Here is a 72089-nt window from a genome sequence, read left to right as displayed (position 1 = left end):
TTTAGAAATATAGTTTTATCGGAAGGCAAGATATTACTTTCGATAAAAGATTTAAAAGAAAAATCTTATTGTAAATTTCATCAAACAATTAGCCGTTCAACTAATAATTGTGTCCGTTTTAGGGACTTGATCCAATAAGCAATTATGGAAGAGAAATTGAAATTCCATAATAACAAAAAGGATATGAAAGTTGATAATGATCCTTTCGATATTGGAAAAAATTTTGCTGAACCTATTTTCTTAGGGATCAACATGGGCGGCTTAACTTATGAATTTTGATACTGTTTTGCGAGATTTTGAAACTAATGTTCGATCAATATATCCTGATGTTGGTAAGGGGATGTTGAAATTCTTAATGTAGCAAAAATTAAAGGATCGAGATATGTCTTTATGCTCTGGATGAATAGTGTAAAATGGGCTGAGGTGGGTGCTGTGAGTAGCTCAGGAGGTTTATTGGCAATCTGGTGTGATGATTTTTCCGATTGCTCCCAGATGCTTCAGGGTAGTAGATGGTTGGTAATTAAAGGGTTTATTTAAGAATTAAGAGTATAAATTTGATTGTGTGGTAGGAGTAGTTTATAGTCTACATTTAAGAGAAGATAAATTGAGTTTTTGGAGTGAATTGAAGGAGATGAAAATGGTCGTTGGTGTACTGTGGAATTGTGGATGATATGGAATGAGATATTGCAAGAGTAGGGTGTTTAGTGGGTGTGGCCAGAAAATTATAGAGTTTTATTTCTTTAAATCCTGGTTTGTTGTTCTATTGCTTAATTAAGAAACAAAAAGAAACTTGGGTTATGTTGTTTTTTTTTGCTATGATCTGGTCACTATAGAGAAGTAGAAATAACAAGATCTTTAACAATGGCGATGCAAATATGGAGGGCATTAGAAGTATGATTATGAATAATCATATGATGCTATGGAATAAGGGAAGGAGATCATCAAATCTTGTGACTGAAGATTAGAGGTTTTTTCGTCTAAAGGTGGAAGATTGGAACCGAGGATGAGTAGTTAATATTGAGTAAAGTATCGTTTTTGTCCCCAATGTTTGGGGTAAGTCCCAAAGTTGTTCCTAATATTTTAATCGTCCTATTTAAGTCCTTAACGTTTCAAAATCGTCTCAATTTTGTCCCGCCGTCAATTCTGTTAACGGATCCCTAACGGCAGGGCAATATTAAGTCAGTTTTGAAACGTTAGGGACTTAAATAGGACAAAAATATTGGGAACAAAAATGATACATAGAAATAAATTTTAATTTTATCCTTCAATAATATCAATTTTTTACTATACATAGTATTCAATTATTTTTTAATCACATCTAAGTAATGTGATTAAGTGTAATTTATTTAGATGTAATTGAAAAATAATTGAATACTATGTACAGTAAAAAATTAATATTATTGAAAGATAAAATTAAATTAAAATTTATTTTTATGTATCGTTTTTGTCCCTAACGTTTTTGTCCTATTTAAGTTCCTAATGTTTCAAAATCGTCTCAATTTTGTCCTGCCGTCAATTCTGTTAACGGATTCCTAACGGCAGGACAATATTGAGTCAATTTTAAAGCGTTAGGGACTTACATAGGACGATTGAAACGTTAGAGATAATTTTAAAACTTACCCCAAACGTTAGGGACAAAAACGATACTTTATTCGTTGATATTAATAATGTATGTTTGTTTATGTCCTTATTATCCTGTCATGTTTATGTTTGTTGCGGTTACTAGTTGTTTCCATCATGTTAGCTATGTAATCCTCACAAAAACAGAAGAGAAATGAAGTTGCCTTATATATATATATAACTGCGAAAACACAACTAAATATACAAAATAATATATTTCTGTATTCCTATTAAATTAGGTAAATAAAATAAGAGATTTTTTTTACTTAAATAAAAAAGCGCAGAAACCGTCTTTGATATCATATATTTGAAACTTTTCTTGATTTGTAAGGTTTTAGAATCTTCCAAATTTTTTGGCCAAAAATATTTTTATTATCATTTACCAAGCAGAGAAAGGTTTTGTTTTTAACTTTCTCAACTTCTATCTTAATGTGTTTCAAATTCTTAATACCATCAATTATTTTTTTTAAATTAAATTTGATAATCTTTGGATTGTCAAATAGACTAGTCGATCCATCTAAATTTGTAGGTAATACAAATTGATTCGTTTATTTTTTTTACGGAATTCAATTTTTAAGTTTAGACTGTTATAATCAATTCGATGAGTTAAATGGATTGGTCAATTTATTTTTAATTTTTAAAATAAAGTAAATTAAAAAAAATTCAATTTTAGGCTAATAATTTTTTTTTATAAAAAAAAGGTAAATACCAAATCGGTATCCAAAAAATTTTGACGCTTACAAAATTGTACCTAATTTTTGTTATTGACAAAATAGTCTCTGAAAGATTTTAAAATTTGACAAACGTGTCCTCAAACTCGCCGGAACACATCTCTGACGAGCATGATGCTAACGTGACCACTGTATTCTGGTGACCTGTCAACTCTCCAACCCAAACCTTAATCCCTCCCCCCTCCTCCGCGGCACTCCCCTCTCTCCCTCTCTAACACACTCCCCTTTCCCAACGCAACCCCCTCTCCCTCCCCAACGCACTCCCCCTCCCCCCCAACTCAACTTCCACTCCTACCTTAAAGGTAAATTCACAATATCAACATCATTATTATCATCATTATGTGGTGGCTGAAACATCACTGATGGAGGCTTCACACCCTTGACGCCCCCACTATCACCACCATTATTTATGTTATGCTAAACAAGTTGTTGAAAGCTTAGATTTTTCAGTCTAACATCAACATTGAATCCAACCCCAGATTAGGACTGCACACGGATCGAATCGGATCGGATATAGCCTAAAATTCTATCCGATCCGCACTATACTCATCGGATCGGATCGGATACGATATTCGCATTTTTTTAGATCAGATCCAATCCGGTCCGCATACTTATAGATCGGATCGGATAGGATATCGGGTATATCCGCATAATTCAAAAAAAACTATTTTAATATTTTGTTTGGCTATATTTACAAAAAAATATCCAAAAAATTTATTTTTTATCTGTTTAAACCTATTTACTCCTAAAATATTATCAATAATAGTTCTCTTGAATAACAAAAACAAAATAATAACACAAGATTTAAGTTTAATTATTCTAAGTTGAAGTACAACATAAAAAATTAAAAATAAAATATCATAAAATTTATAAAATAACACATTAAAATTCATATCACATTAGGGTTTACTTTCTTAAACTATGCTATTTATATGTGATGTGCGGATATGCGGATTTGCTGATCGGATCCGCGGATATCACTGCCAAATCTGCAATCCGATCCGAGCCGATGGCTCTGCGGATCGGATAATATCCGCAAAATTCAGATCGGATGCGGATAATTACCACGGATATGCGGATATTATCCGATCCATGTGCAGCCCTACCCCAGATTCAGTTTTAGGTGGAATGGGAAGTGAAACTTGGTGTTCATGTTCTTCATTAACAATCTGGAGGTTGATGATGTTCTTGGTAGTAACAGAGGAAGGAGAAAGGTGAGACCTTTGGGCTTGTTTCCAAGCTGCAGTTGGAATAGAAAAGTCTTCGGGTCCAAAGAGACCGAGGGTGTGGAAGATGGGGTCAAATTCGCCATCGTCGATTCCCAAGTTAGGCGCCAATCATCAAGTTAGCAATGGTTCCAACGCTTATTTGAGCTATGCAACGAGATTTTATTTGATTTTTATTAAAACTTTTATTCTATTTACAAATAGGAAAAGATATTATTTAGTTTTAGAAAATATATTTTACATTGATTAGGATTAGATATAAAAGGAGAAGAGATCTTGACCTAGGCTCATCTCCTAATTTTCATTCCACACTTTAATACTTTTCTCTACTAGGATTTATTTTCTCCATGAGGAACTAAGCCTCCATTGTTAAGGTTAGGAGTTCTATTTACTTTGATGAATTAATAATTATTTGTTCTTCTACTCTTGATTAATGTTTTGATTATTGTTTAAGAATTAGTTTTGTTTTTCATCCTAAGAATTAGTGATTATTGAGAAATAACTCTAATTCAACTTGAATTCTATTTGAATCTTGGAAAAGTTATATCATTAGAATTACATCTTGAAATCAATTCCTCACAACTCTCTATTTATCTGGATTTAACGTGATACGTGATATATAATCGTCTTATTTTTGGGTATCTAGGGTGTGTGTGGCTCATAAACTAATTTTGAACTTAACCCTTTAATCGGAATCAAGTGACCAAGGAATTGGCGGTTGATGAAGGTTAGAGGAGACTAAAAAGGTCTAAGGAATTAGGGTTTAGTCACATATAGTTTGCCATGAATATTGTAACACCCCGTTACCCTAAGCCTTACCTCTAGCCGTAAGGCAAAGAATAATAAAGTGCCACGACAGTTCTAAAGCTTATAATATATAATATGTGTCCAAAAATATATATAACTAGAAGCCCGAGGAAGGAATAAAGCTCAAAGTCACGAAAAGCGGAAATACAAAATGCGAAGCATTCACACACGATAACTAAACGCGTAAGAACGAACAGGACAAGACATAATACATATAAGCCTTGTAGATAGCTCCAGGAATTATCGAAAATTTGTCTCTCAACAAATTTTCTACCGGCAAGTGCACCGGATTGTCGTCAAGTAAAAACTCAGTGTAGAGTGAGGTCGAATCTCACAGGGATTGGTTGGTTGATCAACGTTAATTGGAGAATTGTTCTAGTTGAGCTGAATCGAAATTAAAATTTGGATTGCAGAAAGTAAAATTGGCGAGAAACTTAAACTGCAAGAAAGTAAAAGAACAGAAATTAAATTGCAGAATATAAAGAACAGAAGCTTAAATTGCAAGAAATTAAATGGGAATAGGGTTTAGTATGAAATTAAAGAAGCAGATTATAAAAGAATGGGTAGATCAGAGATAGGAAAGCTCATTGGGGTCAGGAGATGTTATAATTCTTCCTCAATCAATGCATTCATTGATCTCCTTTGCAATCTTAAGTGATTAGATCCCAATTCCTTGGCAATCTAATCTCTTTAAACATGAACAATTGCCCAATTCCTTGATTTAAGTGCTCATGGAGAGAGATGAAGTATGGTCACTGATTATACCACACATATTCATAGATCAAATTGTTGGTAGGATTACATGTCACTATATCCATCCAAACCCCAATCTAATCCAATGTGAGAAAGCAATTCTAGCATGATATCCTCATTCCTCTTCCAAGGTTCCGAGGAGATCCAATTATGAATAGCTTCTTTCCCAAGATAACTATCCAATTGGATGAAGAACGAAAGCTTTCTAGTAAAATCAAGAGAAAAGAAAGAAGAAGAAGAATAAAAACTAATATTGATCCATTGAATTATACAGAGCTCCCTAACCCAATGAAAAGGGGTTTAGTACATCATAGCTCAATTCAAATTACTGAATTACAGAGAAAGAAGAGTGCAGAAAACATAAACAAAAAATGCAGAAAAATGAAATCAGGGAATTAAACTCCCCGAGCCCCCCTCAGGGCCTTCCGAAGTGCCCCTTCAATCTTCAATAATTCTTCTATTTATAACTCTCTTCTCATCTTCAATTGGATCAAGTATTTAGATGTGGGCCTTGTCCTTGATTGTAGATTGGCTCCCAATGCAGTTGAGAAGAGAAAGGTGTCAATTGTGCAATTCTGATATCAACGTTTAAGTCCACATTTTTGGGCAAACGTTGAGTCAAACATCTCTTTGGAAAAATGGGTTCTGGTTGCTGTCATTGGCATTTGAATCAACGTTGGAGTGCCAACATTCGCCTATTCACGCGTGCATGTATACCACGCGTACGCGTGAAAGCTGTGTTTTTGCCTTTCGACGCGTACGCGTACACCACGCTTACGCGTGCATTGCCCTTTTTTTAGTCCACGCGTACGTGTCATAGACGCGTGCGGGTCGATTCAAGTTTCTCAATTCCAAATTCTGGGCTTCTCATCGCGGACGTTGGAGGCAGAGTTTGAGGCAACGTTGGACCTCCAACGTTCGTTTGGTGACGCGTACACGTGACCCACGTGTACGCGTGGATGGTCAATTTTGCCATTCCACGTGTGCGCGTGACTCATGCTTGTGCGTGGATATAAAAATTTCCTTCTTTCACGTGTACGCGCCATAGACGCGTATGCGTCGCCCAAATATCTTTTAGCTCCAGAATTGAACATTTTCAAGGGCGTTGGAGGTAACGTTGGTTCACCAACGTTCCCTCCAACATTGGCACCCATGTTTTCTTCTTCCAGAACGTTGCCTTCAACGTTGAGAGGCCAACGTTGTCTCTTCCTTTTCTTCCTTGCTCGTCCTCTGCTTCTTTCTTCCTATCATCAACCAAACAAACTCATCAAAGCCTTGGCATAATCACAAGATTTTTGCATCTTCCAAAACATCACTAAATCTTACAGAAAATCTCATGAAAATGCATAAAATTACAATGTTTGATTGAATCAAGACAAGCATGCATTTCTCATCTAATACTTACTTATTGCCTAAGAAATGCACGAAACTACTCTAAAATAGACTAAAAATGACTTATAAAACTAGCCAAGATGCCCTGGCATCACAACACCAAAATTAAATCTTGTTTGTCCTCAAGCAAGTGATAGAACATGAAAATACAAGAGATACAAGTCCTTATTCAGAGAATTCAAATCCTTGGTTCATGGAGTTTCATGCATGGCAACTTAGGTTCATGCTCATGCTGGTTTCTAGGCTCTCATATACTCTTGAACTCTCACTCTATTGCCTTTTATGAGACTCTTATTTTTTTTATCCTTACTTCTCTATTTTTGTTTTCTTTCCTTTTTTAGAGCTTATTACTTTCTGTAGCTAAGTGTTCTGTAATGAGGCAACTTTTTAGATAGGCTTTCAGCCAACACTTCCGAACCAGTTGGTTCAAGGTGCTAGGTATTGAAACACTCCTAAGGACTTAATTACCCAAGTCTCTCCTCAGCACATACATACCATAGGCACATGGTTTGTTATTCATTCCTTAGACCTTGGTGTCCAGCACCTCTTTGGGTTGCTAAATGCCTTGTGACAAGGTTTCTCTTGATAGTGGATTTTCAATTGACAATCCCGGGTTAGTTAACCCAAGTTGTCAAGTGGTGAAGCACTCCTAAGAACTTACTCATCCAAGCAGATCCTTGCACAACAACACCACAGACACATGCCTCAAGATCCAAACTATTGGTGCCTAGCTTTATTTTCTGCTCTTCTCTTTCTTTTTCATTCTCTTTTTCTCTTTTTAGGATCTTATTAATTCATTTAAGTCTAATAGAATGCACTTCAAGCTCATAATTCAAGAGATATCTTAGCCTTGTACCTTATTGATAAACCAACTTAGCTAGCAAATATCACCACAACACTAGGACTTTATTCTGCACATTGGATTTTACTCTTGTCCTTCACAGCAAATTCTCATAATTTCTTTTATTAAGCACAAGGACACATCATAAAATTTAAGCAGGGAAGTAGTAGCCTAGGTACTTAGACTAGCACACTTATGACAAAATTAAAGAAAACAAACACAATAAATTCTAGTGACTTAAACTAAAGAATAACTATCAACAGGGGCACATTCAGACTTCCAATTTAAACATTCCAAAGTAGAAATAGTTAAGCAACAATACAACCTCTTGAAGTCCAGTTGCTTCCTCTCTGTCATCACCATCTTTGGCTTTTGTGTCCTTCTTTTTCTTCTCAGCTGATGGTGTGTATTCCTTCTAAGAGATTGATTGAATTCCTGCAAAGTTATTGGAAGTTGCTTGCTCCCTAAGCACTTGAGAGATTGTTAGCATGCATGTATGCTTGTGATTTTCTGAACTTAAGTTGGTGTGTGAACACCAAACTTAGTTCCTTGCCTAATGCAGCAAATTGAATACATGCAGAGAACCTCATGTGCTTTTATTAAGAAAACAACTATGAACCAGAAAAACAAACTATGAACTAGAAATTCAACTATTGTTAAGTAGTTTCCCTGATTGGTTGGAGCTAGTGACTAGTCATGCTGAAGGTTACAATGTGTTCTTTAATGAAATCTTTGGTGGAACACCAAACTTAGAATTACACATTCACCCTTGGATTGTTTTGGTGTGGAACACCAAACTTAGCTCCTTGCAATACAGAGAATCTACTTACCTCTTTTATTGAATTTAACTAGGGAAAGAGAACTACCTTTGGTTGGGTTGCCTCCCAACAAGCGCTCTTTTACTGTCATTAGCTTGACACTTTGTTCATGACTTTCTTCCTCTTCTTCCAATTTGTTAAGAGGAATGACCTCAAGTGGAGGGAGGGACTAGTTAATGCCCCTTGCTTTGAGTGCTTCTTCCCAATAAGCTTTCTTTTGTGATTGGCTTGAGTGAACTTGCTTGTTGGGTCAGCAGTTGGATTGTTCTTTGGCCTTCTCTTTTTCATGGATATGATCCTTTGTTTCTCAGTCGCAATCCTCATTTTGGTGCTTGTTTCTACTGCCTTCACATCTTTGATCTTAAAACTTGGGTGTTGTTGGACAGTTGGAGCATCTTTTTCATCAAGGGCTTCTTGGATTGGTGGTTTAATGAACTCACCCTCTATGCAACTCTCTGTTTTATTGGAGTGTGGACTCCTTTGGTTGGCTTCCTCCCTTTTTTCTACATGATGTTGCATTGAGTCTTTTGGGAGTGAGTTTGTATGTTCCTTTGTCACTCCTAGTAGCCTCTGTGGGTATGGAGCCTTAGACTTATATATTCTCACAACCTCCTCCTTCTTCATAAAAATCTCACTTGGTATGAATGCCTCTTTTTCTTGTTCTTCTGATTCCTCCCTTGTACTCACCCTTTGGTCCTCATCCTCCTTGCTAAGCATCTCTTCAAAGTATTTTGCTCTATGGTTTAAATTTGCTTCTATGTTTCTGAAGGCGATGTCTTGTTCTTGCCTCCATGCTCTGGACCATTGAATGAACTCCCCTGTTGCTATTTTCTCCTCTTCCTTTATCTTTATCATTTTTTCAAAGAGGAGTTCTATCCTAACAAGTTGATCTAAAGGGGGTTGTGTAGGTTGTGATGGTTGGTTGGGGTGGGCTTGTGAATGGAATTGGTTGTTTTGTGGTTGTGTGTTCTGAGAGTGGTATGACTCTTGTGGGTAATAGAATGAGTTTTGTGGATGGTAAAATGAATTGTATGGAATTGGGACGAAATTTTGTGCTGAGGCATACTCAAATGATGAAGAATTTGGACATGTGAAACTAGGATGTGAGGTTGGATAATTGAGAGGTGCTGGCTCTTGATGAATGGTATGAATAAGTGAAATCTCTTTGATTTTGATCTTCCCAGCCACATCTTGAGTAATGATCAATTTCACCAAAATAAGGACCATTTTGTGGTTTTGGAAAGTACCCCGTTTCATGTTTTTGACACTCCCACCCACCATGAGCATAATAACATGGATCATTCTGTGGTGGTGGAGAGTTTTCCATGAATTTTGGTTGACCAAAACATGATGGATACTCCTTTCCTTCCTGCAAAAGGCTCTGTCTCAAACAATAATCACTAAAAGACATTGGAATTTTCATAGTGAGGCAATATCACAAACAGCTAGTGGTTAGTGTGCTAACAAGTGAATGAGCAAAGATAACCAACTAAAATTGCAGAAATTAGCAGTAACAAACTGAAACAAAGACTAATTACAAAAGAAAAGAAAAATGTTCAATCTAGTTATCCTCCAATTTATTAATTGTCAATACAAAATCATTCTCCGGCAATGGCGCCATAAACTTGATTATCGAAAATTTGTCTCTCAACAAATTTTCTACTGGCAAGTGCACCGGATTGTCGCTAAATAAAAACTCACTGTAGAGTGAGGTCGAATCCCACAGGGATTGGTTGGTTGATCAACGTTAATTGGAGAATTGTTCTAGTTGAGCTAAATCGAAATTGAAATTTGGATTGCAGAAAATAAAATTGGCGGAAAACTTAAATTGCAAGAAAATAAAGGAACATAAATTAAATTGCAGAATATAAAGAACAAAAGCTTAAATTGCAAGAAATTAAATGGGAATGGGGTTTAGTATGAAATTAAAGAAGCAGAGTATAAAAGAATGGGTAGATCAGAGATGGAAAAGCTCATTGGGGTCAGGAGATGTTATAATTCTCTGGATCAAATTCATTTTCATCTCTTCCTCAGTCAATGCATTCATTGATCTCCTTGGCAATCTAATATCTCTAAGCATGAACAATTGCCCAATTCCTTGATTTAAGTGCTCATGGAGAGAGATGAAGTTTAGTCACTGATTATACCACACATATTTATAGATCAAAGTGTTGGTAGGATTACATGTCACTATATCCATCCAAACCCAAATCTAATCCAATGTGAGAAAGCAATTCTAGCATGATCTCCTCATTCCTCTTCCAAGGTTCTGAGGAGATCCAATTATGAATAGCTTCTTTCCCAAGATAACTATCCAATTGGATGAAGAACAAAAGCTTTCTAGTAAAATCAAGAGAAAAGAAAGAAGAAGAAGAATGAAAACTAATATTGATCCATTGAATTACACAGAGCTCCCTAACCCAATGAAAAGGGGTTTAGTACATCATATCTCAATTCAAATTACTGAATTACAGAGAAAGAAGAATGCAAAAAACATAAACAAAAAAATGCAGAAAAATGAAATCAGGGAATTGAACTCCCCGAGCCCCCTCAGGGCCTCCCGAAATGCCCCTTTAATCTTCAATAATTCTTCTATTTATAACTCTCTTCTCATCTTCAATTGGATCAAGTATTTGGATGTGGGCCTTGGCCTTGATTGTGAATTGGCTCCCAATGCAGTTGAGAAGAGAAAGGTGTCAATTGTGCAATTCTGATATCAACGTTTGAGTCCATGTTTTTGGGCAAACGTTGAGTCAAACGTCCCTTTGGAAAAATGGGTTCTGGTTGTTGTCATTGGCGTTTGAATCAACGTTGGAGTGCCAATATTCACCTATTCATGCGTGCGCGTATACCACACGTACGCGTGAAAGCTGTGTTTTTGCCTTTCGACGCGTACGCGTACACCACGCTTACGCATGCATTGCCCTTTTTTCAGTCCACACGTACGCGTCATAGATGCGTGCACGTCGATTCAAGTTTTTCAATTCCAAATTCTGGGCGTCTCATCGCAGACGTTGGAGGCAACGTTCATTTGGTGACACGTACGCGTGACACACGCGTATGCGTGGATGGTCAATTTTGCCATTACACACGTGCGCGTGACTCACGCTTGTGCGTGGATATAAAAATTTCCTTCTTTCATGCGTACGCATCATAGACGAGTACGCGTCGCCCAAATATCTTTTAGCTCCAGAATTGAACATTTTCAAGGGCGTTGGAGGTAATGTTGGTTCACCAACGTTGGCACCCATGTTTTCTTCTTCCAGAACGTTGACTTCAACGTTGATAGGCCAACGTTGGCTCCAACATTGGCCTCTCTTCCTTTACTTCCTTGCTCTTCCTCTGCTTCTTTCTTCCTATCATCAACCAAACAAACTCATCAAAGCCTTGGCATAGTCGCAAGATTTTTGCATCTTCCAAAACATCACTAAATCTTACAGAAAATCTCATGAAAATGCATAAAATTACAATGTTTGATTGAATCAAGATAAGCATGAATTTCTCATCCAAATACTTACTTATTGCCTAAGAAATGCATGAAACTACTCTAAAATAAACTAAAAATGGCTTGTGAAACTAGCCAAGATGCCCTGGCATCAGGATACACAAGGTAATAATCAAATTAACAAGATACATATATATAAGTATAAGTATGAAATACCAAAAAGGGAACTAGTCACAGCCTGCAGAGTTTAGGCCGGCTAGTCAAACTGAAATACAAAGAGTTTTTGAAGTTTTAAAATAGCTTATCTCTCAAATCAAGCCTCTAAGGCCATAAAGTCTAAAATAGAAAGGTGAGAGAAGGTACTATAGCAAAATAAAACAGAAATAAACAAGGAAGAAACCATACTTTGCCCTGTCACCATGTCCGCAATTTCACCGAGGTGAATTACGACCTGCATCTGAAAAATCAACAACAACATATGGTATGAGAACCGGCGGTTCTCAGTATGGTAACAGTGCCCAATATATAAGATGTAAGGTTTCGGACGCCAAAGGCAATCCTAGAACTTCACATCGATACCGATATTCAAGCTTAACAAAGGAAATAACTTAAACCAATGTTCTGAAAACCGGACCGGACCGGCCGGTTCAACCCGGTTAACCGGAAACCGGTCATGTAGCCGGTCCGGTCTATGAACAAAACCGCGCTGCAAAAAACCGGCAAAAAAACCGGCCAAACCGGTGGTTAACCGGTGAACCAGGCGAACCGGGCCGGTTTTTATACGTGCCGGTTTTTTCCCCTACTAGTCAAACGGCGTCGTTTCTTTTTTAAAAAAAAAAAAGGAAAAAGGGGATGAAGAACGCGTGACTTGCTGAGGCTGCCACTCCCAAAATTGAAAACCCAAAGCCAAAATCCCTAATCTCTATTCTCCTCCTCCAAAATCTTCGAAGAAGTGAAGGCTGAAGAGTGAAGAACTGAAGATTGAAGAACCCTCCACCGCCACTCCCAACCATCAGCTCCACTCCCAATCTATTCTCCACTCTCCAACATTGAAGCAGCTTCTGCATACAACGGATCAGAGGACGCCGTGAAGAACACCCGACGTTCAGCCACCTTCGGGCACCGTCGCCGACGTCCGCGCACCGTCGCGCACCGTCGCCCACGCTCGCGCACCTGGGTTTCTCCGTTTCTCCGTTTCTGGCTTCTAGGTTTCTCCGCTTCTGGGTTTCTGGATTTCTGGGTTTAGGGCTTCTGGGTTTGTGGCTTCTGTTCGTGGCTTCGTGCTGTGTTGTTTTCTGGCTTTTCTTCGTTCTTCTCTTGAGGTAAGATCGGGTTTCTGGCGTCTGTTCAGTGTATAATGTTTCATTTTTTTTTTAGCTTCTGTTCTTTTATTTTTTATATATGATTAATCAAATGTGGAATGAATTTGTTGTATACTTGTATGTTGGATTTGAGAATAAAATTGATGCATGTTGAAATTGAAAATTATGTTTTGCTCTGTTCTTCAATTTTTATTTTTTTTGAATCTTTTCAAGTCTGCTCTGTTTAGTTTTTTTATTTTGTCGATTCTGCTCTATTGAATGCATATAAAATTATAAATTGTATGAACTATGAACTATGAATTGATATATTGGTCTGGATTCTGGGTTGCTGGCATTCTGAATTTAGATGGAACAGTCAGAAAATGATCAACAACAACAACATAATGCTGGACAAGAATCTCAGACAGCTTCATCGGTTCTTGTTCTGTTTTTCAATTAATTTTTTTATTTTGTTAATTATTCTTGTTTTGTTTTTCAATTTTGTTTATTTTGAATTTCGATATATAAATTCAATTCTGCTATGTTGGATTTGGCTATATTGAGTTTTGTTTATTTCTGCTCTGTTGAATACTGCTCTGTTGAATTTTGGGGTTTAAAATTTAAATTCAATTCTACTCTGTTAATTATATTGAATGAATGTCGTATGAGTTATATGGATTGATATATTTTTCTGGATTCTAGTTGCTGTCATTTTGAATTTAGATGGAACAGCCACAAAATGATCAGCAACTACAACATAATTCTGTGGGCATCTTCAAGGCTAGAAATTATGGAATTAGCCCTCTCTAGTTGCTTGTTGAGAACCATTGTGAGAACCATTGTATTTTGATTGACTTCATTTGGTGATTTTGTTCAGGTTCACTTTTCTTTTCAACAATCAATATTTAGTCATTGACTGTAAATGTATTTAATTTGTGTAAATTTGTGTTTGTAAATTGTAGTTGTTACTAATTAGAAATTTTTATTTTTGAAGATAGAACAACTAGATAGTGATCAAGCATTACATATATTAATTTTTAATAATTTTATTTAATATTTAATTAAACCGGTTGAACCCCGGTTGAACCCCGGTCGGACCATTGAACCAATGAACCAGTTGCCTTACCGGTTCATTGACCGGTCCGGTTCTCGCAACCTTGACTTAAACCATAAACCAAAAACAAGGGTATCTAAACATAGGAAAATTCTAACTAAAACTAGTCACCGCTATCCCACAGCCTTCACCAACCTACCCTCCGTGCGATCCCATCACCACCGCTTACCTAACCTCCTCAGCACCAGATAATCACAGATAATGCAAGCAAGTAAAACACAGGTAGTATTCATATATAACAAGTAATTCAAGAAGCAAGTAGGTATATTCTACAATTAGGCAAAGTCAAGTAATCAAAGCAAACAAGCACATAAGAGATGCATATGATGAATGCATGTCCTATTGGCTGTGATATCACCTGTCGGTTATAGTGCCAAACCCGACACAAAATCCGGTCGGCAACTCCCGGATTAGTTTCTCTATTGCGCATAAGGAGGAAAAATTACAAGGGATGAGTGCCCTACCACCTTCTTCTTTCAGAGAGAAACGTTCCAAGGAAGAGTGCCCTACCACCTTCCTCTGGATGCCGCATGATTCCGTGGGTTAGTGCCCTACCACCTTGCAACTAGAGAGAAATCGCACTCTCAGGAGGAAAAATTCCGAGGGATGAGTGTCCTACCACCTTCTCCATGAGAGCAAACGTGAGAGGGAAGGCCAGCTTCAACCCTCACATCCAAACATAGGCGGGAGACTGTCACAGCCCCTACGATGGAGAAAAATACATAACACAATCACGTACTCAATCTCTGAGATCACTGCTCATAGCACAAGTCCATTTCTACTCATCTCGTATTCCATAATCATTCATCCTCAATATCTCAAATTCATCATTCAATCCACAACTCATCGATTTCATCATACTAATCGTCTTTATAGTACTCTACCACTTCACTCAACTAATCCACCCTCAATACTCAGAATCCTAAAGCTCCGTCTTCTAAACTCATAATCAAAATTACCCCTTTTATTCCTTTACTATTCTTTCCCTTGATTCAATACACTAAAAATGGGTAAAAAGGTTTTAACTTTTAAGTAAGTGTTAAGAAAGTTTGCAAGCTTGCCGGGAAGGTAAAATAGTTAAAAACAAAGTTTTCTTTGAAAGACAGGGCAGTGTGCGTACGCACACACAAAAGAATTTTCAAGAGGTGTGCATACGCATATATGTGTGCGTATGCATAGAAGGTAAAAGTTTTCATTTTAAACACGCGCACAAATACGTACGATTGCCCTGAATAGACTGCCAATCCCAGCGTGTGCGTGCGCACCAGAGTGTGTTGGCGCCCCCTGGTTGCGCGTGTATGCAAACCCCACACTTTTCGTGCAGCAGCAGTACCAGCAAGTGCACTGGGTCATCCAAGTAATACCTGAGTGAGTCAGGGTCGATCCTACGAGGATTGTGGCTTGAAGCAAGCAATGGTTGTCTTGCAGGTCTTAGTCAGGCGGAATCAGAAGGAGTTGGATTATATTATGTAAACCTTGAATGATTATATGTCATAAATGCTTGGATGTTAAATTGAAATAAGGATAGGAATAGAGTTGAGAGTCAGAGTTGCTTTGTCTTTCTGAATGAACTCTGGTATTACTGTCTTCGTTACTTGTGAATGATCTTCTTTTATGGCAGGCTGTAAGTGATCAAAGGCATTGCTCGTGGTCATTGATCTCCTCTGCTACAGGTCAAATGCCATTATCCATGGTCATTCAATCTGACGGAGGGTGAAGCTCTAGCAAGTCATTCTCTTGGCGATCCTACTCAAAATACCACAGACAAGGTCGAATCTTCCGGATCAGAGAACGCTGCTTCTTTGGATTTTAGCCTATACCATGGAGACCCTAATCTCCCCAAAAATTGGATGAACTGGTGTCTCGAGAAGTTCCCAACGAAGTCATGGATTAACCGTCTGAGAGATGTATAAACATAGCTTTTGGTTCGTACTTTCCAGCCAAGTATTCACACGAACCCAAATAGACGTGGGTGTTTGTCAGGCACGTTCGTCTTAATGTGATGAACAGAACTAATTTGTTAGATCATCCTATTCACCACGATGAAGATCGGGATATACATCTTAGAGATAGATCAAACACGGATCGAAGAAGAAACAATAATACTTTTATTTATTTCATAGGACTCAGCAGGGCTCCTCCCCTCAATCTAGGAGGTTTAGAAACTCAAAATGAAAGTAAAAATAATGGTAAAAACGAAAATAGGACTGAATGGTGTTCGAAAGGTGGTAAAAGGTTCGAATTACATAAACATAATCCCTTAAATACTGAACAAATGACCAGTAAGGGTAAAACAGTCTATTTAGTGCTAAAATTCACTTCTGGGGCCCACTTGGTGAGTGTTTGGGCTGAGCTTTGGTGAGATCCACATGCTATGAGATCTCTTGGGAATGGAATGCCAGCTAGGGGGTCCTCTTTGGGCATTTGTACATTGGTCTCTGCTCTTTGGGCGCTGGACGCCAGGAAGGGGGCAGGATGCTGGCATTGGACGCCAGTTTTGGGCCTTCTAATCCGAAGCAAAGTATGAACTATTATATATTTCTAAAAAGCTCTGGAAGTCAGATTTCCATCTCCATTGAGAGCGCTCTATTTAGACTTCTGTAACTCTAGAAAAACTCTTCCGAATGCAGGCAGGTCAGATCTGGACAGCATCTACAGTTCTTTCTCTATCTCTGAATCAGACTTCTGCTCCAACTCCTTAATTTCAGCCAGAAAATACCTGAAATTGTCCAAAAACACAAAAACTCATAGTAGAATCCAAAAATGTGAATTTAACACTAAAACCTATAAAAACTCAATAAAAACTAAACAAAAACTATTAAAAACTATATGAAAATGATGCCAAAAAGCGTATAAAATATCCGCTCATCACCCCCAACAGTAGGCATCTCCCTGTGTGTGCGTGCGCATGAGAGTGTGTGTTCGTATGGTTTCAAAAATTCACAGGACATGCGTGCGCACACAAACCAGAAATCACAAATTCTGCAACATCACAGAATTCATATTACTGGCACCAATTTCCAACAATCATATCTTTCTTTACAAAATTCATATTTCTACAAAATTTATATCATTTTAAAGCTCTTTAAATTATCTTTAAGTTGATACAAAAATCATTCAATTTCAATAACCATAGCTCAAGATATGATCTATCAAAATTCACCAAAAATCCATTTTTATAAAAAATCTCTAAACCTCAATTTTAACCAACTCTCAATTCAAAACCAAATCAAAGCCTACTCAAATATCATAAAACACCACCACACACAACATCTTACTATTTCATATCATTTCCCTCAATTTTTCCACCTAAATCACTCAACTATTACACCATATATCACTACCAATCCATAATTTCCAATTCAATCATAAATCCACACTCATAATCATCATCAACCAACAACAACATCAACAACCAATACAAATCCTCATCAATTCTAATAATTATCACCAATAATATCTAACATTAACCAAATCCATCATAATCTGTATTCCTCAAATTATTCTCATAAAACTCACATCCTTCACCAATTGTCATCAACATCAATATTTATACTCTTCATCAATTAATCTCAACATTAGCAATCATTATCAACATTCATATTACCACAATCAACATACACACTCATCAACATCAACTAACATCATAATATATCATTAACACCAATAACCTTTATACCCCTTATCAATATCCCAATCATCATCAAATATTATCAATTCAATCCTATCTTAAGGTCAACTAGTCTAAGTGCCCAGAAACATTACATATTACGTAAAGAAAACTAAAACTATACCTTGGCCAATTCCCAATCTGCACAAATACCAAAAACTTGATTCCAACAAGATCAACAAGTCTCAAGCACCAACACCACTTCCAAAACTCACCAACTATCAAGCTATACACATATAACATACCAAGAATCAACACTATGACTAACCAAAATATCAAACCGCAAGAGTTTGAAGAGACTTACCTTACCCAGAGACATTAGGGACAAAACCCAACAATACTCCAATGTTAGATCACCCCTAAACAAACAAAATCATAAAATCTACTCAAAAACTAAATCCAAAAATGCAGAAATTATAGGGCTGAAAACTGGAGTACGAGTTGAGATATCTTACCAACAATGCCTAGCTAGAATCAAAGAGCTCGACAAGAGCTCCGCGTGGCTGCAAACGGCTCGTCAATCAGAGCTCTGTTGTTCAAGTTATGGTCACCGGAAGAGAGGAGTGAATAGTGACCAACCCTCACCTCTCTTCTCTCTCAAGCTGCGCCTCCCTTCTTCAATTTAGAGTGGAATAATCTGAAATGCTCATTTAATGAGCATATATATGTTAGGCCATGGGCCCGTTTTGGGTCCGATCCAACCTGTTAGTATTTTTTGTTCGTTTGGCCCACTTTGGGCCAAAACCTTTAAGATTAGCGTCCGGTTTTCGATTCTAAATTATTTTTATCCTTTCAAAACAATAAATCAATTTATAAAATTTTATTTTTCCAAAATACGCGGTACTGGACAGACTAGAACCGGTACTGCCAGCTTAAGCACCAGTACACATTTTTACGAAAACTTTTCGAAAAAAATATATTTTCCAACCCAGAAAAATTCATTGAAATCAAATTTTACCTTTTTATTATTTTCAAATTAAAACTTCTAAATTTTGAATCTACTCCGGACACATAAGAATTATTATTTTATTAAAACAGTTTTACGTGAAAACTCTGGTTCTTACAAACATAATATTTGCATGATCAATGTAGTTAACATTGAATATTAATCCGGAAATTTAAATATCTCTGACACCTTAACTATTTTTATCATATTATTTTCTTAACCAATTTTAGTTTGCTCTTATTTAATTTTCTGTTTTTATGTTATTTGCTATTAAAACCCTAAATTTTGATTGTCTGACTAGAATAATCAATTGACTATTGTTGCTTGATCCATTAATCCTCGTGGGATCGACCCTCACTCACCTGAGGTATTACTTGGTACGACCCGGTGCACTTACCGGTTAGTTTGTGGACTTTAAATTCTGCACCACGAGGCGTACGCGTGACCCACGCGTACGCAAGACCAGAGTTCATCAAGGTTGGGTTTGTTTGCTTAGACATGGAAACTGGTACATAGACACGGTGGTATGCATTCACTATTTGTTTGCTGAGACACAAATTTTGAAGGACACGGTGGTACACAGATACACACAAAATACATGTTTTCAGTGTCTCTCCTTAAAGCTGAGATACTGATACACAACTTATGAGACACAATTTTTTCCACTTTTATCCCTAGTTAATTTCAAAAATTCCAGCCTTATCCATACCTCAACCCTATCCCAACTCCTTTCTCTACTCCATCTTCCTTCTTCGTCAGTCTTCTACCTCTCTCCAGATTCTTCTCCTCTGCCATAGATCCCGTCGCCGCCGTCATGCCTCTATCCTCCGACGGTCCTCTCTCTCTCTCTATCGCCGCACTCTTCTTTCTTGCGTTCTTAAATTTGTGTCTCCTTCGCGCACTCTTCTGTCGTCGCCTTTCTCGGATCTGCGCCACCTCTGCATCACTACCGCCACTCGTCTAGATCTGTTGCCCTCACCTTCCATCCCCTGCGGCACAAAGTCACAGCACCATCCAACCCTCTCGACACAGCAAGTCAATGTCGCCATCTAACGCTCGTGACCCAGAAAATTGCAGCACTTTCTTCTGCTCCTTCTCTCTCCGTCTCCCTCATCTCTTTCGTTCTCCTGTGATTTTTTTTAATTTTGGTTATGGTTACTGTGATTATTGCCTCTGTCTTTTTTGTCTTTTTTTTCAGATAAATGGTGATTATTAAAAAATTTATTAGTAATTTTTTGGTCATTGTAAATGATGATGAAGATGATAAATCTGATAGTGGTAGTGATGGTGGTAGTAGATGGTGATGGTGGCTGCGGATGGTGGTAGTTGTGGATACGGTGGTGCTATTGGTGAGGATAAATTTGTCATTTTGATAAATGTGTGTATACTAGTGTACTGTTATGTATAATGCTGCCAAACAAGATAAAAATTTTGTGTATGTTCATGTCTATATGCTGTTGTGTCTTTGTGTCTCTGTCCATTGCTGGTTAAGACAGCAAAGAAACGGAGCTCAAGCGACCCACACATATGCGTCACACTTAGCACGTGACCTCATTAAATGCAATATGCTGGGGGCAAATTCTGGGCTTCCATAGCCCAATCCGACTGATTTTTGTAGTTATTTGAGGCCAAATTCAAGAAGGAACAAGGGGAGAGCAATTAGGTTTAGGTTTTAACATGTTTTAGGCTAGTTTTTGTAGAGAGAGAAGCTCCACCTTCTTTCTAGAATTTAGGGTTTCTTAGTTTAATTTCTCTTTAATTTTAGTATTTAATTCTTATTTTAGTATAGTTTCATTTATGTTTTCATGCTCTCTTGCCTTGATCTTCTTAGTTTCTTTTGTTCATTTCTCATTTATGCCACTTTTTAGTTTTTGAATACTCTTGTTAATTTGAATTTTTATTTAATGCAATTTTATGTTTTTATGTTTATTGATGTTTAATTGAGTTGTTATTATTATTTTTTGCATTTGGTAGCTTTAAATTTTATTATTATTGCAATTTAATATGCTTTTATTTTCATGCACACCAAGTGTTTGATAAAATGCTTGGCTTAGTTTTAGTGTAGTTTTTCATACTCTTGGCTTGGAATTGAGGACTTTGGTGACCTTGAGTCATTAATGTCCATTATTGATTGATATATTAGGGTAGTTAGTTGATTTGGTTTCCACTAACGCTAGTCTTTCACTAAGCTAATTAGTGAGTTGGATAGGACTTGTGAATTGAGATCAATTATGCCTATTTGACTTATCCTCGATGTTAGGGAAGTAGGATTAACTCTTCATAATCATCATATGTTTGTGGTCAATGGCTAGGATAGGTAACCTTAACTCTCAACCCTTGCCAAGAGTTCCCTTTTGCCATTTAATTTCCATCTTTGTTACTTTAATTGCTTTTCATTTAATTCCTTGCATGCATCTTTATTTTATTGTCCTTTATATTTTTTGCCAATTTCCATCAAACGCCCACTTCCTCATAGCCAATAATTGAGCACTTCATTGCAATTTCTAGGGAGAATGACCTGTGATTTAAAACTCCCAGTTATTTTGTGTTGATTGTGACATCTTTATCTAAATTTTGATGTTGGTCAATTGTTGGTTTAGACTATACTTGCGATGAAGAAATTTTATTTTGTGGAATTCCAAACCTACTTTTGGCTCGCATCAGACGTTGACATAGATTTTATAAGACATAATATGCTGGCCCTATTAAGCAGCCGACCCTTCCAGCTAGACAATCTGCTTTTAATTTTCTCCACCGCCTCCAGGCAAGCCGCTCGAGATGCCCGTGGATGGTTGATGTTAACCCCCAAGTACTTGCCCAACTCATTAGAAAATCTAATAGAAGACACACCAGCCAGTACATTTCTACAAGTGTTAGACACGTTCTTCGAACAAATAGCTTTGGACTTATCTATGTTCACCTTCATGTCCAATGCCTTACAGAATAAGTTCAGAGAATGCTTGACCTGGTGGACTTGTGTCTTGCTTGCTTTACAAAAAAGAAAAAGGTCATCTGCGAATATGAGATGCGAGATTCGTGGACCTCCCTGAGAAACTGCAACCACGTCCCAAGCCCCCAACTCCACCTGATTAGATATAAAGCAAGCTAGCATCTCCATATAGAGTACAAACAAATACGGTGACATGGGGTCTCCTTGTCGCAACCCTCTATTGGGTTGGAAACTATCTAACCTATTCCCATTCCACAATATCGAAAGAGATGATGTCTGAATACAATTCATAATGAGACTTCTAGTAGAGGTAGGAAAGTCGAAGCTACTTAAGGTGTAGTTTAAAAACTTCCAATCGACCCGGTCATATGCCTTCTCTAGATCTATCTTAAAAGCGATAGCGCCCTTTCTTGATTTCGTTCTCTTCAAGAAATGAAGGACCTCTTGCGCCACTATGATGTTCTCAGGAGCTCCTCTACCAGGAATGAAGCCTCCCTGATTTGGACATATAATATCAACCAAGTAGGGTCTCAAAAAAGTTACTAGCACCTTAGTTACTATCTTATAAACGACGTTGCAGAGACTGATTGGTCGAAAGTCCTTCATTCTGCTTGGGGAGTCAACCTTAAGAATGAGCACAATAAGAGTTTCAAGCATAGAAGGGTTAATCGTGTCACCCTGAAACATTCTACGCACCAGACTCCCCACATCTTGACCCACCACATCCCAATATTCTTTAAAAAAGAATGCTTGGAACCCGTCCGACCCTGGAGCTTTGAAAGGACTCATGATGTCCATTGCAGATTTAACCTCCCACATCACCACTGGCTTAGTAAGGTTCTCACAAGCTTCACTACTGAGAGAAGGTCTCGAAAAATCACCCATACAATTTTTCTCCACCGGATTGGTTGAACAAAAAAGATCTTTATAAAAGCTTAATGCCTCTTGCTGAAGAAGATCCGGATCAGAAGACCAAGATCCATCTCTTACAAAAAGGCCATGAATCTTATTTGCTTTCCTTCTAATGATGGTCTGCATGTGGAAAAATTTCGTATTTTTGTCACTATACCTAACCCATTGCTCCCTAGATTTCTGGGACCAGAGCATCTCTTCTTGAAAAAGAACCGAATTATAATCATCCCTACACCTTTGTTCCTCTTCTTTGACAACTGCATCATCACAAAATTCTAATCTTTTTTTAAGGTCATTAAGCTTTCTTTCTAGAGCTCTCTTCTTAATAAAAATATTCCCAAAGACAAGAGAATTGAAGTTCAGAGAAGCCTCTTGCACCTTTTTAAGCTTGCCATTTATATGGGTGATGTTGTCATTCCAAGCTTTATGGACAACAGTTTTATAAGATGGATGAGTAGCCCATGCAGCTTGAAACCTGAATGATCTACTGCCCTTTTTAACTGGCAGTCCAAGGCATCTGGTGAGTAAAGGGCAGTGATCAAAATGCAAACGATTGAGCACCTCTGTGAACGCTTCAGGAAACATAACTTTCCAACTACTATTACTGCAAACTCTGTCCAGCTTCTTAGCCACCTCCTTATTCCCCTGAACCTTTCTCAACCAAGTAAAACTCCTACCCACTGTTGTCAAATTAAACAAATTACACGAATCCAAAATGTGAGAGAAATAATTACTGCGATTAATATTGAAGTGCCCCCTTTCACTTCCTAAGAATGCAAGATTTCATTAAATTCACCTGTTATCAACCACAGGTCTTGTATAGAAGTTCCAAGTGCCAACAGATGTTCCCATAAATCTTCACGAATCGCTGGCTAGGGGCTACTGTAAACTGCACTACACACCCAATTCTTTCCACTCCTTTCAATAGCAACAGATAAACATTGTTCCATGATAGCAATCACTCTACACTTAGCTTTATCATCAAAGGATAAAAACCATATATCCCTTCTGTGCCCACTAGCTTCCACAATCCTCACAGGAGTAAAACCCAAACGTTCCCAAAAAATTTTTATAGAGCCAAAAGCAGCATGCGTTTCAACAAGAATAACAAAAGCTGGATTAAATTTTCTTACCAGTTCTTTGCAGTGTACTCGAGCCATCTTGTTAGAGACTCCTCTCACATTCCAACTGATCAAGTTCATAGAATTACTATCCATAAAACACCAGACTTGATAATGGAACGCCGCCCCTATCATCTCACATTGAGGGTCCTCTGTCTCCCGTCTTGGTACCTCCCTCCAAGATATCATTGCCCTCCAATTTTTTGTTGTCATGCTTGACCCCTCCAACATGTTCAGTCGGTGAGTTTTGAAGTGAAGGTGGTATTCTCCTCTTGTGATTAATTTTAACTAGCAGGGTAAAAGCATTAAATGCACCTTTCCTTACTCTCGTAGCACCGCCAGAAGAAGAAGTAGTCCTTGGGAAAGCTTCTTTGGGCTTTGGAGCATTTTTCTTAACTTCACACTCACCCAAAAATGGCCCCTTATCAGTCCACAAATATTTTTTTACCAAGACTGGCCCTTTTAAGATTAAAACCCACTTTTGGGCCTTTATTGGCTTTACCCTTGTTGACTTTAGTCTAACCCCCATCATTAGATGCATGATTTCCTTCTGAAGATGCATGCAATGTCCCACCCACAAAATTCTCACTTGCCATATTCAGCGAATCTTTAGTTTTACCATTTTGAAATTTGAATCCCTAATTTTTCACCTTCTCCGGTGGCCTATCCACAGGGCTTACCGGCTGCTCTCCAGCTTCTGCTCCTTTGTCTTCTTCTTATGGTTCACTCAAGCTTTCTGGTGTTGTCCGAACCACTTTCTCTTCTATCTTACCACAATCTCAAGTCACATGCCCAAAGCAATTGCATTTATCACAAATGAGATGCAAATTCTCATATTCGATGTTGTACTCAAAACCATCTACCATGATTTTCCGTTTCACCGGCTATTTCAGATCAATTTGAATGCATGCACGTGCATATTTCCCGCGCTCAGCCGATTTGGTGGCTAAGTCAACCTTGATCGGCTTCCCCAATGTTCTAGCTATATTCAAGATAGCTTTCTCATTATAGTACCATATGATAAGGCCTGTGACTCTTATCCAGACTAAGGTAGAACCAAAAGTGTCCTCACACGAGCGGAACGACAAACACCACGGCTTAACCGCCACATAATTACCAGCGATTATCCATGTCCCTCCGAGTAGCATGCATTCTCTATACTCCCGCAAATCAAACTTGATGAGAAAATATCCAAAACCAACGTCTAACATCTCGTAACCTCATTTGGTTCTACAAACTCCTCTTAGCTTGTGTGTAATGGCGGAATAGCTAAAGGTTTTGTCGAGGACTTTAATGATAATGGCATCCTTGTATGAGCATATAGGATCATTCTGGCTTCCTTTGTAAAGACCACACAAGGTATCTCTCCATCAATAATGGTTGCCATTTTGTCCTCATCAAGAGAGTCTACCCCGTGAGAAAATCTAGTCGAGGATTCTCCTACTACTTTGTCTCGAAAAGAAACCTTGAAAGGTTCTTTACCCTTTACCTTCTTCTCCCCATCTCCCATACCCTAAGCTGCTCCTTGCCCTTTAGACTCCATGGCGCCCCCCGACACCTTACTTTGGTCCAAACCAGAAACTCCACTAGCCTCCATAACACTCTTGCCCTTCGAAGCTTCATCTGTAAAACCTGGATCAAGATCCCCGCTGACCTGGCCACCAACAAGAACGGTTCCTTCTAAAACCCTTCCATCATCTCCACTGCCTCGGTCTCCCCTGCTCTCTCCACTCATTTTTCTCCCACACTTTTGACAACTGGCTTAACTCGTTTAGTCTAAAATTTAAATGAGTAAACGGGATGGTTCAACATATTTAACCCATTTTAATAGCCCTAGATAAGTTTATTTGTCTTAACAAACTCAGAAATTTCTTCCTTATGAATCTAATCTTTTTTTAAAGGATTCTTCTAAAAAAACTTCTATCTAATCATGTAATATTCCATTTTTCTTCTTCAAGATTTCATTATCATTTCTCATATTTAGAAGTTTCTCTACTTCAAAAAGATTAGATTCATAATATTTTTTCATTTCGAGATATGTTTTAAATAGCTTCTTATATTTGTTTGAAAGCTCTTCATACATGTTTGACATTAAAGTAAAAAATATTAATCGTAAAAATAGTTACCTTAATTTCATGTTTGCCATGTCATTAATCTGCACATCGTTTTTAGCTTCTTCTTTCGAGTAGCTAAGGTCCCCCTCCCTCTCTCCTCTTATTCTTCTTTGGGAGAAGGGGGGAGGGTGTGTAAATTTTGTACAGTCAAGTTTAAAATGAACATTCTCTCAACAATCATAGCATGTGACAGAATTTAACTTTTATTTAGTCTTTTTGTCCTTTTATAAGTTATCTTTTCTTTGCTTACACCAAGATTTTGTGGGTTTTTTTATGAAGCAAGCTAGTTCATCCCTCCCATCTTGGTCATCATTGTTATCAAAATCGTCAGTTTATGATTCCTTATTGATTACCAATGCATTCCCCTTTTTAAGATTGAAGGGATAAAGACTTAGTTTTCTTGGTGACATCATTCTAATTATCTCAGGCTCATACTCATGAGCTTTAATGAACCAAAAAATTGGTCCAAAGAGTCTTTAAATTTTTTGCTTGCTTTATGGCTATTGTCATAGGAAGTCATATCTTTGGAGACTTCTCAAAATCTTTTGAGTGTTTTTGAAGCTATTGTAAGATTTCTTAGTTGACATCATCTCACTAATGCTTTCTCCTTTCATTTTTTTAAGTCTTCATATCTATCTACCAATATGTTGATCTTCATTTCTTTGACTTCTTTATCCCCTTCATGAAGCATCTTTAATCAAGTTTAATAAGAGCCCAGATCATAATATATTTTGCTTTAGAGTTCAGCTAAACTTTTTTCTTATGATTGTGAGTCCATCTGTCTTTGAAAATAACACTCTTCAATTCTTTCATTCTTTCATTTTATTGAAACGTATCGGGACAAAAAAATTCAGACAAAGTATCTGTTTAACAAGAAAAGTTAGAAGTTTGGAGTTAGAGTAATCCATAGCATTATCACACCAAGAAACTTTAATGACTTCAAAAATTTTGTATTTTAATCATAGTAGCAAAATGAGAATTCATCAATAAACACCACAAACAAACAGTGAGCTCCTCTCCATAGAAGCCGTGGAAGCAGAATGCTAAACATTAGAGTGTATAAGATCAAAAGAAGAATTAGCGAAAAATGAATTATTATTGAAAGATAAAGCTAGTTGTTTTGTAGTTTGACAAGAAATACAATTATTTTAAAGAACTATTAGCAGAACAATGATGGCACAAGTAAAGTGTAGAAAGAACAGAAACAACATAGTGATTAGAGGTAGAAGGAAAACGAAGATTTTGGAACTCAAATTGTCTTTTGACTTTACATCTAGTCCCAATGATATGTCCCATATGCGAATCCTACACACGATAACCAAAAGCTGTGATAAGATTAAAGTTTAATTTGGGAATGAAATAAGTATCTGAAAAGGTTATCCTTATGTTTCACATGCATAAGGGACCCACCAACAGTGTAAATAGAAGGGACTATGATATTGGTAGACAAAAATGAAAAAATATGACGCAAAAAGAACATATGATTAAAGTAATCAGAATCAAATACCATTTAAAGTTACCTGATGCGGTGGACAGAGTCGTAGAAGCATTATCAAAAAAGGGGAGAAATTGCTTAAAGGACTCAATGTCGATTGGAGAGACAAGAGATAGACTACCAGAAGCGGAGGAGTCAGTGGCAGCAATGATAGTTATAAGCGCAGGCCTGAGGGAGTTGGAATGAGGATGATATTTGTTCCAATTTGAACGTGGTTAGCAACATAGAACAAGTAGTAATAAAAAATGCTGAGAGCTTGCAATAGTAATAGAATAGGTTAGAAGTAATGTAACATTTTTGCTTGCAAGTATGACAAATTTTTCCTTTTCTCGATAACCACAAAAAATAGTCTCAAACTTAGATTTAGTCAACCCCAACCGTGTTTCTTTAGACACAAGACAAAGAAGAGTATCTTCAAGGCTTGGCAAGAGACTCTGATGGAGTAGAGAAGTTCGGACGGACTCAGTTATTAGTAAGTACCATGAGAAACTGAATATGAAGTATGCGATTGCGATAATCCTCTTATGCTTTAGCGTTAGTTACATCGTTAAAAATAGATGCGCAAGATATCAATTGATCCCAAATAATTTTCATCTAGCAAGAATGCCATGTAGTGATGGAATTCCTTTATTAGTTGGTACATAAGTGAGAGATTAAAAATAGTGTAACTTTTTGCCAACATACTTCTTTAGGAATTTCAAAACGCGCAAACTAGGGGTGAAAGTATTATGGAACCAGGTGATAATTTTGTGATTTTTACTATTCCATTCCTTTAATTTCTCAACAAAATCTTTGTCAAAATCTTCCTTAGATTTGGAAGAATCCTATTTGGAATAATTTTATATAGATAACATCTATAATTATACTCTTATTACATCTAATATTATCTAATTATTACAACCATAATTAATAAATACAAAATAAGATAACTTTGAACTGTTTTAAGCTGATTTTTATTGTCTCCAAATATTTTTAGACAAAAAGAAAAAAAACTGAACTCTTGACATACAAATAATAAACAATCTAATATCAATACACTACCCTATCATTAACAAGAGTATCAATCTAATATCAATCTAAATATACAAATATCCTAATTTATTCTGACAATCTAATATATAAATATTCTAATATATTCTGACAAAAACAAACTTGGTCTTTTTCCTTTTACTGTGCATCCAATTCCATATAACACATTCTATTCTAATTCTATCCTCAATATTCTCTTCCTTTCTTCTGTCTTTTACAGCTTATAATGACTGAACTTTTGAGTGTTAAGTCCTTGAGGCATAACAAAAAACAATGGAGCTTGCAAAGTAGGAAATGACTAAAGCCATTGCCTGGTAACGTTTATATACATGAGACATTTAAATTCAGTCCCAGGAAGAAAAATGTTTGCCGGGTTAACACAGACAACAGGCACTGGGGGATCGATCCTATTGTCCCTTATTTCTTCTGGTTCCTGCTGGTTTTTGCTGGGTTTTCTTACGTAAGTAAACTTATGGCCCTCAAATAATTTCCAATTTGCAGCACCCACTATTCCCAATTTCTTTATGAATTCATCACTCTCCTATAAATACAAAAGTATGACAACAAAAACACAGAATGTTCCAAGTGAAGAATAATAGCGACAGGTAATAGCTTGATCAAGGGTTGCATTCTATTTTACTTACAACAATCCACATTCAACTTTGATGGCTTCCAACAGTTCAGGAGAGACAGTAGGCTTAGAAGTTTCTCCCTCTTCAACTTCTATATCATTTATTTTGGTTCTAGGTTTCTCTCCTGCCCCCCAACCCCTATAAAGTATAACTTTGTTTGGCTCCCGAGAGACTAATACGGCACCAGTTGCTTGCTGAAAGAATAACCAAAAGCATTTCAGGATCTGTACAATGGCTCAGGTCACAGGAATAATGCAAAGACGAAGATATGGGAAAAAGGGAAGGTCCAAAGGAACTTCAACTTGGGTACCTCTAGCTTGAACACCACCTCCTGAACTGAGGTGCCTTTTGCCCTTCCTTTAATATTAACTATGGCAAGAGGGTGCTTCTGGAAATGAGTCTTGATTGCTTTTGCAACACCAGTAACAATATTGCTCTTTCCTGAAGACAAAGTAACAGCAGAAAGATAAAGATATGATATTCCATCCAATTTGCTCAGTATTCGAGTAACTTAAACCAAAAAAACATAAGCAAGGCGTGAAAGATAAATTCTAGGGCCCTTGGGTTCTTAATACATCATTTAGAATGAAATTTTTCAAAAAGGTTGATATTGAGAGAAGATTCACTGTTAACTAAACGTGAGGAAGAGGGATAACAGTTTTTACAACTTCTTCCGATTATATTATCTTTGACAAAACAAGCTATAGTTTTGCCACTATAGCTATAGTTTTGCCACTATAGCAGAAAGCCAAGGGGGAAAAGGAGTAAAGCAATTATCACTGGTTTAAGTTACAATTTATAAAACCAAAGCCCTTGGCAGGATACATGGACTTGTAAAGATGGGAAATACCTATGGCAAGGACAGGTCGCTTTGTCATCTTTAAGGCTTGCCTTCTTAGAAGAAGTCTTTCTCTGTTGGAAAGATACACCGGTCTAATAGGCAACCCTTTTGAACTCGTATTTTTCACTGGAACGGATGGTTCAGGGTCACATTTTGATGACATGTCAGATGATTCTGGTGGATTGTTATTAGAGATACCATGCCTGGTATCAACTGCAGAGACACTCACTCCATCCAACTGAAATCCACAAAACATAAACTAAATCAATATTTTAGAAAGAAACCCAATAAAAACATGTGAAAGAAATCAGTGATATAACCAGATGATAATCCAGGGCAGAGTTGAAGAATTTTATTTTGACAACCATAAAATGCTTGCCTGTGTCTTTTCAATAATCAAATCAGACATAGATTCTTCTTCACCTTGACGAGTTCCATCATCATCAATCATCTGCTTCTGTCTTGATTCTTGATTTTCAATAGAAACTTCTTTTAGAGAATTCAAGTTTACGGAATTTGAGAAAGATCCCTGAAATCATGGCAAACAGACAAAGTACGTTAGGTTCTGTTCTTTACAGAAGTATACCATGAACATCACTGGAATAAGAATTCTCCCTAAATATGTACAAAGAAAATACACTCATGTAGGTTCTCTCCTATCTTCTTCATTACCAACACAAGAAATTCTTTTACATCATGTGTTAGGTAATTTCCATGAGGACAGAAACAGACCAAGTTAGTAACACTTGACTCACCTTTGCATGCCATGAAACACAGAAAACACCACAATGCTACTCCTTGTAGGCAAGTTAACCTCTTTACTTGTAATGAGTATCTAATGTGATTACAACCAATAGCAATTTAACAGTTGAATTAAGAACCTTAAGAAAAATAAACAGGTCCCAAAATAATGTTGAATGTGTAAGCCAACAGGAGATGGAAAGAAAATTTTTTATTATGCGGTGGTTCTTTTGAACTAAAGGGGAATTGGCATGATTATAATCATACACAGTAAAAAAAAAATTAAAAACAAAAAAAAACAAAAAAACCTTCAGCATGTACCTTGAGTTCAAATATAACTATATAAGTACATAACACATCAAGGCATTCACAAAATGTAATAAACTGATGCAAATTGCTCATACTTTGATTGTAGTCTTACTGTTGAGACTACTTCAGAATATAGAGAATGAAAATTTGAGTTCAGTTGTTGATCCTAGACATTTATGATAGGTTTTGCATCCACCTTTGCATAATGTAAGAAAAAATGATAATATCATAAAGTTGGTAACTATATTGTATGGTTAAAGTAAAATAAAAACTCACCATGTCAACTCTCATCCCTTCAGCTTCATGCTTACTGTTAGCCTCCTTATCTTTATCCTATTCAAATCATTTCATAAAATTCCTTAATTGAAATTGGGGGATGTGCATCTCAGCAACAATTACAATACATTATTGACTGAAAAAAAGAAAACCACTCACCATCTTAAGTTTCAAGTCCTTTATATTCTTATCTAGCTTCAAAACATGAAGCTTCAATGACTGCAAGAGGAAATAAGGATGAAGGAATAAGGCAGTGACATATATTGAATGTTAATGTCAGCAGTCAATTCCTTTTCAAAGGTACAAATGCATAACTAGTATGAGTATCCATGTTACAACCTAGTGTTCAACTAGTATGAGTCTATCTATAATGAATATTGGATGTGATTTTTATAGATCAAAATGAAGATAGGTTTCAACCAAAGAGGAACAAGAAAATGATTTATGTTTTGTTATATTTTATCTTTGGCATGAGATTTTTCTTGAAGAAATGGATGAGTACCAAAAAAGGCACAAATTTTCCTCTCTCTTCATGATCTTTTTTCAGGCAAGAATTCTGCTTCACAATAAAGGCTGTATTATACAACATTGAAAGGTATTTTTTAAAATTTTACAAATACAGTAATCAAGCCTTTCCCTAATGGATTGAAGCCTCTAAAATTTTACATTAAAACATAAAATAACCTTTTATTAATCTTCTTTTAAAAAAGATAAAATTAAGACAGAAAAATAGAAAGCTTATACTCATCCTGTTAAAATTGTTGTCATCATATAGAATAGATAAATCATAATAAAAATTAAAACGTGTCTTATCACAATATAGAAAGTTAACACTCCTACATGAATCCAACTTAAAATAAAAATATTACCTCACGACGTTGTGCCTCTAAGAATCTCTTCAAGGCAGCTTTTTTATTCAAAAGCGTTTTAGGCCTCAAACTAGCAGGTCTGCTATAATTCTTTCCACGATATACAATGACTGCATATCCCTTGTTCACTCTCTCTACTGCAATTAATATTCCACCACTTTCTGCCTCTAAGGTCTGAGCTATCTGATGAATAATTTCTGGACTTCGCTTATTACATATTATCTTCACAAGTTCTCTATACTTCCAATGAAGATGCATATTTTCCACCGTTCCATCAAAAACCCCTCGTCTACCTGATAATGAAAAACAGGACTTATTTAGTAATAGATTTTGTCTCTAGAAGTCTAATTTATTTAGTTCAAAGAATTTGTGAATCTATGCTTCAAAATTCAACCATCATACTCTAGAATCACCTAATAACAAGAAGGGCTTCATCTTCAAGCCAATTTTCCGCAACATGTATCTCTCTTCTTCAGTAATACCCTCTTTATCAATTTCTTTTTCTTGTGGGCACTCTGCATTTTCCAGCTCCGCTAGAAGTTTTTCAGCCTTTGCTTTTCTTTCTAATGCCTGTGTGTAAGAAGAATATCATGTCACTAAAACACTCATGTAAAAGATAGAAAGTTGAAGTTTGATGATGAAATCATACCATTGACAACTTGATGCTATTCCTTTTGATAGTTGCCTCAGCATCAGTGAACATTCCTTGTTCAACAATTGCTGTACCCTTCTGGGAGGTAGTACCACTTCCTTCTGAAACACACTCTATAGCTCCATGTTTCTTGCCTGGAGTGACTGCATCTGAAGAACTGCTTTCAGCCTTTAGTTTGGATAACTCAATGTTTCTCCGTTCATCAATTGCTGAAGATACTGCAGAAGGCAAGAAGTCCTTTCCTCTATACAAGACAATGAATTCTCTATCCCGAGCCAGGAGAGTCCCACCAGTCAGGTGCTGTAGAAAAGTAGATATGTTATTAAACTGAAATTGAGATATAATCATTTTATATATAAGTTTTGCTATTGAAACTAGATTATGTCTTATTTATCTGAAATGACAAGCTACCTAACGTAACAATTGTTCAAGATCAGTAGTAATGCAATTAAAACTGATAGTTGATCTTTGGGACCCCCCCCCCCCTTTTTTTTCTCTCTTCCCCTCCCCTGCCCTTTCTCTCTCTCCACTCTTCTCCCTGGACCAATAAATAGGAGAAAGAAGCCTCATAAACATGAGTTGAGGTCTGCTTTGCCTTCCCGCTTGACAGAGGTTAAATCTAACAAGAACCTTATTATAACAACAACAAAAAACTCTTATCCTACAAGGTGAAGTCCTACATGGACCAAATGATGTCATTGCACCTTGTTATGAATATTTTATATACTCAGCCCATTTATAATTAAGTGTCTAATGATAAAGCTCTGTTGGGGACTTGGGTATTAGGTGTCCAAAGTCCTATATTGAGTAGTATGGGATGCATGATGTTGCATTTAAGGATAGTGGTTCTTCCCCCTTAATAGCTAGTGGACTTCCACTTTCCTTAGGTAATTAACAAGCTCATTTGGAGTTTTCTTGGATCTCTATCTACCCTAGACACTTCCATTAGATGCTCTCTTGGCCTTTTCCAAACATGCCCAAACCACATTCTATGCCAATTTATTTATTCTAAGCATGTCAATTTAAATTAATCACAGGACAATTAAGAGAGTTTAAAAAAGGAAAGAACATATTTATGCTTCTTTTAAAAGAAGAAATTACTTACCACTGTTGAGTTGTGTCTTGGAGACTTGCAATAAAACAATGAAATTATGAACTTCTAATGATGCAAATGCAACTTCCATCACATGATGATTTGAAGCATCCAAGAAAATGGTTTATATGGTATGAAGGAGATTAGGAAGCCTAATGTTTTCTTATCAACTTTTGATTTCATTTGGGATAGGGCTATCTTTCTGGTTTTCTTTTGGTACATAGCACATGGGCTGTTTAATGGGGTTCAAGGGATTGGCATGCATTGTTACATAGCTAAGGCTTTATGTCTTACATATACCCTTTTCATATTCTCTTCTATTCTAATAAAATTTATTCTTCTTTGTGAAAAAATGGAAGCATCCAAGAAAAATGCCACAACGTAAACATATCTAGGATCTACTTTGTCCGGTATGTTTAAACAGAAGAAAAGTAGAAAATTGATTTACCAAGGACAGCAAGTCCATCACTTCAGCAAACAGCAAGAACAGAAGAATGACAGCAAATATGTCAATTTAATTACCAATCAAGGTGAAATATCATCTTGAGCCATGTTCTCAAATAACTGCAGTCACTCATAGCATTAATATGCAACATATGGAACTAGACAGAGCAGCCATCAATGAAGACGGATTGGCAGCACCATTTTAACATCTAATTTGATATTTATAATGGAAGTGCTACACTTCATGAACTCTGAAAATTGTCAGCAAAATCAATAACAAACCTTTATCTCTTCAGCCATAATCTCACTGTTAGTATTCTGCACACCTCTCTTTATGGCAATCTTGACAATCTCACATCTTTCCCATAATTTAATAATTGCAGCAGCCAATCCTTGATGTTTCCTGTTTCTACCTGAAAACAAAAAGAACATAGAAAGGCAATTACACAATACTGGTCACATAAGAAAAAGTAGGCCAAACAGCCGAAACTTACCCAAGGCAAAATGGCATGGTAAGGGTTTGCCAAGTCTCCTTAACGTGGTCATTTCATCGTCAGTTAGCTTAGACTTCACACCATATGGAAGTAGGCGAAAAGGCTTTCTATATCCAGGTATAACAGCAGGTAGCAGATCAGCATCAACAGGTAGAGGGTCATATCCCCACCAATCAGTAAAACGTGGCCCCAGCCCAATTAATAACTGGTCAGCATCTGCCGCAATCTCAACCTCACCTGGCAACTCAAATCGTACTTTATTAGGATTACCAACACCTTTTATCAAAGCTGGCTTTGCTGCTTTGATGTCAGACCTTTGGTCAGCATTTGTAACTAAATTCATTTTAGATGCATGGCTCTGTCTTTCGTCAAAATCTTTATCGTCACTATGCTCTGAAAGTTGCAACACATTATCAATGTTCTTGTGTCCCGAAACTTCATCTGATAGGAAATAAGGATACTTATAATCAACCCCTCGATACAATAGTATCTTACTTCCAGATCTCCAAACAACAAGGCCTCCAGTTTTTCTCTAACAATGTGAAAAGGATATAATCAGATTATTGTATGTGAGACACCAACATAACAACAACAAAAAGTTAATTCTCTACTAGGTGGAGGATCGGTTATGCAGATAAAATAATGCTGATATGCCCAATTATACACCACATTATACCCAAACAATTTAAAGTTCTTAATTGTATAAGAGGCACAAAAACAAGATTGGATAATTTCTTAAGGCTAAATGCATCTAACTCCTAGCTATATTCCATGCTTCAAAGCTTGATAGCTTGAGTCCTTTATCCATATTGAACCATTGCAATGAAACCACACCCCACAACACACGCACATAAAATCCCTTTCTTTTCCTTTCTTTTCTTTTTCACATTATAGAGAATTAGCACCTCAGATTTGTAAGTTAAACACAACGAATAGCTGAGTTCTGAACATGAAACTTTTTGCAATTGAGGAGTTCCTTGCATTTTAGCTGAGCAATTTTCTTTCTTTTTTCTTTTTTTCAAAACATATTGTTAACATATCTGCCAAAGATTTTTTGTAATAGAATTAAGGTTTAAGGAAGGAATTGGACCACTTTAACTTTAAGGTATCAACAACCTAATGCAGGAGTCCTTACAAATGACTCAGATCGGAAAACCTATAACCAAACCTAACAGCAATCAATCACATTTGCCAAACTCTCAATTCCAATTCTCATATTACCATCCGCAGTTAAAGCTTCAGCTTGCAACCACAGCATATTGCCACAACAATTATTGCAATGGTTTCCCCAACTGTTTTGCAACGGCAGTTGTGGCTGCATCAGCACCATTTTTCCAAATTCAGTAATCACAATGCATCAGCAAATTTGAACCAGTACCAACTCAATTTCTTAACATCCACTATCCTATTCTTATCCAAACCTGAAAATTTTCCACTACCATATCCAAAACAGTAAATTTCAAAGGAAAACTCTTTTACTCCAACAATGCATCACAATTATAAACTTTTCCTTTTACCTCCAGCAAATCATGAGTCTGAAAACTCTTTGTGGACGGAGGGACTAACGTGATTAATTTTAAATCTTTCGAGCACAATTTTGATTAATTTAATCTTTTGAGGACCAATTTGGATATTGGGTAATCTTTCAAGAACTAATTTGACTATCTACTCTACCAAATTATATAATACTGAAAACAAATGAATACTCATTAGTGGAAATAGTCTTGCAAGTATGCAAACTATGATGCACTTACATGTAAAACCTTACAATAATTAGAAGTGCCTAAATCTGAACCATCTATTGTCAGGACTAACCACATCATATCAGGAGCAGTAATTTCTCACAATTAGAATGGATAGGTTAAAACTTGAGAAGATAAACTTAATATGATATAAACCAAATTGAAGCTAGTTTTTATAAATATCCTTATCATGTTACTTTACAACACCAAATTAATTATTAATAGCTCACAACTAAAAACACTTACCAGTCTAGTGTCCAATAGATTTTAAATTACATCAAAACCTAAATAAAGAACCCTCTTAGAGAGGAAATGAAGTTTCTGAAAAGAAATATCACTATTAAAATTCCAGCATGCTCAACGAATGAAGAACAGTTAAAATTTAGATATAAGGTAATATCAAATTATGGCATATGAAATAGATCTTAATTAAAGTAAGGTTTAATTACTCTGTTAGTCCCTATAGTTTTGCAAAATTTTCAATTAGGTCCCAATATTTTTTTTCCTTTTAATTGGATCCCTATACAAAAAAATTTTTCAATTAGGTCCCTCTTGGTAGTAATTGGCTTAATTTTATAGGGACCCAACTAAAAAAAAAGTTGGTGCAGGGACCCAAATATAAGGAAAACAAAAGTGTAGAGATCCAATTAAAAAAAAAAATTGGTGCAAGGACTCCATTAAAAAAAAGTACAGGGACTTAATTAAAAATTTTGTGAAACTATAGAAACCAACAGAGTAATTAAACCTTAAAGAAAATATGCTTAATGGAAATTGGGAAACCAAGTTTAACATGAGAATAAATAGAGAAATAGAGATGTACAGGATCTAAGGTGAAGAATTGAACATCAGGGAGCTATCATAGAGAATTTTAAAATTCGTCTAAAAAGGTTGGGGACTGGTTGTATGTGGTATCTGCTTAGCTAAACTATGATAATTTAAGCTGTGGAGTGAAAGACTGATAATGAATCTTTGATAGAAATAGAATATCACATGCTTCATCCATAAAATTTATTTTCAGTGAAGTCTTTCTTCTTGATAAATTCATTTACAACTGGCTGAGACTATATAACAGAATTTTGTAGTGTGTAAAACCTTTTCATGCACATCACCCTCCCTTGTTAACTTTTCTCTTGATTGGATAAAACGAAAATGAAGGTTGGGGAAGCAATAAACAGCACAAATGAAAATTTCTTAACATCCACTATCCTATTCCTATCCAAAACTGAAAATTTTCCACTACCATATCCAAAACAGCAAATTTCAAAGGAAAACTCTTTTACTCCAACAATGCATCACAATTATACACTTTTCCTTTTACCTCCAGCAAATCATGAGTCCTCTTCATGTTCAACTTGCAAATATCCTCACAAACGATCCTCACGACCTCCGACCGCCTCCACCTCTCATGTATGCCCTGCACGATCCCTTCGGTAATCCCCGCCTTCCCTATCTTCAGCTTCTGCTTCATCCCCAGCCCCGCTGTCGTCAGCCGCCTTATCTCCGCGTCCGAAAGGCTCAGCTCCGCCAGCGTCGGCGCCCTCTCCCGCGCCGCCTCCCTCGCTCTCCTCCTCTTCTCCTCCGCGTTTTCCTTCCTCTTGGCGAGCTCGTTCTGCCTCAGGAGGGCAATGCCGGGGACAGGAACAGGATTCTCCGGCGTGCTCCAGCTCGGGTCGATGGTGTGGCCAACTCGGTGAATCGGGAGGCGGGTTGGAAGTGGAACGAAAATCTCTCCAGCTGTAACGGCGGCGGAGGATGACGACGGAGGGGAGGCCCCGGAAGACGCCGGAGCTTGGTCGACGAAGCCGAGGGAGCGGAGCTTATCGGCAATTCGCTGGATGGCGGAGGTTGGGAGGGTTTGGGCGTCGGTTGCGGGTTCGAGTTTGGAGCTCCGAATGAGGAATTTGGGTTTGCGGGTTCGTTTTGGGAGATGAAAGAAGAAAAAAGAGGAAGCAGAAGAAGAAAGAGGAAGGGGAGTGTGAAAATGAGAGGGAGTTGGTTGTGGAAGTAGCATTTGCATTTGCATTTGCATTTCAGTTGTTGTTCACCGGAATGGAGGGGACTGAAGATAGCAGAGAAAGAGTGCATTGAACCTCAAAAGGTCACGTGATGTGGACGCGGCCACGCGGGATATTTAGAGTGGCTAAGATGTACAAGATAAGAAAACAACGGTATTTTCTATTTTGGTAAATTTTAAAAATTGATCTTAATTATATATAGAAAATTTCATTCTTCTTTTTTTTATTTATAAAATGTACTTAAATTAATTTTTTTTAAAAATAAATAAAATTAATATTAATTAATACAAAAAATTTAAAATAATTAAAAATTAAAATTTTTTAAAAATTTTAAAAAATATATATATTTTATAAATTAAAAATAAATATCATTTTAACATTTTTTTGAAGTGGAATTTTCTCCTATATATATTACTAGTGCAACGCACGTAACACGGAAATAATAAAAAGCATATTAGGTATATATGAATAAAAAAAGTAAGTTATAAAAATAGTATTCAATTAACTTACATTCACATATAGATTAAAATATGATAAAAAGAATATAAATATATAATAAATCAATTTATTTATAAAATCCAAGATTTAATATAGCATTATGAAATTTTTTTTTGGTGACTTAAAAGAAAATAAACAAAAACTAAGAAAGAGAAAAAAACAAGAAACTGCTTAAGAAAGGCAGTCCCGCTGAATACTACTCTCAAACTCCTTCCAAGGCAATGGAAGCTCCACTTGGGGAGAAATAATCCTCATTGCAGTCTTTGCCATGATGTCTGCTACTGTATTTGCATCTCTCAAGATCAACCGAAGATCAGCACGCCATTTCCAAGACATGATATCTCGGATTTTTAACACCAAAGGATCAGTAAACCCAGAGCAATCTTGTAAATTATTGACAATAGTAAAAGCCTCCACACAGTCTGTCTCACATATAATGTCTCTTTGTCCCGAGTCCCATGCTAAAAGAAAGCCTCTCCAAATAGCAAACAACTCTCTTTGCAAAATGCTACGACTCTCAATTGTTCCCAAACAGCCTCGTTGCCACCTTCCCTTCCAATCTCTGCTAACACAAGCAAAACCAACTCGAGCACCACTGCCAGGATAGCTAGCATCACAATTAATCTTAAAAGTACCCACTGAGGGGGAATCCAAGAGCCACTAATGGTTGAGGGGATAGATAGTCGTTGCAACTCAAAAATATTTCGGAGCTCCTTTTCTAGATGAAAGATCTCGTTGTTTCTCGAACACCAAATCCACCAGAGACCAGAAAAGAATCTAAAGGGGCGCTGTTTGCTATTATGTAAGAACCAACTCATCAAATTCACTGGTTGATCGAAGATCCCTAAAGCTTGCCAAACAAGTTGGGCTTTTGGACAATCCCGAATACAATGTAAAACCGACGACAGCTATCCGTGTGCGAAATGCCCCTTCTAAAACGAAATGCAGCAGTAGGAAGAGCCTCCCGAAGACATAGCCAGGCCAAAAATTTGTGCTTTTCCGGAACATGTTGACGCCAAAGCCAAAGCCAATTACCCCTATCCTCCCAACTAAACATCTTCTTACTGAGCCATAAATAACCACTATGAGCATCATAAACATTATGAAATAGTTATTGTCATAAGCATGCTAATTTATGCCAATGGAATTAAGAAATAAAAATCGAATTTTACATGTTTATTGTAAAAAAAAAATTTTATCAGAATTCAACATATAAATTTCATTGTCCATGTAAATAATAATATTTTAGGTCGACATAATGACATCTTTTTATGAGTATAAATAATATAAATATATAAAATTATCAATTATAATTTATTTTAACGACTAATAACAAAGTTTCATTGATATAGTTTATTATAGAATACAATGAATAATTATTTGACATATTAATTATTTTCTTAATATTTAAAAAAAATTAAATATATTATTTTTGAAATTATTGAAAAGACTTAATACTTTTTTATTTAAAAATTAAGATGAAAATTTAAGATTTTAAAATTTTTTTTAAAATATATCACGTATCAATTATGATATAAAGATAAGTACGTTAAGAAACATTGATAATTTACATATATAAATAAAATAATAGGATATAAAAAAGTTATTAATTATACACATAAATTTTTTTACTGTATGACTTAGAATAGAATTAATTAGTAACTTAAAATAGTCACCAAAAATTAGTAACTTAAAATTAGAAAATAAAATACAATAATAAATATGTAAACACTTAAATTAATGAAACTGTTTAAAAATTTTAACTATTATTATAACTTACCATATTTTTTTGTTGTTACTTAAAGTATTTTATTTTGTCATTGTATATAATATTCAAAATCTTATATAATTTGAAAGTGTATTATAAATTTATAATTAATTTTAGAGGGACCATTATAAATAAAAAAATAATGCGAGAAATAAATAAATTTAAAGATAAAATAATCATGATATAAATATATCAATCATAAATTAATTGTAATATATTATCTTCAACCATTTATTTTCAAGACAGGAAAACCAAAAAGCATAAAAAAAAATTTAGTTGATACATATAGTAAAGGCAAAATTCTTTCAATGATAAAACACATTTTTTACAAAGATCATAAACAATCCTAAAAACACAACTTCTACAATACATTATCATTACAATTTGACGCAGTATGGATCCTAAAGCTGTCATTGAAGGTATGTTGACTTGCGTTCATTGAGTATAAACTCTCCAAACCAACTGGAATTCAAAACCATCAAGTTTGAACTTTTGTCCTCCTGTAATCAAAATTAACATCAACACCGAAAATCATAGTTTTTCAATGTGTTAAATTACATCGTTAGTCCACATTTTTAGTAAAATTGTAAATTAGTTTTTACACTTTAAAACAAAATATTCTCAGCATATTCTGAGAATATTCTATTAAATCAACACTTTTTGAGGGACAGAGACTAAATTAAAAATTTTAATTCTCTTTAGAGGCTCAATTACAAACTTTTAAAGTGTAAAGACCAATTTGTAATTTCACTGAAAGTATAGGACCAACTGTATAATTTAACATTTTCAATGCCTCAAAGAGGTTTTTTTTTTTTTACCAAAGATATGAAGACTCGAACCCGCAATCTCTTAGATGAATATGGGGAGATTATGCCATTTAAACTATTACTCATTGGTCAATGCCTCAAAGAGTTGAGATCTACTCATAGTGCAATATAATAATTTCACCAAAGGAAGTAGAGAAAATGCAATTAATCAAATAAGAACAAAAAATACAGAAAACATTATCCATAAGATGATTTTCGTTTATAAATGCACTAAAAATATCATTATTATAAGATAAATTTGAATTATTCATAATTAATCCTATTTTTTCATTTTCTAAGTGCAATTCACGTCTCAGGATATAACGTAATCAAAGAGGATAGAACCTTAAAAAATTACCTCTATTGCTATTCAAGTAAATCATAAGGCAATGAAAATTACAAACAATCAAGAGGTAGAAACAGGATATTAAAGAGAAATCATAAGCATGATGCTCACTAATAAAAATATTTGATAACTAAGAATTTGTCTTGGTGGTAGCCAAAATTATAAACAAAATAAATATTGACAAAAATATTTATCCATAAAATAGATGACATCTACATATCTATATAGACTTAGCCTGAAAAATAAAAAGTTTAAAATTTCCCATCATAAGAAACTCAAAATAAAATATCATCCATCATAATTCTTAAACTACCATAAAGACTATAAGAATAAAAGAGAGATAATATAGTCAATGCAATTACCACTTATCATTGAAGATATATTCAATCATCTTAGCTGAGCATCACTTTCGAGAAACAATTTTTTCTCAAACTCAGTTATATCCATAGTTTAAATCTCTCTAAAAACTCGGGTACTAACCAATCTCAAATGTTTTAGCCAATAAATCGAATAATAATAAGAAGAAAAAAATCTGAATGTAATAATAATAAGAAGAAGAAGAAGATTCTGCAATAACTTCCTAAAAGGAGCAAAAAAAAAGTTAGAACCAACTTTGTCCTCTATAGATATTAATCCAGAAAATTGGTATCAATGGCACATCCCCTTTGATTTTTATGTTTTACAATAAGTAGTAATTCACTAATTTGTATAGCAACTTTCATGGATCAACAACTTTGTGGCTTTAAGCACCTTAGTTAGATGTTAATCTCGCTACAAATTGCTAAGGAAGAGGGTGGCTTTGGTGAACCATAGAGCATTAAGGACAAATGTAGAACATAAAGTGATTGAAATTTGTATACTTTAGAGTTCGGTAAAATTGGATCAACAACCACTTTTATATAAATAGTATCAAGATTATAACATATAGATAATGAAAAGAACAAATTTAAAAGGAAGGAAAAATCACAATTTGTTATACTCAAGAATTAAACAAAAAAACTATAAGCATCCAGATTGCAGAGCACTTGGAAAAATAAGAGTACCTATTCTTGCCCTTTTCTCTTTTTTCCGTGAGTGGTTCTCCCTTTAATCATTCCTCTATTCACACTCATAGTACTATCCACTTTCACCACAGTTTCAATTTCATGTTCAATATATATTAAAAGAGAAATATTAAAACTTTTTTATTTGACCAACCAAGAGAAACAACACAACCACAAATTTAAAAAAATGAAAGCATTAAGTAAACTACAACGAATTCAAACTAACTATTTCTCTTACAAAATATTTTAAAACAATTAAATACCTTTAGATCATGAGAATGAGCACCTATTTCATGGTATTTAGAAATTAGAACGTAAAAGATAGTAGATAGAGAGAATGGGTCTTACTGAGAAGAATTCAAACCAACAATTAAAAAGGTAGAAGAATTCAAGCCTATTGAAACTTCACACTTGAAAAAGATTTTTTTTTTCTTAAAAAAAAGAAAAACTACTCTTCAGAAAGTAAAGGGTAAATTGCTCTCATTGTATACATTACATATAATAGTATTAAACATTAGATATGATGAACATATATGCCAACAAACAACTGCATTGCGTCCATGCATTTTTTTGAATCTTTTCCTTAAAAAACAATGAGCAAATAGTTGTGTTTTATGATAAGTATAGTTTAGAATTAGGTGAATTCTATCCAACCCCCTCTAAAATAACATGTAAGTTACCCTTCATGATGTGTCACATTTTAATTGGTCATTACTTAACTATAGTTGAGTTATTTTGTAATTTATTATTTGAGATGGGTAATTGTATAATTTCTTAAAATATTAAAATTCTATCCCATTAATTGAAGCACGTTCTCACGCAATCTCTTTCTACAGTGCATCATTCCTTAACGAGTCGTTGAATTTCCATGGCTTGTAACTTCTTCATTCTTCCCAGTATAGTCAGCACCTATAGTCAGCACCGACTTCATTGCTATCTCATGTCCTCTCACTCAATCTCTTTTTTTTTTACCATGGATCATTCCTTACCAATATAATTAATGGTTAGTTTGGTTATTAAATTTTTTTCATTAAAAATAATATATGGAATATATATTCATATGTAAAATATAATATAATATAATAAAATAAATCTATTAAGAGTACTTAAAAGTATAATTAAAATCAGGAATATACAAATATAATAATAAAATTTGTACTCTAAACAAGTAAACATATCTTTTATCATACATAAATTATTTAAAAAAATATAAATTGTTAAAATTAATAACACAAATTTAAAATGATAAAATTCAACTTTCTTACAAGTAATTTTTATAGTATTTTTATTCTTTTAATTTTTAATTTATTAATATTTATTATTTAATTAATGATTAAATAAATTATTTTCATGAGAAATATTTTTTGTATAATCTTAAAGAAGAGACCAATATACCAATTTAAAAATTAATGTAAAAATGATATTTTAAATAAAAAATAGTTAATATTAAAATTTTTAAATACAAAAGTAAATTATATAGATATTCAGGATATAAATATAAAATACATGTTTAAAATAAATAAAGAGACAAAAATAATTATTTATTTTTCATGAGTACTTCCATTTTATCTGTTTTATTTATTTTATGCATATATTTTATATTTATCTTTTAAATATTTATACAAATTATTTTTATATTTAAAAATTTTAATATTAAATATTTTTTATTTAAAATTTTATTTTTACTTTATTTTTTAAACTAATATATTGGTCTCTTCTATAAGATAATACAAAACATAATTTTTTATAAAAATAATTTGTTTAATCATTAATTAAATAATAAAGTACTAATAAATTATAAATTAAAAGAATAAAAATATTATAACAAATACAGTAAAAAATTGGATTTTATTATTTTAAATTTGTATTATTAATTTTAATAATATATTTATTTTTTAAATAATTTATGTATGATAAAAAATATGTTTACTTGTTTAGAGTACAAATTTTATTATTATATTTATATATTCATGATTTTAATTATACTTTTAAATATTTTAAATAGATTTATTTTATTATATTATATTTTAAATATGAATATATATTCCATCTTGTAATTAAATAAATATATATTTTTTTAATGAAAAAATTTAATAACTGAACTAACCATTAATGATGTTGATGTTGGTAAAGAGTGATTTATGGCAAAAAAAAAAAAAAAAGAAAGGGGGGATTGAGTGAGAGGACAAGAGATAGCAATGAAGTCCGCGTTGACTATACTGGGAAGAACAGGGAAGTTACGAGCCATGGAAATTCAACCACCCGTTAAGAAATGATGCACTGTAGAAAGAGATTACGTGAGAACGTGCTTCAATTAATGGGGTAGAATTTTAATATTTTAAGAAATTATACAATTACCCATCTCAAATAATAAATTACAAAATAACCCAACTATAGTTAAGTAATGACCATTTAAAATGTGACACATCATGAAGGGTAACTTACATGTTATTTTAGAGGGGGTTTCTTTTTCTTACGCATACATAATTTGCGTATTTAACTTGTACTAATAACTAAATATCATAAGGCAACAAAATTAAAAAACACTATTCTTTTATAGTTATAAAAAAATGACTTACACTGTTACACATTCTATATGTAAAGAGTAATAACTTTTAAATTGTATGAGTTTAGTCAATAACAATGTAAAATAAAATCAGAGTAATGTAGTTTTAAGAAAAGTACCAATAAAAGATAGTTTAATCAGATGTGAAGTATTTCACTATTTAGTAAACAACTACCAAATTATATAATACTAGAAACAAATGAATACTCATCATTGGAAATAGTCTTGCAAGTATGCAAACTATGATGCAGTTATGTGTAAAGCCTTACAATAATTAGAAGTGCCTAAATCTGAACCATCTATTGTCAGGGCTAACCACATCATATCAAGAGAAGTAATTTCTCACAATTAGAATGGATAGGTTGAAACTTGAGAAGACAAACTTAACATGATATAAACCAAATTGAAGCTAGTTTTTATAAATATCCTTATCATGTTACTTTACAACACCAAATTAATTATTAATAGCTCACAACTAAAAACACTTACCAGTCCAGTATCCAATAGATTTCAAATTACATCAAAACCTAAATAAAGAACCCTCTTAGAGAGGAAATGAAGTTTCTAAAAAGAAATATCACTATTAAAATTCCAACATGCTCAACCAATGAAGAACAATTAAAATTTAGATACAAGGTAATATCAAATTATGATATATGAAACAGATCTTAATTGAAGAAAATATGCTTAATAAAAATTGGAAACCAAGTATAACATGAGAATAAATAGAGAATTAGAGATATACAGGATCTAAGGTGAAGAATTGAACAGCAGGGGAGCTATACATTAACAACAACAACAAAGCCTTGTCCCACTAAGTAGGGTTGGCTACATGAATCAAACGACGCCATTGTACTCTGTCATGTGTCATGTCTACAGAGAGACCATTTACATGTAGATCTCGTTTGACCACCTCATGGATGGTCTTCTTAGGTCCTCCTCTGCCTTTCGCCCCTTGTCCATCTTCCATCTCATCCACCCTCCTGACTGGATGTTCTATCGGTCTTCTTCTCACATGTCCAGACCACCTAAGACGCGATTCAACCATCTTTTCCACAATGGGTGCTACTCCAACTCTCTCCCTTATATCTTCATTCCTTATTTTATTCAATCGCGTATGTCCACTCATCCATCTCAACATCTTCATCTCTGCCACACTCAGCTTATGTTCGTGCTCTCCTTTAGCCGCCCAACACTCCGTATCATAAAGCATAGCCGGTCTTATAGCGGTGCGATAGAATTTACCTTTAAGTTTTAAAGGCACTTTTTTGTTGCATATAAAACCAGATGCACTCCGCCATTTTGACCACCCTGCTTGGATCCTATGATTTACATCATGTACAATCTCTCCATTATCCTGTATGATGCACCCAAGATACCTAAAACTTTTAACTTTTCGTAGGGTGTTTTCTCCAATCTTCACTTCTATATTAGAGTTTTCCCTTCTCGGACTAAACTTACATTCCATATATTCCGTCTTGCTACGGCTTATGCGCAGACCATACACTTCTAAAGCTTCTCTCCATAACTCCAACTTCTTATTTAGGTCTTCTCTTGACTCTCCCATAAGGACGATATCATCGGCAAAAAGCATGCACCATGGCACAGGCTCTTGGATGTGCTCTGTGAGTACTTCCAAGACTAATGTGAAAAGGTATGGACTTAAGGATGATCCCTGGTGTAATCCTATACCAATAGGAAATTCCTCTGTCACACCACCTTGGGTCTTCACACTAGTTGTGGCCCCATCATACATGTCTTTAATTGCACGAATATATGTGATCCTTACCCTCCTCTTTTCTAAAACCTTCCATAAGACCTCCCTTGGTACCCTATCATACGCTTTTTCTAAATCAATAAACACCATATGTAGATCTCTTTTATTACTACGATACCTCTCCATCATTCTTCTTAAAAGGTATACCGCTTCAGTGGTAGATCTGCCTGGCATGAATCCAAATTGGTTCTCTGTTACTTGTGTCTCTTTTCTCAACCTCCGTTCTATCACCCTTTCCCATAACTTCATGGTATGACTTATAAGCTTGATCCCTCTATAGTTTCCGCAACTTTGTATATCCCCCTTATTCTTGTAGATAGGTACCAAGGTGCTCTTTCTTCACTCATCAGGCATCTTCTTTGACCTTAAAATTTCATTAAAAAGCTTGGTTAACTAGTTGATGCCTTTTTCTCCAAGACCCTTCCAAACCTCAATCGGAATATTATCAGGTCCTACTGCCTTGACATTTTTCATCTGCTTTAGAGCCTCTTTTACCTCGAAGTCTCGAATTCTTCGATAGTAGTCAAAGTTTTGATCTTCTTCCCTTGTGCATAGTCGACCAAGGCTCGGAAGAGTCTTCTATCCCTCATTAAATAACTCGTAGAAGTAACTCTTCCACCTTTCCTTAATCTTCTCATCTTGAGCCAACACCTCTCCATCCTTATCCTTTATGCACTTAACTTGATCCAAATCTCTCGTTCTTCTTTCACGGCTCTTTGCGATTCTATATATACCTTTTTCTCCTTCTTTTGTGTCCAAAGACTGGTAGAGACCCTCATATGCTCTTATTCTTGCTTCACTTACAGCCACTTTTGTCTCTTTCTTAGCCGCCTTATATTTTTCCCAGTTATCTGCGTTGCAGCATAAAGACCACTCTTTAAAGCACTCCCTTTTTATCTTTATCTTTTCTTGTACACTGGCATTCCACCACCAGGACTCCTTGTCTCTTGGTCATATTCCTTTAGATTCACCAAAGCTTTCTTTTGTTGTTCTTCTAATAACTTCTGCCATTTCCCTCCACATCTCTTCCGCACTTCCATTTCCATCCCACTTTGCCTCTTCCCATACCCGTCTTAGGAAGCTTCTTTGTTCCTCACCTTTCATCCGCCACCACCTCGTCCTTGGGTTCTTCGTATAATGTCTTTTCCTCAACTTTTGCTCAACGTAGAAATTCATGACGAACACCCTATGTTGTGTTGTCAAATTCTCTCCCGGGATAATTTTACAACTAATGTAAAATTTTCGGTCGACTCTCCTCAACAGGAAGAAGTCGATTTGAGAGCTTGTCATGCCACTCTTATAGGTTATAAGATGTTCGTCTCTCTTTTTAAAACATGTATTTGCGATGAGAAGATTAAAGGTTGAGGAAAAGTCCAAAAGAGTTTTATTCTCGGCATTGATCACCCCGAAACCATGGCCTCCGTGAATACTCCCATATCCAGTCACTTCTCTACCAACATGGCCATTTAAATCTCCTCCTAAGAAAATCTTATCTCCCAAAGGTATGTCTTGAACCAAACTCTCTAGATCCTCCCAAAACCTTATCTTGTGTTGTTCGTCCGAACCCACTTGCGGTGCATAGACGCTAATCACATGGAAAGCACATTCCTCCACCACAAGTTTGATAGAGATGATCCGATCTCCCACCCTCTTGACATCCACTACGTCCTTCTTCCACTGCTTATCTACAATTATTCCAACCCCATTCCTATTCTTCACCTTTCCTGTATACCAAAGTTTGAAGCCAGAAGTATCCAACTCCCTAGCCTTCGCACCAACCCATTTTGTTTCTTGTAGGCACATAATGTTAATCTTCCTCCTTGTCATGGTGTCCACCACCTCCATGGACTTTTCTGTTAGAGTGCCTATGTTCCATGTCCCAAATCTCAACCTTCTGTCACTCCGACCTTTACCTTTTACTTTGTGAACTAGCTTATTTACCCTCGTCCGTTCACGAAAATGCGAGAACTCTTGCTCATTTAACACTACATCCGGGCACCGATGCAGCGGCTCTTGCTCATTTGACACCGTACTCGAGCCATACAGCGCGTTACTTCTGGGCAACGACCTAGCTTTAGCGCAATAATGTCTTTGATTTATGTCATGGGGGTTCGACTATATTTTTATGTTGGTTGTCGAAGACCTAACACAACCCTCCTCCTTTATCCGGGCTTGGGACTGGGTATGTACCGCAAGTGTAACATAGGCGGAGTTATCAAGGAAGCTATCATAGAGAATTTTAAAATTCGTCTAAAAAAAATTGGGGATTGGTCATATGTGGTATCTGCTTTGCTAAACTATGATACTTTAAGCTGTGGAGTGAAAGACTGATAATGAATCTTTGATAGAAATAAAATATCACATGCTTCATCTATAAAATTTATTTTCAGTGAAGTCTTTCTTCTTGATAAATTCATTTACAACTGGCTGAGACTATATAACTGAATTTTGTAGTGTGTAAAAACTTTTCATGCACATCACCCTCCCTTATGTTAACTTTTCTCTTGATTGGATAAAACGAAAATGAAGGTTGGGGAAGCAATAAAACAGCACAAATGAAAATTTTCTATATTTCTATATATATATATATAGGGAGAGACTTGGTTATATTCCTTTTGACTTGTAATGATCAACAGCAGCAGGACTTGGTGATCACTATGAAGCTAAAACTATGTTGTGCTTTAGTCATTGGTTAATTATTTCTAAAGCTATGGATGCTAAATTGTGTTACAGTTGGAGAAAATGGTGCAAGGACCTCCAGAAGGACATAGAGCAAATGCTGACACCCTAGCTTTCCTATGTTGAAACCACTAATAACATTTGAGATCTATCCTTGTATGAGATCTATCCTTATATGAGAGCCATGCAACAAACATTATAAAGGAATCCAACAGCAATACAACAAATAGAACATTACCTGACGATGCCAAAGCACAAAGTAAAAAAGGTAGAGCGGGTGGTGTAGGATAAACCAGGCGTATAGTTGCTACTTGCTGTCAGTAGGTCAACTTAACTCCTTTCAATTTATTCTGATCAGATTCACCTTGAACAAAAACAACAGTAGATATAGTTTAGTTTCTATCATGTCAAATACTGCTAGTTGATTAAATCATAATGTATTTATGGTAAATTTATCTCAGTCCAATTTTCATTAATTTTCAAAAAGTTTTTTCTACAGTAAAAGATTGTTTATGCAGGGAGAAGAAGAATATAATATATTAGCTACAATGCAATATTAATTCAAACCAAGATGCATGCAATATTAAGCACAGAGAGAAGAACAGAATCATGTAGCAGAGTTAACATAAACATGAAATTTACAAAGTTTCATTTGAAAGCAACAAAGCTGAAATGGGTCGTGAAAAAAAAAATTTGACCCAATTTTAGAAGAGGAAAGACCCAAAAATCTAAAATTGAAACTCACTACCTTAAAGGGCGATGAATATAGTAGATATAGTTTAAGGAATTGAACAAAATAATTAATAGAAACACAATAGAGTGGATATAAACTTGCACAGTAGCTGCAGAAAGATCTTCTTTTATCTTAGTTCCTAAATTATTCTGAAATTACAGAAGCCAGGACATCAAACACCAAAGAAAAAACGAACAATTCATGCTGCATTACTTAGAAATCTTACTTGCTCTTATTGGATGCAAAATTGAAGATAAGAAGAAAACAGGTTAAGACCTTTCGGCGAAGGGCAATTAGAATTCTGGCAACAATTTTTACGGTTCTGGATTTTCTGCATCCAAGGAGATAGACGCCTCTGCACAACAACAACAACAATACAGACATTTACATCAGATCAAATAGTAAGGAACACACACAACTCATCATCGCAAATCATTATGAATCTGTCATTACAAAAAGAAAAAAGAAATACCCCTAGGTGGGAGCGCGTCCCTTGAGAGTAATCTGGTGCTGCTACCTGCTATGAAGATACAATTTAAATAAACAAAAATAATATTAAAAAAAAAAGAGAAGTATGAGCAGGGATATATTAAAATCTTATACTTTCATTTTCTCATAGAGCTTGTTGGGAAGTCTGTTGCAAAATGCCCAGAAATGCCTATAGTTGTAGCAGGCTAGCAGCTTCCGCCGGCACAAACGCCGCCAAACCTGCCTCTGCATCCGCCTCCTCCCTGGTTGCAATCCTTGACCCATTCTACCACGGCTGTAGCATGCACGACCGTCATCACATCCTCCACCTTATCCACCACCACGACGAACTCCACCGCGACCACTGGGACCCATGCTGCCTTAGACTCCTCCACCACCATAGCCGTCGTCGCCACCGCATCCACCTTGGTAATTCCTACCACCACTGCTGTTGTCCCTTCCACCGCGACGACTCCCCTTAAGGTTGGAGCCATAAGGTACAGTGACATCAACTGCCTTGAAACTCTATAATCTCCACCTTCAAGTTAGATTAGGAACAAAAAGAATGAAAAAGAAAAAGAGATCGAAAAATAGTATTAGAGAACAGAGAAACGAACTAAATAGGAGGAGGAGGAAGTAAAGATGATGATGAAGAAGAAATTGATAATGGAAGGACAACGTAAATGATGGGAATGAATCTTTTTTTCAATTTGGATTTTCACTAGGGGAGAAACTCTCTTTTCAAGGATGGTTATAGAATAGAATAGGATATATATTTTTTATAATTAAAATTAATTATTAAAAATTATTGAAATATATACACAGGAGGAAGTCAATGAGTTATAGTTCAAATGGCATAGTCTCTCCATATTCAATTAAGAGGTTGCGGGTTCGAATCCTATCTTTGGTAAAAAAAAAATATTATATATATATATATATATATATATATATATATATATACACACACACACACACACACGGGGGAAAGTTTTCCTATATAATATAAGATCTGTTGCCATATAGTTAACTTAATGATTATTATTATTTATTTATGCATGAAGTTTTACACAGGAACCGCTTCATTACATTCCCAACCCCCAAAAGCTTCACCTTTGTTAACGCAATTCCTCAACACTTCTACAACCATTCTTCATCTTAAACAGACCCAGGCCTTCGCTCTTAAACTCCTCTCTCACCAATCGCATCAATACAATCACTTCTTGGGTCGTTTGTTTCTGAGGATTTTCTATCTTAATGCCGAAATATCTAATCTCTGCTATGCCCACAAACTGTTTGATGAAATGCCAAACTGCCCAAACACCTTCCTTTGGACATCCCTTATTCGCGCGTTTATATCTGGTACCCAATTTCGCCATGGAATTTCCACCTATGCTAGGATGCACCAAAATGGGGTCTTGCCATCTGAGTTCACCTATTCCACAGTCCTCAATGCATGCGGACGTATCCCCGCCACGTTCGAAGGGACACAAGTTCATGCTAGGGTGGTGCAGTCAGGTTTCTTGGGGAACAAGTTTGTGCAAACCGCTTTACTTGACATGTATGCGAAGTTTGGTAGTGTTTTCGATGCAAGGGTGGTGTTTGACGGGATGTGTGATAGAGACCTAGTTGCATGGACGGCAATGATTTGTGGGTATGCCAAGGCGGGGATGATGATTCATGCGAGGTGGTTGTTTGATAACATGGGGGAGAAGAATTCTTTTACTTGGACTACTATGGTTGCAGGGTATGCAAATAGTGGCGACATGAAATCAGCCAAGAAATTGTATGATGCCATGGACGAGGAGAACAAGAGTGTGGTCACGTGGGTAGCAATGATAGCTGGTTATGGGAAGTTTGGTAACGTAAGTGAAGCAAAAAGAGTGTTTGATAGGATATCAACGCCACGTGATCCGTCAGCATGTGCAGCAATGCTGGCTTGTTATGCCCAAAATGGGTATGCAAAGGAAGCTATTGACATGTATAAGGAAATGAGGCAATCAAAAATTAAAATCACTGAGGTGGCAATGGTGGGTGCTTTATCAGCATGTGCACAACTTAGGGATATTCAAATGTCAAGTACATTGACAGAACATGTTGAGGAGAGTATTTATGGTATATCCTTCTATTATTACTTTGTTTTCTGCACTTTAGTGTCAACTCAATCTCTTTAGCTTGAACTTCTTGATACTAACCTTCGCGCTCTTGTTTAATTGGGTTTCGACCAATTGTTCTTTCATTTCAGATAGGATATGTATTATATCCAATTCATTGATCCACATGCATTCCAAATGTGGAAACATAAACTTAGCTTGGACGGAATTCAGTAGAATGAAATACAGAGATGTGTATAGCTATAGTGCAATGATTGCAGCCTTTGCTGAGCATGGGAAATCACAAGATGCTATAGATCTTTTCCTAAAGATGCAGAAGGAAGGATTGCAGCCAAACCAGGTTACATTCGTGGGTCTTCTCAATGCATGTAGTTCTTCAGCTCTCGTCGACGAAGGTTGTAGGTATTTTCGGACTATGACTGAGGTATTTGGTATTCAGCCCTTACCCGAGCATTATGCTTGCATGGTAGATCTGCTTGGGAGGGCTGGGCAACTTGAAAGGGCATACTGTCTCATAGAGCAGAATGCAAGCACCGATGCAACCACCTGGGGTTCTTTATTAGCAGCTTGCAGGGTTTATGGCAATGTGGAATTGGGTGAGACAGCTGCTAGACATCTCACCATGATTGACCCTGAGGATTCAGGAAATTATGTGCTTCTAGCAAACACTTATGCATCTAAGGACAAATGGGAACATGCAGAAGAAGTTAGGAAGTTCATGAGTGAAAAGAGAATGAAAAAACCTTCAGGGCATAGTTGGTTACAAAGAGAGATAAGTGGACAGTTTAGAGATGAAATATTTTGATTGTTAATCTTCTGCTTGTTAGATATATTCTTTCTGCCAATGTAATGGCATGAATTCCTTCTGCATTTCCAAAGTTCTTCCCAATGGTGGATGCTAGAGAAGAAGCACATTCATTGTTAATCTCTGCTCATTGAATATCTGATTTCAATCAATAAAATGATCACATTTCTTCTCCATCTCCAAAGAGGATCCGATTGGAGCTAAGGTTCAATGCTTTTGAAAAAGGTATATCAGAGGGCTTGCTCAGGTTCAATCAACGGCAGCTAATACTTGAAATTGTTGTCAATATTACTCAATGGCAATGCTTATTGGAGACAAAATTAGCAGATATATCCTTACTTCCCGGTAATTTTCTTTGTGCTGTATCTCCAATTTATTTAGATTTCTTTTCTCTTTTGGTGTATAAACCGATAAAAGCCTTAAAAATCCTTACTACAAACTATTACCTAATACAGCACTATGAAGGGAGGTGGGAAAAAAAAAGAGTGAAGAATGAGACATAAATATGAACATAAGATTTTGAAGTTCTATTTAATCAATCTCGAATTAGGTAAAAAGGCCTTATAGACTGGCTTTCTTAGGGGCTAATAAACATAACAGCATTAGATAAATGAGCACACATTCATCATGCAGTGACAAATTCTCCATGATGGCATGATTGTAATTGATTTAGAACCTTTTTAAGACAAAACGGGTTTAGGGTTTAGGGTTTAGTGAAGAATGAGACATAAATATGAACATAAGATTTTGAAGTTCTATTTAATCAATCTCGAATTAGGTAAAAAGGCCTTATAGACTGGCTTTCTTAGGGGCTAATAAACATAACAGCATTAGATAAATGAGCACACATTCATCATGCAGTGACAAATTCTCCATGATGGCATGATTGTAATTGATTTAGAACCTTTTTAAGACAAAACCTGATTAAACTATCAAAATAATACATACTAGACTCCCATCCATCCGATGCAACAACAACAACAACAACAAAGCCTTGTCCCACTAGGTGGGGTCGGCTACATGAATCAAACGACACCATTGAGCTCTGTCATGTATCATATCTACAGAGAGACCGTTTACATGTAGATCTCATTTGACCACCTCATGGATGGTCCTCTTAGGTATTCCTCTGTCTTTCACCCCTTGTCCATCTTCCATCAAATCCATCCGATGTGCGGAGAGCTAAATTGATTATACTATATACTATAAATTTAAAAGTATTATATTGTTCATAAATTAATTAGATAATATGTAGATTAATATTAAACTTAAAAGACTCATTTATAAAAAATATTTGTAATTTGTATATAATTCAATATAATTATTTAAAAATAAAAAACAAAGAAAAATATACAACATCAACAAATGTCTTGTGAAGTTAGTCTCTTTTTAAATATTAACTCATGTATGTTTTCTAATATATTTATATATTAGAAAACTTCCTTCTATACTTTATCATAAAATATAATCAAATCTAAGAAGTTATGTTTCTTTTCATTAACAAGTTTATTCTATAATAGGTTTATATCAACTTTTATGTGATAAGAATAGATAGATAGATAGATGTTTGTTTATCCCTGTATAAGTTTGCTTATTTAGTTGAGAGCGAGGTCTAAATAACAGCTATGCTATCTCAATGTCCTTTCCATTTTAGGTACTCATCTACTGTTAAAGGTTTTGGACCACCAAACCAATCAATTAAGAATATATTTTCAATCTCCAATTTGTAGACTTGAAAGTTATGATCCATAGGCCAGCCTGTTCACATTTCAACAAAAAGAATGAATCAAATTTCAGAATGCATTAGGGAGGAGAGTAAGATGGAACGTGTAACTTAGCAACTAGTGGCTAGCATAAGAAAAGAATAAATGCTCTTATCTTATATACTCTGATTACCTTTCATCTCTGAATGCTTGGAAAACAATGCATTTCTGCCAAATTCAGCCTCTTTGGACTTTTCATCAACCAATATCAGCTAAAACATAAAAGAAGACTTGTCAAGTTCTCATACAAACCAATAGCAATTTCATCATGTTTTCTGCCTTTGTGAAAGAATATCTGTTCTGCAAAGCCGACATAAAATAGTTGGAACTATGGATGAATAGTTAACTTCTCATTCAACAAAATAGGAACTTTGTCACAACTTTTTATTATGTGGATAACATGAAGGTCCTTTCCGGCATAATAAAATTCATTGCTATATGCAGGAAATGTATGGTAAGATCTGCATCAAACAATACTTCATGTGAGACGAAGTTAGCAGAACAGTATGGAAGTGAAAAGGAAAGCATTTTGTTCAGTATGATCACATTCTTTAGCGCTCTCGGTTGAGGCAGTCCTCCATATGCAGGGGATACAGGATCAACTCAAGACAAAAGGGTAACAAGAATAAAAGAATTCACAATATTTTGTGGCTTATGGGGCCGTGAAAGAGTTTTTCTGAAAAGGTGTTGATACATCATAAATTCATAAGTATTTGCACATTTAAAATGTTCGGAGACTAAAAGTTAATTAGCACAGAAGACGACTTAATAAAACGAGGACAAACTTGTCATCACCCAAAATGAACAATCAGATTCAACTGTTTCTTTTTCTAATTTTTTCACATACCTTTCCAGTTAGAGTAATTTTTGAGCAAGTAGGATTCTCTGGGTCTATCTTGCCACAGGTCCCAAGAGGATATTCACTGACTGTAAAGGAAGCTCTTTGGTCTTTCAATGCATTTTTTACTGTTGGATCCAAATTTGTCAAGTAAAAGTATGGGATGCCAGTGCCTTGGTCAGGTATCCCATCACTAAATGATACCACATTCCTGCAGTTAGACAATATATTGATTTCTGTGAGGAAACCTCTTTTACTTTTATTCAAGATTAAAACTACGGAAACCAAGACATTGAATGTAAAATATTTATATAAGAGTTTACATTTGGCAGATTGATTAACTCAAAAGGATGGTTGCACTAAAATTTATAGTAATCAGCAAACGAGAATGAGGAGATTAACATGATCTTGATGAAAGTTCTATGTAGTTGTTGGCCTGATACGGTTACTACCATGCATATACATATTATTATTTTCATTATATATATATAGCCATGCGACTTTGAACATTTTTCAGTGCACTCTGATTCTACTTGAAAACTTTATATGTATTCTAGGTATCTAAGTATAAATATAGGATATGCTTACCCCCAAGGTGCTCCACCCAAATCAATTGAGATTGTGCTGCCAAAAAAAGGGGAAAAGTGGAGTTAATATACATGATTTGATCTTTACAAGCAGATAAATTAAATAAAAATAATTAGCTAGTGACAAGAATTGGTTCATCATGAAAATTTTGATGAATTTTTATGTAGTCATGGAACTTCTTAATTTCTTGACTTGCCTTTCAGCAAATCAGGGTTTGGGAATGGGGAGCAAGAAGGCATCCTCCGCCCCCACTCCATCCTGTTGACATCCCTAAAAAGGATAATAACATCAATGAAAATTTGAAAATAGCGAAAGTGTGCAATGAGAGAGAGAGAGAGTACTTTAATACTGCCCAGAAATTCTGAGAGACCAGCCAACGAGCGGTGACAATAGCATCATTTGGGTCAGGTTTTTTAGAAATGGACAGCATTGATCTCCTGTGTGCCATAGAATTCTGGGAACAAACCAAGAAGAGTACGATAGCGACATGTACATGCAAAACTCTAATACTTTTCATTTTCATCGTGCTCGTGTCTCTCAACTCCCACAACAGCACTATAGTAGGGTAAGAGAAGAGACTAGTTAATTAGTTATAGTCCAGGAAGTTGCGCGAGAATGATCCAAAATTTTAACTCTTCTCTCTCATCATTGATTATATATAACATGCAAATTTGTGTTTCTTTTTCCTCCTTCTTTCTAATATCTTTTTTCTTAATGAACAAATAGCATTTTGCTATTCTTTCTATTTTAAAATATCTATTTAGAAGTCATAAATTAATATTTTAAAATAATTGTCCATTTTTAATATCAAAATGGTTAATCATTATCATTATTATCGCTAGCGCCAAACATATTGAAGTGGTGCACTAGTGCGTTTTAGGCTTGTAGCATAACAGTCTTTGTGTTCCTTTTCTCAATGACATTTATAAAAGTATTATATATTAATAAGGAGATGTGATAACAATTAATAATTAATTTTAGTAAAATTTGTCAATATTTTACAAGATTTAATATTATATTTTTGTAATAATTATGTTGATTTTTTTCCTTATATTACCATAGACACTATATATAGTATTTTCTTTATAGTTCATAGGTATATGTACTAGACTACCAGAGCCAATATCTTTTGGACTTGTTTAAGTGAGTTTTTAAGAAAAGATTTTTTTTAATTATTTTTTTTTAAAAAGATCTTATAAAAACGTAAGGGCTTGTTTGGGTGAGTTTTTTAAAAAAAAAAATCTATTTTCGAGTTATCTTTTTTTAAAAGATTTTATGGAAAAGTAAAAGTAATTTTATGTACGGGTATCTCATACAAAAAGATTTTTTTTATTTATCAATTATATTTGGGTATAAAAAATATAAAAGTACTTTTTTGTTTATCTATTACAAAAAGATATCTTTTTTTTAAGGAAAAAAGATCTTTTAAAAAAAGATGTAAATTACAACTTCTCAAAAACGATGTTTTTTTATTTTTTTAGTGCTTTTACTTTTACTACTAAAAATTTGCCAAACACACTAAAAAATAAAAAAAAAAGTAAAAAGATCTTTTTCATTGAAAAAAGATTTTTTTATCAAAATAATGGCGCCCAAACAAGCACTTAAAAATAATTTTATGTTTCGATATCTCATACAAAAAAATCTTTTTATCTATCAATTATGTTTGGGTATAACAAAATAAAAGTACTTATTTATTTATTTATTACATGAAAAACATCTTTGTTTTAAGAAAAAAATATCTTTTAAAAAAAGATGTAAATTATAGCTTCTCAAAAAATATATTTTTTATTTTTCTAGTACTTTTATTTTTACTACTAGAAATTTGCCAAACACGCTAAAAAATAAAAAAGATCTTTTTTCATTAAAAAATATTTCTTTTATCAAAATAATGACGCTCAAACAAACACTGTCTTTTTTGTTTTGAGTAAACTATCATTTTTATCTATAAAAGTTGAAAACGCTGACATATCTACTCATAGAAGATAAAAATTACTGTTTGTACCCATAAAAAATTGATTTCGCAAGCAAAATTACCCAAACCCTAAATAATTACATAAAATTCCCAAACTACCCTTAGTGAGTCTCATCCTCTTCATCTTCATCTAAACCGTGAACCCCATTGCTGCAGCACCCTCCCCTTTCCGCACTCTCTCTCTTCCTTCTACCCTATCTTCTTTAATCGTCCCTCTCTCTTTCACTTCTCCCTCTTCGCACTTTTCTCCTTCCTCTTCTTTCCTATTGATATCTCTCTCATCTCTGTCGTTCTTCTCTCTCTTTTGTGTATTAATGGTGGTTCCTCCTTTTGCTGTCGCGAGCTCCATCTTCTCCTCCCCTCATCTTTTTCTTCTTCTTCTTCGGGAGGTTTTTGGCTTCAGAAAGTAGCAATTTTGAGTCCTCTATATTTTTTGCAACCACAACTTCTTCAACGTTGAGTTCCTTCTTTTTTCAAATGTCGTATCTTCGTCTTCTTCTCTCAGCATCTCTGCTCTGTTCTCCTCCTAGTGATGCATTTTCGTCATCTCCTCCCAGCGTCGCCAAAATTGAATTAATGTTCTGTATTATTTGCAACGAAAATAGTGATCTTGAATATGAGAAATTGACAATTTTTGGTGAAGGTTCTAAGAAATTAGGGTTTTATTTTGAATCTATGCATGTTCTATTCTTCAATTTGATCTGAGTTTGTTCTTTTTTGTGATTTTAAAGAGGATAGTAGCTGGGCTATATTGATGTTCAAGAGGAGAGAGAGAGAGAGAGAGAGAGAGAGAGAGAGATATGATGCTATGGTAGTGGTGGTTTAGGTGCTGCAGACAGTGAGTGAGGGTGGGTGCGTGCGTGAGAGAAGAGAAGGGGATAGTTTGGGGATTTTATATAATTATTTAGGGTTTGGATAATTTTACTTGCGAAATCAATTTCTTATGGGTATAAATGGTAATTTTTATCTTTTATGGATAGATATATCAGTATTTTTAACTTTTATGGGTAAAAATTGTAGTTTACTCTTTTGTTTTTGTTTTAACTATTTACTACCATAATAATGTATTTTTTGTTTTTAATTTTTAAATCGAAGTTGATTCCTTTAACATAAAAATTAGGATTTCATTATTTTTTATTAATTCATCGATATTTTTATTATTTTAATCATATAATAATGATGTTTAATCAAATTTGACTTTGTCATAATTATTTATCATGCCTAATATCCATGAAGTTCCACTAAGAGCATCTCCATCGGGCTAAATTTTGGAGTCTGATTACTATTTTGTTAGAGAAAAAAGAGAACTGGAGCATTGGAGTGAAATTCAAGTGAGTTCTTTCACTCATTTCAAGACGAGGGAATCCCTCTGAATGGGGACTCCCATTAGCCAATTCACACTTGTCAAATGGTAAGTTAGGTAAAAAATAAATAATTATATAAAATATTAATTAATTAAATAGTTATGTTAATTAATTAAATAATTATATTAAATAATAATTAATTAGATTAAATAATTAAATTTTTATTTTATTAATAATTTATATTAATTATTTATATCATAATTAATATTAAATATTATTTATATTTATATTATTATATTAAATTAGCCGTTGCAAAACTAGTCGTTTTTAGAAAAAGAAGAAACTTGCCAACATAATGAGAGCTTGTATTATATTGCATAATATGATTGTTGAGGATGAAAGAGACACTTATGCAGGAAATTTTGCTCAAGGCTTAGAGTATGATGATGTTGAAAATGGCTTATCACAACCTCAGCTGGGAGAAGAAGATTTTACACCATACCATTAATTTCTCCAAAGAAATGCCCAACTTCGAAATAGGCAACAACATAGACAATTGAAAGAGGACTTGATTGAACACATATGGCGTCAACTATAGAGTTTAATTATGTTTTTCTTTGTATTAAGTAATTTTACAAATTAGTGTAACCCGAATTATATATTGTGTATTATTGTTATATATGAATTTATTTAATATTAATATCTTTTAATAGTAAATTATTTTTAAATTTAAATATTTAAATTACATTATTGAAAAAAATTAATTACATTAATTTCAAGTATTTTAATAAATTAATTAAGTGGGATCACAAAATAGGGACTAAAGTTAGTTCCTCCTAATGGAGAAGAGAGAGATGCTTTGAGTTCCTATTTACTATTTATGACGCAAAAGCTAATGTAAAATTACTTTTTATGACAGGTGGACCGTAAATAGAAACTGGGATGAGTTCCCTACTAAAAATGGTCTAAGCATATAGGATATTGAAAGTACGATTGATATAACTAATATATTTTTGCAATATCTTGATTGTGGCAGCAAGGACCTATTCGCCTCCTTTTTCACCTCCTAATCATTCATAAAGTTTGAGGGCGTGGTCTTCACGTGTCTTAAATTCTTTGCAGCAAAGCATGGAGATAGAGTAAATTCTCATAATAATCTTTAAGATTTACGTGAATATTTAATGTAGTTCTCAAGATCTCAATTTTTTTTATACTAGTCATTGAGATAGAACTCCAAACACTCATAATGATTCCTAAACATATTTCTGATGATGAGTCATCATGGGGCGCTTACGTGGCATCATTTCGCTACGTTGGAGCCAGATAAACTGGCACGTTTTCAATTTATACCTACATTGGCCCCTCCCTCTATATTTAACCCTAGTTTCAAAATTCAAATCCCTAATCTTTTTCTCCGACAGCTCCCAGTCTCTGACCCTGTCAGCAGCCCACATCTTTTTTGCAAGCTCCTTCGGGACATCACCGACAAACGAATTCATATGCAAAGCAAGCAATTGCGCCCAATCTCAAGAGGAATCTCTCCGGACAGTGAGTTTTGCCATAGAATCAAGTTGGTAAGGTTTTGAAGCTCCCTTAGAATAGAACCTTTTAGCTGATTCTGCATCAAACCCAATGTCTCCAAGCTGTCACACTTACTAATCTCGGCTGGTATTGACTTTGAGAGAGCATTCAGTCCCGCCCGAACAACCCTAAGCTTCTTCAACTTGCTAATTGGTTTAGGAATTCTCTTTGTTAAGTTGTTGCTATATATAACTAATGTTAGGATTTGGTTGAATTAGTCCCACATTGCTTAGGATAGCAAATGGAGTGGGTGGCCTAGGCTATAAATATGAGGCTAAGTTCTCCATTTGTTTTTGCACCAGTCAGAAACACTTTAAGCTTGTATCTGTTTTTTCTTTTCCTCTGTACTCTTTAATTAGAGAGTGTTGTGAGGTGTAGTTAGATATTTGCTTTGAGAGAGTGTGGGTGTACTGGGGTGCCGGTGTTAGAGAGAAAGAAGTCTATGTGTTGTAACAATTTTCACATAGTGATATTCTCTGGTTGTCATTTGACAACGGCCGTGGTTTTTTCTCCGGTAATTGGAGTTTCCACGTTAAATTCTTGTGTTGTGATTGTGTCTATTTTATTTCTCTGTCAAAGGTATTTTCTCAAGGGGGAATGATGTCTTATTCCCAACAACTAACTCCTCAAGTGAAGCTAAGTTCCCAAAATCTTCAGGTACCTCACCATGTATATAATTTTTACAAAGGTAAAGCTTCCTAAGTTTTGTTATATTCCAAATTGGGGTTAAAATTTCTCCATGAAGCCTGTTTGTACAAAGATCTAGAAACTTTAAACTATGGCAATTAGCAAAACCATTCGAATTTGGACTAGAAAAAAAATTCTGAGAGATTCAACTCAATTAGCCTTAAAAGGTTACAGATTTTAGGAGATAAAGTGCCAAATAGATTAAGGTAGTAGAGTTTAACGGAAGTTACCAATGATGAATGAGTGGATTGCACATCAGTCCAATTGCATGGTACTCTCAGTCTCAGTCACTTCCTATGTACTCTCTCTCACTGCCGGTTAGATCTCTTCACCGATCTCCTCTCTTCTAGTTTTGAACTTTTCATTCTTGTTTGGTGATCGATGTTTGGTTGTTGAGGAAGCTTAGAAAAAAAGAAATATGGAATATTTGCATTTGTTGTGATGTGTGAACTTGGAAAAAGATCTTTGTCTTCTTTGCATTTGAAGAAAGAAGTGGGCTGTCGTTCGGTGTTTGACAGGGTCTGGGAGCTGTCGAAGAAGAAGATTAGGGATTTTGAGATTTAGGGTTAAATATAAAAAGAGGGGCCAACATGGGTATAATTTGGAAACGTGCTAGCTAAGCTGGCTGGCTCCAATGTGGCGAAACGATGCCACGTAAGCGTTTCGGTGATGACTTATCACCAGAAATATGCTCAGGGACCACTATGAGTGCTTGGAGTTCTATTTGGAGGACTACTATGAAAAAATTGGAATTTTAAGGACTATATTGAGTATTCACGCGAATCTCAGGGACTACTATGAAATTTTAAGTCTGGGGAAAGCCATTGTCCTGGAAGTGAAGGATTGTCTCGGCATCGTCAAGTCCTGCCTCAAATCCGAGCTTATCTGTTGCACCAAGGAGCTCTCTGACAGCCACCTCTGCAACCTCAGCGAGGTCATCATCGGGGTTCACAACTTGGAGTTCCTGAGGCACATCAAGACCATCTTCCAAGGCACCGATGAGCAGGGACGAACCTAGAGGGTGACCTCGCCGCTCCCTCCTCCCAAATTTTAAGAAATTATACTTATATATGAGATATGTGTTTAAAAAATAAAAAATATTATGTAATTTAATAATTTTATATGTATTATTTTTCATTATGTGATAGATTTATGTCTTAATTGTTTAATTCACTAATATTTTTTACTTAACTAATTTAATACCATATCCTCAAGTCTTTGTACCTTTCAAATTAGTTTTTATATAATAATCTCTATATTTAATTTTAAAAAAATCATTTATTTTTTTATATTAATATATTTAACATTTATATTATTATATTAATAATGACTTACGTAGTTATATTTTGGTAATCACATTATGTACTTTAGATATTATTTTTTGTAAAAAATATTTATTTTTCTTCTAAATTTACGTTGTTAAAAGAAAAATTTTTATAAAGATATCTTATATCTTGTATTTTATAAGAGTACTGTGTCTTTCAAATAATTAATAATTTATAATTTATTTTCAAATTTTTTAAAATTTTTTAAAAGAATTAATTTTAATTAATAAGATATGTGATAATTTTTAACTAAATATGCTATAAATTATTGGTATTTTATAATTTTATAATGTACTATTGATATTGTTATATTTTTTTATATAATTATCATATTAAAAATAAAACTATGAAAAAAATTATAATTATATATATACTGATAAATCTTTAAAAAACTAACTCTAATAATTAATGTTAATTATTTTTATAAAATAAAAAAATTATCTAAAATTCGGCCAAATTAAATTATTTAAAATTCGGTCCTTTCTTATTAAAATTTTTTGATCCGTCCCTATCAACGAGGTAACCGCCATAGAGACCCAAACTGTGATCATCAACTCCACGAAAATGTACTACCTCTACTTCATGTTCTACGATCTAGAGTTGCAAGGCGCCATTATCACCGGCAAGACCGTATGGCGGAACTCTAACAGTGCTAGGCAACATGGTCCATTTGATGCGATTCCATGGGTTAATATTGTGTTGAGATGATGGTTGAGTTGTGAGATGTTATTGTTATTGTTGATAAGGGTGGGGTAGGGTGACGGTGGAGGTGAGAGTGCGGTAAAAATGGAGGTGTTGATGATAATGGAGATGAACTAATAAAATTATTGGAGACAGGAGAGAGGGAACAAAAACATATTTGTGATTTAACAAAAGAAAAAGTATAGGGAGTTATCACTTTTATTAAAATTTGGCCAATATTTAACTAGTAAAAAGAGAAGTGAATATCATTAGATGTAATCTCACACTATTAAAAATACCAATAATAACTAATTGATAACTACAAATCATAAAATTTGTTGGCCCTAACACTCTTCTTAAAAAAAAGAAATAATTCAGTAATTTCATAAAAATTGAATAATTGACTAAATAAATTAGCTATTGACTTAATATTTGGATCGTTTTATCAAACTGATCATATATTTTAGGATTTATTTTCTCAAAAAAAAAAATATATTAAGATCTATTTTGTCAATATTAAAAGTTTTTGAGTGTCAAAATGACTATTCACTCTTTTTGGATTTATGGATATGTGTAACGTGTGCAGTGTCTCCCCCTACCTGGTATACATCTCTCTTCCTCTCATCATTCACTCTAACACTCAACACTCAGTTTTAGTTCAGGTGAGAAAAAAAAAATATTGGCTTTGAGAGGGGAGAGATCAGCAACCAAGAAGAGAAATGCCCCCCAAGCCACCGAGAGAAAGGACATGGATCGTCTTCAAGATTGCATTATTAATTATCTCAATCATTCTAATTATATAATATTTTTCGTTTTTTAATTTAATTTTTAATGATAATATTATAAATTAATGATATTTATATTGATTAGTTTGTTTGTTTGTTATTAGAAAAATTAGATGTAATTTTTTTAGGTAATTTTATAATAATAATAATAATAATAATAATAATAATAATAATAATAATAATAATAGCAGTAGTAGTATGCTAATGAAAATTAGAAATATATTTTGGGTATTCTTTTGAAAATTATTAGTTAATCTTAGAAATTGGAATAATTTTTTGGACAATATTAATAATTATATTAGGGAGTGAATGCTATTGTTAGTGGAAACTAGGGTTTGGGAAATTATGAAGTGTGTGTTAGTTTTATAGGAAAATAAATTTGATTTTTTGTGTTCTAGTAATTAATTTAATAAGATTAGTGATATTTTAATGGAATTAAAATTGTGTTTTGAGATGTTTTTAGAGATTTATTATTTATTGTTAGAAAGTAGAAATGTTTGGATGATTTTTAATAATATTAGTGAGTATTTTAATGTAAATGAGAAATATTCATTTTAATATTATTTACTAATATTAATAATATTATTATTCAAGTTAATAATAAGGGCGAATATGTAGCAATTTTCTTATGAAAATAATGAATTAACCTTATTTATGTGGGGCGATTAATTTATAAAAACTGGACTAAATCGATTGATTCAATTGAAAAATTAGTGATCAGACACCGAATCGGTTCGATTTGATTTTTATTGTCATGTCTTTTATTTTACTTGTTATATTTAATGTTCATAATTATTTTAATTTGTTATTATTATAATTATACAAAAGCAAATCAATAAAATTTATATATAATTTAATTAAATTTAAATTATGTGAAATAATATTTTATTATTTAATAATGTATTTTTTGTTTTTATTATATTTCATGCGTTTATTTTATTATTATTATCAGTTTAAACAGTTTGACTAATAATTTAATGGTTAAACTATTAATTTAATTGTCAGTTCGATTTTGATAACTATATTAGATTATTAGATGATCTTTAATTTATTAGATGATCTTTTTGTCTTATTTTAAACTTGGTGGGAATGCCAAAATTATTGAAATTTGTTCAACCTCTCTATACCTCAAATGTAGATTCTGATGGGTATATTGGTTGGCTGAATAATTGGGTGTGATGTAAAATTGCAAATGTGAAGTGCTAGTGTAAGTTTTTTATTTATTTCTAGTTTTTATTTTATGTTCTAGGATATCTCCTAATTTAACATGTTAGGTACTAATTTGTCATGGATTAAAAATTTATTTAAGAATTTTCTATTAACTAATGAATTATTGTATATATAAGATGAAATTCAAATTCATTTAAGTGAACCAATAAACTGACTACTAAACCAATTTAAATTAGTCTATTTCTAATTTTGTTGTAGACATTAGAATGTTAAACCGGAAAATAACAAAAATACTAAGTGTCCAAGTTTTTTAAATTATTAAGTTGTTAAAATTTAAAAATCACTCACGCGCCACTCTCTCCTCCTTCTTCTCTTCTTCTTGATATGATGTTACTATTGATGTTGTTATTATTATTATTTAATTTTTTCTCTATTTTTTCTTCCTCATCTTCTTTTATTATCATTATCTCGTACTCATCATCTTCTTCTCTTATAAATATTCAGAAGACTATATTTGTGTGCTGAAAAAAGTGCTAAAAATGCAATACAAGCTCTAATTGTGCACTAGTGGAATGGGTGTGTATATGTGTTTTTTTTTAGAGTATTTTTTATTGGTAATAAAATAATTTAGTTAGATTTAAAATTTAATTACCAAAAAGACTTGTAGCCGAACATAATGCCACAGCCCACAAGCAACATGGTTCTCTATTCATTCATCCAAAGGCTACAAGTACGCAATGCTATATAAGTATTCTAAAATTGTGGCTGAGGCTTGTCCTAATGGCAATCACATTTGCCTCCTAAAATTGCCACATGAGTTCAAATCTCTCTTGGTGAAAAAGAGAGTATAAGATGTGTGTGTGAGTAGGGTGTGTGTTGTGTGTGTCGTATTGACCAAAAAAAGAAAAACAAAAGGCATTATAAAATTAAGAGATTTAGACCCTCTATAAAGTCAAAATTGTAGTAGTACAAACTAAATTATGCATACAACAATGTCACAGTTTATATTCTACATAAGAAAAGCATGCTAAGTTTAATTGTACTAAACAAGAAAATATGTCTTATTACAAAAGATTATCTCTAAAGAAGCGCCAAAAATTACTCGGATTAGATCCAAGAATGCATGTTTATGGGTTATCCTCTCTATTCATAGCACCGATCCATCATTTGTGTTTGCTAAGGCTGAAAATTTTCCACATAGGCTAATAAGTAAGCTTACTCTTTTTTTTTAACTTTAGTTCTCTTTCGATAATTATCTCAAAATAAAAACAAAAGGATGTTAAAATTTAAAAGACAAAAACATATTTGAAAAAAGAACTTAGAGAAAAACAAGATAAATTTCTCTGACCTGACAAAAATTTTGTCCAATGTTGTCTACCTAAAACCGGAGGAAATGGAGACAAATTCATCTACAAAAATTTTCTATATATTGTTTTTGTCTCCTGTCTTTGTATCTCTGTCCTAAGACAGTTATCAAAACATCCTTAGATAAGCAATGATGACAATCTTCCATTGAGTAATGTAATATATCCGGTTAACAAAATTCTCAATTTACATACATCCAAAGCAAATCAGCTACATTCCAGGGCAAGATACCCAGAAATTGTGCTCTTACTTTTTGAGTTGAAGGCAAAAATCCTCAAGGAAACAGATCTTGGATATCCACAATATCGGCAAGAACACCGGCAGCAGTAGTGTCATTACCAGCTCCAGCACCCTGAATGACCAACGGTTGGCTGGTGTAACATCGAGTGTATATTTCCAACTGTCATTTTCAACAACATACATAAATGTCACATTTTTGAAGTAATTAATTGATCATAGCAGAAAACTTTTAAGTACAAAGATTTTTTTAAGGACGATTTAAACGGACATCTGGGGAAGGATGGGAACGGATAGGAAGGATCCATGGGAGTCATGGTTTTGTAGTGAACACATAAGGTAAAACCATCTTGGACTTCTCTTAAACTTTCAACTTTCTTATAGCAAACACTTGCTTTAAGAAACAAGACAAACATCTTAATTTTATAAGAGTGGGACAAGCTCTCAAATTGATTTCTTTAGCTAAGAAATTCTGATAAAAAATTTTGTACTAACTGCAAAACTATCCCAGGACCAGGAGAATGTTTGATTATCCAACATAGAGTGCTCTTTATGGATTTTTGTCTATAGTGAAAGGTGAGGAAAAGTTGTCAAGAAAGGAATCCAAGAACTAAGGCAAAGTATATGGAATGAAATTTTAACAGCATAAGGGGAAAGACTAACAAAGAAGCTTGATTGTATTATTAAGGACAATGGAGAAAAAGAAGATGATATAAACTATAGGATCCAAGCAACTTGGTTGAAATTGTGCCTAAGTTTTATATACAACAAAAAAGTACCTTTAAAACTAAAGGGTAAATTTTATAGCACTGCCATTAGGCCAACTATATTAGATGGAACAAAATGTTGGGTGACTAATGCTGAACATGAACATAAATTTAGCCTAGCCGAAACAAGGATGCTTCGATTTGATGGATGAGCAATCAAACGTGTATGGACAAAAAAAAATAATGATATGAAAGAAAAACTTAGAGTAGTACCCATTGTTGATTAGATGGTAGAATCTCATTTGAGGAGGTTTAGACATGTAGGAAGAAGATTTATAGAGCATCAAATGAGAAGAATAGATCAAAGGGAAGATAGACCAGTAGTTAGAGATAGGAGGAAGATCTAAAAAGACTTTGCATGGAGTAGTCAAACAAGATCTCTATGTGAACAATGTCACTGCAAATATGATACATGATATGACGCAATGACATCATTTAATTCATATAGCTAACTCTTACATAGTGGAATAAGCTTTTGCTGTTATTATTGTATAGTAATTAAAAAAGAAATGCAGGCTCAAAGTATACAACTAAGAATTATGGAGAACAAGGTCAGGAAATAAATGAAGCTTACCACATTATCACTTCCTCGAAGCCTTCCTAAGGGAGAATTCTTTGGAAGCTCTTGAATTCCAACTTCACAACTGCAAACAGAGAAGATACATATATATATATATAAACCAGTTAAGAAAACTTTAGTTTCTTATCAAATTTTTCACACCATAAACCAGATATGAGATATCAGCATGCAAACAACTAGTGATTCGTGTTATGTGGTTAGTTGCTATGTGATTTCTGTTACGTAGTTTATTGGTATGGTAATCGGTTAAACAAGAATACTCTCACAACAAACTTTGTACATTACAGTTACATCAATGGTGTGTAAAGAACCAGTAATTGTGTGTTATATGATATGCTGATTGATTAAGAAGTAATGATGGGGAGTATCATAACGTAAATGTTGATAGACGTCAACCATGTGGTAAACCTTTTAAAAATGGTGGCAATAACTGGTAGTGAAGGAACATATATTGAATATTTTTAATTTCAAAATATTACTAACTTCATATAAAAGGATTGAATCTAAAATGAAAAAGGAGAAAAATATGTGAAAAAGGCCTAAAAACAATGCACGATTGAACAAAAATATGAAGGACAGAGAAGATTGCCTTGAGCCCTCTATTACACAAACATAGCGAAGCACATTTCCATTTGAGGCTGCCTTCTCTACTCTCTCTTGAATGTCTTTATCTAACAATGGAAGTCCAGAGTTCATGAAATCTTCCACACTCATCACATCAGGCCCCATTTCTTTTGGATACAAACTCTCAATCTGTAAAAATCCATATGAACATATAACAGAAAGAACATAGAAGCATTACATAGGAAGGGACAATTCACCATAGAACAGAAAGGGAAAGCGGCATGGCAGTACAATATGACAAAGTTCATACAAACCTGAATAGTATCCATATTAATTCGTTGACCAAGTATTCGAGCAAGGATTAAAGCCTGTTTCAATATTGGCCAAAAACTAAAGGAAGTTAATATAGTAGTTTGAGTTATTATTCATACTAGTACACAAGCAACCAAATATTCCGGTATAATACTGCATGTCATATGATAAGAAATGATCATTTAAATATTAGACCAAGATTGCAGATTCTTTAATGAAAAATTGACTTCCACTAGCCAATTAAGGTGAATATAGCACAAACTTCTTCCAATAGCGAATCGTGTTATGGAGTTTTCTTTGATAAATCAATATTAAGATTCTTTGAAAAGGGGCATTTTATTATACGCTTACAATAAAAAATGGGTGTCATACTCTCGCATGTACAACATTGTACACTTGTTCAAAGTCCTATCAGAATTAGAAAAACATTTTCTATTTGCATGACAGTGTGACTTAACAGCTGCGAATCAAATAAGATATGCAAATATAAAATAAACATGATGAACCTTTCTAGCAACATCCATCCCACCAAGGTCTTCACGTGGATCTGCAACATTATGCATAAATTACACTTATGCTTAACAAGTTATCAAACAGATAAAAGCCAACTATATATCAAATGAAGCCCCAGAAAACGAGCCCAAATAAGGATAACCATGCTCATAAAATCTCTAATAAATGAAATGCCGGAATTATTAAATATAGCCAGCTAGAACCTAGAAACATTTATAAGATGTTTCATCACCGAGTATATGTCATGCTGTGGAGCAATAGCTGTAACATAAAGTAGTAATGGTCCTTAAGATAGCGTTTGTTTTGAGGTATTGAGACAGAGACAAAGACTCAGAGACTGAGATTCAGTATCATGTTTGTTGGTTTAGAGAATGGTACTAAAATTTCTGTCTCTGTCTCCAAAATTTCAGTATTTTAGTACCTCCAAAAAGTAGGGATACAGGGGACTAAAATTTTTAGAGATGAAGACTGAAACTTTAATAACATTTTATACCTAAAATATCCTCATTTCAATTGATTAATTCTAATTTTACTCTTTGTGCAAATTAAATTAGTGTTTCATTCTTGTTTCAATTTCTGTCTTCTATTTTGCACCAAACAGAATACTGAAATTTATTTCAATCTCTGTCTCTGTCTCTCAGTCTCAGTCTTTCTGTCTCTGTCTCTCCACCAAACGCTACCTAAAGGTGACAAAATTTATTTCCTTCTGAAATTCAGTACACCATTAGTAAACAAGTCAATGTTATTTAATTTTCATGCTCCAATATTCATTTACTTTAACATTCAAAGCACATTGTGAAATATAAAAAAGAGCAAAAATGGTCGTGCTTGCCGTGTAATCAAGCTGGAAACAGAAATTCAATATCACTAATTTCTTGGGAAAAAAGAACCCCAAATAGCCGCCAACATTATCAGAGGATTTATGCACATCAAGAGGGAGTTTGCTGTGAGTAGCCAACAACTGATAGAGAGATGCTGTTGGCTGGTGGTAGATAGTTGATTAATATGAATGAGGTTATAATAGATCAACTAACTATGCTTCAATTATCATTTTCAACCAAGTA

The 72089-nt window shown here is 34.5% G+C and overlaps 5 protein-coding genes across 12 annotated transcripts in view; 1 reads left to right on the top strand and 4 right to left on the bottom strand.

Moving 5' to 3' along the window:
• Nucleotides 1-28182: 28182 nt before the first annotated feature.
• On the bottom strand, nt 28183-38506 carry LOC112750736 (CRM-domain containing factor CFM2, chloroplastic). The gene is made up of 13 exons (XM_025799559.3): nt 37697-38506; nt 34637-35168; nt 34425-34555; nt 32603-32905; nt 32367-32523; nt 31954-32246; nt 31244-31303; nt 31085-31141; nt 30138-30287; nt 29768-29996; nt 29228-29358; nt 28930-29111; nt 28183-28826 (listed from the first exon to the last, which is right to left on the bottom strand). Exons 1-13 carry the CDS (start codon nt 38405-38407, stop codon nt 28808-28810), a joined length of 2955 nt encoding a protein of 984 aa, XP_025655344.1. The 5' UTR covers nt 38408-38506; the 3' UTR covers nt 28183-28807.
• Nucleotides 38507-40819: 2313 nt separating this feature from the next.
• LOC112750735 (uncharacterized) lies at nt 40820-51864 on the bottom strand. 7 transcript variants are annotated; one of them, XR_011872267.1, is made up of 5 exons: nt 51213-51864; nt 51082-51126; nt 50886-50964; nt 50115-50240; nt 40820-41159 (listed from the first exon to the last, which is right to left on the bottom strand). XR_011872267.1 is itself a non-coding variant. In XM_072216812.1 (4 exons), exon 4 carries the CDS (start codon nt 47444-47446, stop codon nt 46235-46237), a length of 1212 nt encoding a protein of 403 aa, XP_072072913.1. In that variant the 5' UTR covers nt 47447-50240; nt 50836-50964; nt 51082-51129; nt 51213-51820; the 3' UTR covers nt 46088-46234. The 7 variants fall into 7 exon arrangements, 5 of the variants coding, with proteins under 5 accessions (XP_072072913.1, XP_072072912.1, XP_072072914.1 ...); XR_011872265.1 differs by having other exon boundaries at nt 51082-51129; nt 51213-51820; XM_072216812.1 differs by lacking the exon at nt 40820-41159 and having other exon boundaries at nt 46088-50240; nt 50836-50964; nt 51082-51129; nt 51213-51820.
• A 212-nt stretch (nt 51865-52076) lies between these two features.
• Nucleotides 52077-54323, top strand: LOC112750733 (pentatricopeptide repeat-containing protein At3g47530). Its single transcript, XM_025799555.3, has 2 exons — nt 52077-53189; nt 53320-54323. Exons 1-2 carry the CDS (start codon nt 52109-52111, stop codon nt 53991-53993), a joined length of 1755 nt encoding a protein of 584 aa, XP_025655340.1. The 5' UTR covers nt 52077-52108; the 3' UTR covers nt 53994-54323.
• A 404-nt stretch (nt 54324-54727) lies between these two features.
• Nucleotides 54728-57926, bottom strand: LOC112750734 (uncharacterized). Its single transcript, XM_025799556.3, has 5 exons — nt 57524-57926; nt 57183-57218; nt 56604-56805; nt 55890-55968; nt 54728-55751 (listed from the first exon to the last, which is right to left on the bottom strand). Exons 1-5 carry the CDS (start codon nt 57703-57705, stop codon nt 55627-55629), a joined length of 624 nt encoding a protein of 207 aa, XP_025655341.1. The 5' UTR covers nt 57706-57926; the 3' UTR covers nt 54728-55626.
• Nucleotides 57927-68091: 10165 nt separating this feature from the next.
• Nucleotides 68092-72089, bottom strand: part of LOC112750732 (homoserine dehydrogenase) — a 7453-nt gene continuing 3455 nt past the window's right edge. For both annotated transcript variants that reach the window (XM_025799553.3, XM_025799554.3), the window contains exons 8-12: nt 71019-71059; nt 70515-70568; nt 70226-70389; nt 69631-69700; nt 68092-68452 (exon numbers count right to left, since the gene is read on the bottom strand). In XM_025799553.3, the coding sequence (XP_025655338.1) occupies nt 68327-68452; nt 69631-69700; nt 70226-70389; nt 70515-70568; nt 71019-71059 (455 nt within the window). In that variant the 3' untranslated portion in view covers nt 68092-68326. The remainder of the gene's footprint in view (nt 68453-69630; nt 69701-70225; nt 70390-70514; nt 70569-71018; nt 71060-72089) is intronic.

This window comes from Arachis hypogaea, chromosome 15 (genome assembly GCF_003086295.3).
Source record: "Arachis hypogaea cultivar Tifrunner chromosome 15, arahy.Tifrunner.gnm2.J5K5, whole genome shotgun sequence".
NCBI lineage: Eukaryota > Viridiplantae > Streptophyta > Magnoliopsida > Fabales > Fabaceae > Arachis > Arachis hypogaea.
Note: the sequence above shows the minus strand (reverse complement) of the source record. Positions and strands in the feature narration are given on the sequence as shown.

Coding starts and splice junctions, on each gene's coding strand:
- LOC112750734 (XM_025799556.3), bottom strand. CDS start 57,705: ATGAAAATGAAAAGTATTAGAGTTTTGCATGTACATGTCGCTATCGTA. Junction 57,219..57,523: donor AATTTCTGGGCAGTATTAAA/GTACTCTCTCTC, acceptor TTTTTTTGGCAG/CACAATCTCAATTGATTTGG. Junction 56,806..57,182: donor TTGGGTGGAGCACCTTGGGG/GTAAGCATATCC, acceptor GTCTAACTGCAG/GAATGTGGTATCATTTAGTG.
- LOC112750736 (XM_025799559.3), bottom strand. CDS start 38,407: ATGCAAATGCAAATGCAAATGCTACTTCCACAACCAACTCCCTCTCAT. Junction 31,142..31,243: donor AGGACTTGAAACTTAAGATG/GTGAGTGGTTTT, acceptor TGATTTGAATAG/GATAAAGATAAGGAGGCTAA. Junction 29,997..30,137: donor TGATTATTGAAAAGACACAG/GCAAGCATTTTA, acceptor TGTGGATTTCAG/TTGGATGGAGTGAGTGTCTC.
- LOC112750735 (XM_072216812.1), bottom strand. CDS start 47,446: ATGAAGTTATGGGAAAGGGTGATAGAACGGAGGTTGAGAAAAGAGACA.
- LOC112750733 (XM_025799555.3), top strand. CDS start 52,109: ATGATTATTATTATTTATTTATGCATGAAGTTTTACACAGGAACCGCT. Junction 53,190..53,319: donor TGTTGAGGAGAGTATTTATG/GTATATCCTTCT, acceptor CTTTCATTTCAG/ATAGGATATGTATTATATCC.